The 65,963-nt window shown below is 40.1% G+C and overlaps 5 protein-coding genes across 6 annotated transcripts; 3 read left to right on the top strand and 2 right to left on the bottom strand.

The window, feature by feature from the left end:
* Positions 1-4,162: 4,162 nt before the first annotated feature.
* Positions 4,163-10,054, bottom strand: LOC144646107 (uncharacterized). Its single transcript, XM_078505632.1, has 4 exons — positions 9,892-10,054; positions 7,924-8,242; positions 5,237-5,562; positions 4,163-4,927 (listed from the first exon to the last, which is right to left on the bottom strand). The coding sequence occupies exons 1-4, from the start codon at positions 9,953-9,955 to the stop codon at positions 4,875-4,877; spliced, it is 762 nt and encodes a 253-aa protein (XP_078361758.1). The 5' UTR covers positions 9,956-10,054; the 3' UTR covers positions 4,163-4,874.
* Positions 10,055-10,069: 15 nt separating this feature from the next.
* LOC144646083 (ATP-dependent RNA helicase DDX55-like) lies at positions 10,070-27,410 on the top strand. Its single transcript, XM_078505606.1, has 20 exons — positions 10,070-10,255; positions 10,327-10,377; positions 12,213-12,274; positions 13,736-13,760; positions 14,141-14,232; positions 14,620-14,682; positions 16,122-16,215; positions 16,440-16,495; positions 17,052-17,094; positions 17,286-17,390; positions 19,394-19,435; positions 20,858-20,914; positions 21,013-21,080; positions 21,372-21,461; positions 22,001-22,093; positions 22,770-22,816; positions 24,138-24,205; positions 25,051-25,130; positions 26,088-26,176; positions 26,788-27,410. Exons 1-20 carry the CDS (start codon positions 10,070-10,072, stop codon positions 27,240-27,242), a joined length of 1,866 nt encoding a protein of 621 aa, XP_078361732.1. The 3' UTR covers positions 27,243-27,410.
* A 4,029-nt stretch (positions 27,411-31,439) lies between these two features.
* On the top strand, positions 31,440-41,304 carry LOC144646062 (14-3-3 protein epsilon-like). 2 transcript variants are annotated; one of them, XM_078505586.1, is made up of 4 exons: positions 31,440-31,611; positions 31,946-32,243; positions 39,285-39,628; positions 40,924-41,304. In XM_078505586.1, the coding sequence occupies exons 1-4, from the start codon at positions 31,548-31,550 to the stop codon at positions 40,974-40,976; spliced, it is 759 nt and encodes a 252-aa protein (XP_078361712.1). In that variant the 5' UTR covers positions 31,440-31,547; the 3' UTR covers positions 40,977-41,304. The 2 variants fall into 2 exon arrangements, with proteins under 2 accessions (XP_078361712.1, XP_078361713.1); XM_078505587.1 differs by lacking the exons at positions 39,285-39,628; positions 40,924-41,304 and adding exons at positions 35,272-35,621; positions 36,399-36,969.
* A 3,081-nt stretch (positions 41,305-44,385) lies between these two features.
* Positions 44,386-52,463, bottom strand: LOC144646109 (uncharacterized). The gene is made up of 5 exons (XM_078505633.1): positions 52,281-52,463; positions 47,848-47,934; positions 47,327-47,627; positions 45,864-46,204; positions 44,386-45,088 (listed from the first exon to the last, which is right to left on the bottom strand). Exons 2-5 carry the CDS (start codon positions 47,918-47,920, stop codon positions 45,072-45,074), a joined length of 732 nt encoding a protein of 243 aa, XP_078361759.1. The 5' UTR covers positions 47,921-47,934; positions 52,281-52,463; the 3' UTR covers positions 44,386-45,071.
* Positions 52,464-52,973: 510 nt separating this feature from the next.
* Positions 52,974-65,429, top strand: LOC144646086 (glutathione hydrolase 1 proenzyme-like). The gene is made up of 8 exons (XM_078505610.1): positions 52,974-53,089; positions 54,808-55,259; positions 56,684-56,876; positions 59,357-59,661; positions 61,960-62,087; positions 62,826-63,013; positions 64,175-64,415; positions 65,125-65,429. Exons 1-8 carry the CDS (start codon positions 53,052-53,054, stop codon positions 65,392-65,394), a joined length of 1,815 nt encoding a protein of 604 aa, XP_078361736.1. The 5' UTR covers positions 52,974-53,051; the 3' UTR covers positions 65,395-65,429.
* The last annotated feature ends 534 nt before the right edge of the window (positions 65,430-65,963 follow it).

The raw sequence follows: 65,963 nt of genomic DNA, 5'->3' as shown, positions 1-65,963 counted from the left end.
ACATTTACCTAAAACGGGAAGTTTTCTTGTCATTTTTATTTCGGGCTTAATAAATTAAGACGATACAGCCAAAAGTTGCGTCTGCTCGAAATATTTAATGTAAAGGCCTTTACAAATATCATAATGGCAGATTTCCATACCCTTTCATATACCTAAACCTGTAAAATCCCTACCCTTTTATATACCTGGAGCCTGAAAAAGGTACCCCTTTCGGGCGGAGCCTCCCCGTATAGGCCATTATAGGGAGTACCCCCCCCCGGGTTCCTCCTATAGTGGACTGAAACGTGGGCAGAGACATGATAGAGACCAATCCGAGAGTCAAAAATGCATAACTGTAGACAGCTGTTTCGGACTCTTTAGTCCTCGTCAGTACAGTATGAAAGTAGGGCTTTCCACAAGTTGCTCGCGGGGTTTCCCAAAAAATTGCTCCAAAAAATCCAAAACGTTGCCCTTAAATACGAAAATTCTCGAAATATGTGCTAACTTCCCTTTGAAGGTAAGATTGCTAAGCATTTTTATGCTATTGTTATTCAGGGCTAGAGGCATTGTTGTCACCTGTTATCTATTGTTTAAAGAACCAATGAATTAACTCGTTCCGAGAGGTAGTCTCCCTCGCAGCCGTTTTTAGTGTCGTCACGCAACGATCCTCCCCGGGAGGATCGTTGCGTGACGACACTAAAAACGGCTGCGAGGTAAAAGGTAAAAGGTAAAGCAACTTTATTTATACACGGTTTGTGTTTAAAGCTAGAAGCTTGTAGGGCCGTGTATATGAAACAAAAATATATTAAAAAACATAACATGGTTAAATCCCAACTGGCAGGATGACCGAGGATTGAGCTCGGGGCACCGAGAACATCCAGATAGTGGTCGGAACGGGACTTGACCCGGGACCTCCAGATTTCAGTCCGGCGCTCCCACTCGGCCACGCTGCCTCCGGCGTGGGCGACCCAATTTGTCGGAGTGTTTTCGAGCCTTATACGTTCCGAGCAGTTTTCGACTAAAACGGCTGCGAGGGAGACTATCCGAGAGGTAGTGGGCGACCCAATTTGTCGGAGTGTTATTGGAAGACCATATAAACGTTCCGAGCAGTTTTCGAACTTTTCCGAAGATTAACGAAATTTGCCGAAGATTTTCGAGGAAGTTCAGAAGATGCTTTAACGTTCGGATCATTCACTATTAAAACTCGTCAGCAAACATGACGTCATTCGTATCTTCACGATTGTTCTTAGTGAAAGAAATCCTTGTAACTCAACAAATTTTGGCCTCAAAATGTTATTAAGATGTTTCTGTTGCAGTAAAATTGAGGTAGTGTTTACAACGGGCGAATGAAAATAGAGGTTCCAGGGGTAGTGTCTTACTGCGACAATCTTCGGACTGGAAATTGCAAAAAAAAAAAATTGAAAGGAAAACAGTTGCTCGAAAGATGCCGAACGTTGCCAAAAAGTTGCCGAGCAACTTGTGGAAAGCCCTACCTGAAAGGGGTACCTTTTTAATCTGTAGGTATATAAGGGTAGAGGAAACTATCATTTAGGTATTTAAAAGGACCTCTCAAACTATCTCGAACAGAGCTACCCAACTTTAGGGAGTATTTAAGTGAACTACTAAGAAAAGAGATGCGTATCCCCTTCTTTAGGTATGTGAAAGGGGTAACATTTTTCTACCGAAGGTATACAAAGGGTTACCTTTTCTGTCGAAAAATATGATAGGGTAAGGCGTTAGAACTCACAGCAGTGCCTCCCCATATAAAAGTTTTTTGAGTATCCCCCCCCCCCCCCTGGGCGGTGGCAGCTACGTTGATATTGGTTAAAACATTGCTTGCTGATCCCATTGGTCACTTATTACAATTATTACAAGGGGTGTTGTTGAGTATATTGCACTACATTCAGATTTATTTTAGAGGTTCCTGGCAAAATCAAGACAAGACACCGTAAAATTCCGGTTATTTTTTTTTTTTTTCCCCCCATTTTTTTTTTTCTATACATTTTTATATATTTTAATTGGCTAAAAAAAAAAAAAAAAAAAAAAAAAAAAACCGCCCAAAACGCCGCCCAAAAACCCCCAAAAAAAAACGGCGGCAAAAAAAAAAACCCCCCACCGCCTAAAAGCCCCCCCACCCTTAAAAGCCCCCCCTAGTTATAGGCCCATCTACCTGGAAACAAAAATGTAAATCCGGTTTTAAGTCTCCCCCCCCCCTCCCCTGCTATATGGCAGTACTGAACACGGCTAAATGTTGCTTTATTATGATTTTTTAACTTAAAATGTATTTTGTGCAATGCTGCCATGGCTTGTTTCAAAACGTTTTTTATTACCCTTATAAGCCCCCCCCCTCCCCCCGATATAAGCCCCTCCATTTATAAGCCCACTTAGAACCCCTTAGGAAATTGTATAAGCCCAGAGCCTGTAACCGGAAGTTTACAGTATTTTAATGTGAGGTTTTAAGTTTCTCAATCAAAGATAATCTTCTCATTTCTTTTTTCACAGGCCAACTTTACAAGACTCCATTGGTCCCAAGTGAGTCAAACAATAAAGAGTTCTGTGAATGAATTTCACTGAATAAAAACAAAAAAAAACACAGTTATCCACCATAAATAAGTCATTTATTATTCAACTACTTAGGTAAATAATGTACTTGAATAACACGTTCATGGGACTTATGTTGCAAATATGTTCAACTGCCAAGCTCTCACAACACTTTTAAAAATCCTACAAGTCAATAAACTAAGGTACCATATAGCTCTGAAATTAACAACCCACTTAGAGGGGGGTGAATAGGTTTCTCACAGACTGTGGATTTTTGCAATATGTTGAGCAGATCAGATTCACGGATTACGAAAATATAGCAGATTGCGGACAAGCTAAAAATTTTGGCCTGGTTTCCGGACTTTTTGTGCCAGGAAGCTCTGATCACTTTGGTCGGTCCTTGTTGGTATGTTGGCAGAATTGTCGCAAAAACAAATAGGACCTTGAAAAGTTGACATAAAAACCTCATCTTCTGTCCATTGCAGTGAAACTATACCACACGAAGGTTCCAAGTAATACAGATTTGGATTTCAACAAAACGTGTGACAGATTTGGCCAAAAAAAAGCAGGGATTGGCAGATTTGCATACCCCTATTCACCCCTTCCACTTATTATGACTGACCTAAAACATAACTGACATTCTTTCAAGAACACTGTGAAATAATAGATAGTTAATGCAGTACCTTATGTTTGTTACTCATGATCCTCATTTAAGAACATTACATAACTGAGTACTATACCAGTTGTTGTAAATTCCTTACAAACATTACTGCAACTTTCAAAAACATGCGAACTCTGCTCAATCGATGGTTGCATTTTTTGCTGCTGTCAATCATCTTAGCACTTCATTGGGTTCATTAAGGTCATGTCTGGCCTTGGTTGTTTAAAGGTTGAATAATGCTATTCACCGGATAAATCACTATCCCTTTAATAGCGTAGTTTGTTTTGACAGCACTTATCCACTGGATAGTGATTTATCTAGCTGGTGGATAACATTATCTACCCTTTGAACAACTTGGCCCTGAAGGTTATGGGTGGCTGATTGGTAGATTTGATCCATTTTGTTAATTTTTTTCAATCTTTGTTGATTGTTGTCTAATTATGATAACAAGTATTGCTAATTAAGTTTTAAAATCAGAGTTTGCATGTTAACGAAAGCACCGCATTAAGCCAGTTGTTTATATATTTTGTATCTCTCACAACGTTTTTATTCAGTTGGATCGGTAGGAGTACATTGCGCACTTAGCTACCCAAAAGCAGTAGCAATCTGCTGAACATGGTCTCCTTTCAGTACTCATCGAACTAGTCTAAACCCTTTTAAGGTCTGGTGTTCCAGTCTCAGCATCAACATTCTCCTTACAGGTTTGTTTGATTTACTTTAATTCACCTAGGGAGAATTTCAGAGTCCAGCCATTTTTTTTCCGAGGCTGATGTCACGTGGACATCTCAGGAAACAGACGTCTGTCTTCTCATTTTCCTTCCCAACAGGCATTTTCGTTTTGGTGCTCATGAATGATATCTTCAGTGTTGCCTCATTGATTGGTTCTTACTCAAATTTCAATTTTCGCTTGAAAGTTACCCAAGTAACAACGAATCCAAGATAACTACACAGATTTTGGCATTTTGTGAATAAAAGCTCCCATATCAGACTGTTGGTAAAATGTATGCTGACAGTCGGCTGACAGTTTACCCACAGTTTACCAACAGACTGCCAAGTCTTGGCCGACAGATAGCTGACAATGGTGAAATTGATGCCCAGATTTCTGTTGAGCTACAGAGTTGAGCTGTATGTCATTGGCATGGTATTTTTTATGGGTTAACTCTTTGATTTACCGAAAGCAAGGGACAACTTAAATGCATGAAGAGAAAGGGTTGTTTACTGAGTCTTCCCTGGCTGGGTAGGCCATAAAGGAGGCAAAGAAATCCAATAACAAATTTACATGAGGAAAAAAAAACATTATAAAAACATGCTCACACCACCACCAAAGGAGTGCCAAAAGTTAAAAGAAAGAAAACTTTACAAAGCTTTCTTTCCAAATCATGTACACAGGCAGCTTGAACAGTGTTGCTTCTAACTTACTACATTACTTTAATAATAGATACAATCAAATGAGAAAAGAAAACTGTTAGTATCAATTCACAAAAAATTATTTCACCTTACTATAATAGATACAATCAAATGAAAAAAACTGTACGTATCAATCACAAAAAAAATTACTTGACCTCAGAGAACAAAGCATATGAGCATTAAAATAGGATGGAAATGTTTTTGTACACACTTGCTGCCATGTCATATCAAAACAGTGTATAAGCATACAAGTCTTTTGATTACTCTTGAAGTCAGGCTGAGTCTGCTACTCTTTTGCATCATCTGCTTCTATATCTACAACTTTTGTGTCATCTTGACCTGCAGAAAAAACGAAAAAAAAAAAGCTTGTTAAAGAAAGTAGCCTGTGTTTTTCTGAGCAATGACTTGTTGTAATCCATTTCTATCCTAGGCATCTGCAGCCGAAGATGCTTGTTACCAGTTTCAGTGCTCCAATATAGCAACTGTTAATAATTTAAATGGACCATTATTTTAGATTTCCTATGGTGCAAATATAAATTTTGGCTGTTCAAAAATCTGTTAAAACCCATTACAGAGCCTTCTTAGGTCAGTTTTAGTTGAAATATTCATATGTCAAAAGACATTTTCACTTTTTTCATTTTAACTTACCTTCAGAGGTCCACAAGGTCAAATTGTCCCTCAAAAGCTGCATTATCAGCGTGCTGTCCTTGTACGATTCTTCATTCAAGGTATCCAGGTCACTAATGGCACTGTCAAACGCTTTCTTTGCCAGGGCACAGGCTTTTTCTGGTTCGTTGTAGATCTCATAATAAAATACGGAGAAGTTTAAGTACAAGCCCAAACGGATTGGGTGTGTGGCTGGAAGATTTTCTTCCTGGGCTATTCGCTCTGCTTCTAGGTAAGCTTTCTCTGCCTTTTCTTTAATCTCTTTCTCACCAACAATTTCAGCTTCATACCTGTAGTAATCGCCCTTCCTGTTTGAAACAAACAAACAAACAGTTAAATGCAGAAATTACTGCAACAGTGAGCCCAGGGCCCTTCTAGATCGGCTTATCTTTGGGGGGTACTTTTTTAAGGAGGAGTGAGGAGGGAGGGGCCTTTTTTGGATGGAAATTTACACTTTAAAAAAATGTTTTGGTTTATACAGTGGAACCCTGTTCTACAGACACCCGCTTAATATAGACAGTCACCCGCTTATTACAGAAAGTTTTGTTTCTCCAGACAAAAAGCTCATACATTTTCTCTTACATTTGCGTGCTTAATACGGACACTGGTTAATACGACAATGGACACTTTTTTAAGACCCAAGTGACACGCTCTCATACAAAGTTAACCTGCCTTTACAGACACTTTTTAGTCACTGCTTAAATGTGCAACATACATTTTCATTTGTATCGATATTGTGTATCAGTTGTACTGTTACATGAAGTAGTATAAGATCAATTCCCACGTGGTTTTGACTTTGGTGAAGAGTTATGGCGATGATTTGCTCACGCTGTTTTGTTTCGACTCCTGCAGTTTTGTTGGAACATTGTCTTCGGACAACTGAAGTTCATTTAATGGATTAGAGACTGTGGCAACTAGATCCGCAAGATCTGAACATTGTATTTACTGCTGTAAATGCTAGTTGCGTTGTTTACCCTATTCATGTAGGCCTATGTATACAGCTTACATGTTTGTCAATATTAAAAGTGTTGTGCTTCTTGAATCTCACTGGTTCTTGTTACATGTTCGTAACAGTACCCTGTTAGAAAATGAAATCTTTCTACAAGATAATGAGTTTCAAGATTGGTAATAACATTTCCCACGCTACTATACGTTGACAGAGAACAGTAGCATTTTTTTTTTTACTTTTTCCGAAAAAACAAAGACTTACTGGGAAGAGTCTGTTAAGCCCCCCCCCCCCCCGCCACTTCAAGCACTAGCCAGCGCCCCCCACCTGGAAAAATGTTCCACCGTCGCTGTATTTATTGTATTTTACGTATCATGTTTACACTGTCTCTCTTCCCTTGTTTAACCTGTGTGTACACCTAATTGCAAGACATTTGACTCACTGAATGAGTGCAGATGTCTTCAATGAACTTAAGTGACACTTGAGGCATTGATTATCATTCTGTTGCTTTTAAATCTTATGTTTTGGTCTTTGTATTTATAAAACATGTGTCCACTATGTTCTTTCTCAGAGCCCACTTAATACGGACACCTGGACAATATGGACACTTTTTTTTAAGGTGATTGCCCGGAAATAGAACTAAACAAAGATTTTCAACCAAACTTTGCCTACTTGTTGATTACCTCAAGGGAACTTAAATTTTGAAATAAAAAATTGGGTCACCATATTCGTTTAGGAGCACGAGGACCTTGTATATACAGTTGAACCTCGCTAATTCGAACTCGGTTATTTTGAATTCCCCGTTAATTCGAACTAAAACCCGTTTCCCTTGGACTTGCCCTTCAGTCATTTACTATCGGCTATTTCGAACTCCCGCTATTTCGAACTATTTTTTGTTTCCCCCGACGGTTCGAAATAACGGGGTTCAACTGTACCACATAATTCCTTAATGATTCCCTTACGAGTACTGGCAAAGTACATATTTCCAGTGATAATTTATTTTTCAAACATAGGAATTGATCTGTTTTTCGTTTAAAAGAAAGAACTTGATCGCTACACCTGAAATGTGAGAAAAAATTGAAAGGGCACCATACTTGTTTGCCAGAAAGAGACGATTTATTTTTCAGACTAAGCTGCATAGAAAAAAGCCGCCATTTTGTTTATGTGCACACGCTAATTACACGTAAAATTCTGCGCAGTAAGGATGCACAATGCAATACATGTCCCTTTGTTGTCCATATTAACAGGGTTCCACTGTATTTGAAAGGAATACTACATCTGAAATGTTTGGGTGAAACAAGCATATCACATAGTTAACTCTCTTAGAAACATGATTTGAACCTCAAAACAATGAATGAAATAACAATAATAATAATAATAATAATAATAATAATAATAATAACAATAACGATAACGATAATGATAATTGATGCTGTTTGTGGGAAAAATTATAGACAAATGTATGGAAAATTAAAAATGTAACTGAACACTTTCTAGCCTACATGTAGCTGCATCCAGGTGTGCCTAGTACCTTAACTTTACAATTCATAAGTTGTCCAGAATTCAATTTTTGTAAAAGATATTTGCCGTCGGATTCCCATACAAACACTGTAATTTCTACCCGCTTTGCCTACTCATCAAGATGGCGTCGAAAACCGTGATAAGGGCGATTCTTAATAGTTGCTGACTTCAAAAAATAACAGTTTAAAATAATAGTACTTACATTTTGTGAAAGAAAACCTTGGATTCATCACTTTCAGAGTTAGGAATAAGGGATTGATCTAGGAGAGTAACAATTTGACCACATATCTCATTGAGCTCTTTCTCAATTTGCGCCTTGAAATTCTTGATCATTGGTAGGTTCTTCTCTTCCCCTTTCTCAGTGGCCTTCTGCTCCAACGAATGTATTATGCGCCACGCTGCTCTCTTTGCCCCAATCACATTCTTATAGGCAACAGACAAAAGATTGCGTTCCTCAACTGTCAGTTCAGACCTGTCCGCATTACTTTCCTCAGCAACCTTCTTCATAAACGTTGCCATTTCTGAAATTTTAAGAAACAGAACACTTTTAATCCTTTCAGCACTGCATCAGAGCTCACAATTTAAAAAAATGACAAAACTTGTGATCTTTTGTAAGTCCTCAAATTGGAAGGGTATGAGTTTCAAGCAGTTTAGACTAGCAAAGGGTATAGAAATCAGAGAGTTTTGGTCTAGAAAAGGGTATCATTTCCCTGGAAACTAATCGATGGTATGACAAATTAGTCCAGAATAGGAATAGAAACCGGGAAAATAAAGAGGCTTTCCTAAACGTAAATAAAATCATTGCAGCCTGGTTGTTGACAGATATTTTTCCATTAAAACACTGATAGGGATACAGTCCAAAACAAAATGCAAGTCTGGGATAGGGTACAGATTTTTGGTGTCTAGTCTAGTATAGGGTTGCAAAATCAGCTGAACATGGTCTGGTATAGGGTAAGGGGTTCAAAGCCCCAGGGGCACACCCCAACCCCGGGGGCTCTACTTAGGCTGAATAATGCTCCAGTTTGCCTGTTTTAGCTAGCTTTTGACAATGGAAATGTTAACAGAATATATACAGTCAACTCTCTCTTAACGGACACCTCTATAAGACGGACACCTCCATAAGATGGACACCTAGTGATGGTCCCTGCTGTTCTTCAGTCATTTACTGTAACCAAACTCACTATAAGACGGAGACCTCTCTAAGACAGACAACAGACACTTTGAAATCATTAACGGACATTTGAGAAGCGTTTTTTATCATGTTTTATTTGTGAAAATACTGCAAACTTTGAATCGACCTAAAGCAAAGTTAGTCAGCGCCCAAAGGACACGTGTATACCACGTTTACTAACCAAAAACAATGACGCCTTAACAGATTACTTCTCTGCTTATGTGTATGGACACTAAAGAGGTCGTTTTTTACTTACAGTATTACAGTTTGAAGAAGCTCTTAATTACCAAGCAAATACGGTCCTTTCTTTATTTTGGTCTTGTTGCAGTTAGCAAAGGATTGTTGCAATGTGCAAAGGTTTAGCTTTATTATCTCGGAATAACTGGTGTCATGTTACCTCGACTCTCTACAGAGCGGACACCTCTCTAAGACGGACAGTTGCGGCCGGTCCCGAAGGTGTCCGTCTTAGAGAGAGTTGACTGTAATCATACAAATCCTGCGAGTCTGTAGGCGTGCAACTCTACATTTGTGGCACACGCGTCAGCCGCTGGTCAAAAACAAATTAGCTTGGCTCGCCAGCCTGTTATTTCTAAGACTAACAAGCCGCATGCAAAAGGGAACCACCTCATAATTTGTGTAAAAAAATACTACCTAGTAAACCCTTTTCCCCTCTGGCATCCAAGTAGTTGTTTAAAGAACACCGCCCAAATTACGAGTGAACGTTAATTAGTAAGCTTCTAAAACTTACAAGCGAATCGATCCCAATAATCCAAAAATCGTGTTATTTAGGACTGCATAACAAACCTTATTCGGCAAATTAAAAGTTAGAATTACTGGAGTACGAATATCATTCAAATCTACCGTTTCGGTCAACTTAAACTCTTGAAATGTTTGTCAAATAGCAAAATTTTGTACACTGTAACCGATTTGGCGCGATAACAACCTGAGGATTCTAACAGCCATAATGCCCGCTGGTGGCGTCAAAAATGACCTCCTTACCTTCATAACGCTCAGCTTGTTCAGCTATCTTGGCCAAGAAAACATTACTTTCCCTCTCTGCCATTTTATCGCCGTTAAAAAGTGAAGTATTTCAGCAGAAGTGTAAAATATGCCGGATTTCTTACTCAAAACCTGCCTGGGGACGAGGCTTCGGGTCGGCGTCGGTTGCGAAATCGGGATGTGGGCGTACATTATAAATACCATATATGAAGTACCTACCGGACTACTGATCAAAAGGATCGCGGCCTCGTGGAACGACAATTTCAAAATGGCTGCCGCGTGGAGCGAAATTACACCATGTTTGTCGAAATCAATTCTTAACATCATGGAGAAGTTTGGCTTCAATTCAATGACACCAGTACAGGTAGACAAACAAATAATCTAGTTTTTACTTTATCAAGTGCTTTCGTATTGACTTTTTTTCTTTACATTCAGACAGCCACTATTCCCTTGTTTATGTCAAACAAAGATGTTGCAGTCGAAGCGGTAAGCTCGTGAATTCTCCTTACTTATCAGCATACATGCCTTTTAGTGTTAATTATGAGAATTCGAAGGAACATCGAAACAGTATCCCCCAGTTGACGATAAAGATTTCTGCCATATTGTATTTAAAAAATGTATAATTATAATTCCCCCATCTATCATCATCGTCATCATCATAATCATCATCATCATCATCACCACCACCACCACCATAATCATCATCATCATCATCGTCGTCGTCACCGTCATCATCATTATCATCGTCATCATCATCAGTATTCCATGTAAAGGTCTGCTCTTGCCGTAGATTTGCCAAGATTTTAAAATAAAATTATGATATAGTCGAAAAGGGCAAAGATTCAGAACCAAAAATCTCTGGCATTACCTGGAAGGAATGCAGCCTGTTAATGCACCTATCAATGTTAAGCCCGAGGGGGGGGGGGGGGGTCGGGCTAACCACAGGAATTTGATCGTGAGGTAGGTCCCCAGGGTAGGGATTTTGATCGTACGTGATGGCCCCAGGGTAGAGATTTTGGTCATATATAGAAGGTTTGAAGGACATCTGACCACCTTTCATGGGGATTTTGACCAATTATTTTGTCCCGGGGGTGGGGAATTTGACATTTTTTTATAGAAAATGTCAAAATCCCCACCCCTTGCCCGACCCCCCCCCCCCCTCAGGCTTAACATTGATAGGTGCATAAGTGTCTTGATCAATCACCTAAGAGTGGGGTATAGTTTAGGGGTAAATCTACTTTATACAAAGATCATCTTGAAAATGCCCTCCCCCGCGCCTTGATACAGAAACAGAGTTTTTATTCCTTAAATGTGATTTCCATTCTGTTCTGCGAAATCTCAGAGATGTTTTTAAATTTGTTGATACGTTAGTACTTCAGTGATGGCATACATGAAGTGTCTCAGCCCACCGTTACAGGCCATTTTATCAAGAAATGCTTGATGAATTGAAATGTCGGTTTATAGTAACACTGAGGTTTTACTACTTGTTATTGTTTTGCAAAGATATCTGATGTTAATAGTGAAGAAAAATTAAAGTAAGTTTGTCCCGAAATGTTTAAATTTTTGACTAGTAAACATTCCTTCATGTGAGGCTCACATAAACATTGTAGGCAGAGATTGAGCATTACAGACTGGAAGTCATCTTCAAGCAAAACTTAATTTGTTGTTGTTTAGCAGTACAGTCGAAGCTCTCTTAGCGGACACTCGTAAGCGGACAGCTCTACTTAGGGACGCCTTGTAAAAATACTCTGTATTTTTACATTCTCGTAAGGGGACATTCCCGTAAGCGGCCGCAGACACTTTCACAGATGGCAACTTACACTTTTCTTGTTTTTAAGCTCCCGTTAGCGAACACCCCAAAGAAAATCCTATAACAGTGGAACCTCGATATAACAAAAGGCCAAAGAACTGGCAAAATATGTTCGCTATAACGAGGTTTCGTTATATCAAGGTTCTTTTCCACATGTTTTACTATTACTGTAGTGTTTTACTATTTCTGGTATCTTGTTTTTATCAATCGACTTTACATCACCGTTCATCACAATGATTTTACAGTAATTACAGTACCATATTTCAGTGCTTGTTTTGTTGTCATCCTTGTCCATTTGGTTATTGTTAGCTAGACAAGCTCCCGTAAGCATCCATCTATCCCCTACACCTCTAGTGGCCACTCTTGTAAGGCGCCAGCTCCAGTTATGGACACTTTTTTCGCGTCCCGAGAGTGTCTGCTTATAAGAGCTTCCACTGTACCAGTATGCATACATGTCATGTATGTATATGCATGTGTAGCATGCTGATTTGTGATAAATTTTTTATTTCAGGTCACCGGGTCTGGAAAAACCTTGGCATTCCTGATTCCTATTGTGGAAATTCTTCTTAGAAGGTCATTAGAAGTTATAAGAGCGATCAGTATTTGACATAATAATAATAATAAAGATGGTTTGTAGCTGATTTAAAAAATCTAAAAAAAAAACAGTTTAAAAGATGTTGAAAAAGGTACAGTTGAATCTTGATACCTCAAACCCTTTCCCAATCCCCGCCAGGTCATGTTCTTACTAATTTTACCCTTGATAACTCGAACTCCCGATATCTAGAAGCTTTTCGATTTCCCTTTCAAAGGTTTGAGTTATTGGAATCTTCAACTGTATAAAAACTAAAGTTTTGATAACTCTCTGTTGCCTGCGTCAGAGTTAAATCGTTTCACTTCATGCATAATAAGTTTTTATATGCCTCCAGTCTCCAGGGATTTTCGCAAGGTTAAATAAGCTTTGAAGAATTTTATCCACTTTATTTTATTTTTGTTTCATTTTCATTGTGCCTTACCTGTAAACAAGCTGGTGCATTCCCGCAGATCTTGCTAACCATATCTGCGGGACGCACCGAAACCATAGCTAAGTGTAATACCGAAAATGATCTAAAAAACGCCCACTCTCAAATAAACGCCTTGTATCTAATAAACACCTCCCCTGAAGTGTAAAGTTTGGATTACACGCCCTCCTCTAATAAACGCCATGTGTCTAATAGACGCCCCCTCCAATAATACGAAAGAATCACCTCAAAAACCAAGGAAATGCTCCATAGAGTAAAATTACGCAATATACCCGGTAGTTAGTTTCTTGCTTGACTCGGACATCGAAGAGCCCAACAGTGCCAACATGGTTGACCTCGATGACGATGAAAACGTTGAAATCGAACTACAAATGACATCTCTAGGCTTTGCATCAGTGCAGATTAGATAAGTTGGATTAAATAAACACCTCTCTCTAATAAACGCCTCATATCTATTTAACGCCTCCCCTAGTACACTGAAAAGTTAATAGACGCCCCGGGCGTTTATTAGATCATTTACGGTAACCACATTAAACATTGTATTATATTGTATTGTATTGTATTTAGAGAGAAATGTGAACAATAGACAACAATGCCTTTTCTTGGAAGTGCTGCTACATTCTATCCAGGACATTTATTCTGGCAATGAGCATGTACATTTGCCACAAGTCTGTTTAACCTTAGGAACATCCCTGGAGACCGGGGACACGTGAAAACTTATTGTGCATGAAGTGAACCGATTAAACTCTGACAAAGGCAACAGGGAGTTGTCAAAAATTTTGCTTTTATAGGTTTTTCAACATCTTTTAAACCCTTTTTAGAATATTTAAACCCTTTTTAGAATGTGCAAATCTCACTAACTTCTGATTGACTCACCGAAAAAAGGCAAGCAGATCAGCAATGTGCAATCGACAGGTGTTGCACCCCATTGACTGTCATGTTTGAAAGAAGGGACAACTGGGCTTCGACAAAGCCCTGCATGTCTGATAATTTTGTCATTTTATTTTCTTCTCAGGGAAGACAAGCTGAAGAAGCATGATGTAAGTGACTTCTAAAATACCATAAAAGTCTGATAAAACTCATCACCGGTACGTGCAGTGACCTAATGGTTAGTGCACCGGACTCCGGATCGATTGGTCCAGGTTCAAGCCCTGGCTGGGGTCACTGTGTTGTGTTCTTGGGAAAGACACTTCTCTCCAGCCAGGTTTATAAATGGGAACTGGTGACAAAATGCTGTAGGGTACTCTGCGATGGTCTAGCATCCCTTTCAGGGTGAATAGAAATATTCCTAGCCGCTTAATTCTACAGAAACTAGGATAAGCTCCGGCAGTATGCACCACTTGGCTTGAGGCTGCCCTTTTTTTAATATGAAACCCATATACATGTATTTTAATTCAGTAAATCTTCTTGATGCCATCAGGTTGGAGCAATCATCATTACTCCAACAAGAGAACTGGCAAAACAGATTGATGAAGTTTTAAGAACATTTACCGAAGATCTCCCTCAATTAAGGTCAGTATGTTTTTGTCTATATTTTTTACACATGTCAAAACTAGACTAAGTATTTACTTCATGGATAATGGAGAATTCAAAATTCCAACTTCAGGCCTGGTCAGGTCGACCACTGTGTTGTTTTGTGGGTTAGGCTCATTCACTTTGACTCCCAAATCTTCTTTATTTTTAAGTATTCACCCAGTACTTACAACTCATGCCTTCACCAGTATCTTTAACTTTCACAGTACACTAAATCTTACAAGTGACATTTTTCTGAGCTTTAATTATTTATTAGAAATATCCCATTTTTTGTAAGAAAAGAAAATCTTTTATGTGATGGATTGTACATTCAAATCAGATCCACAGACAAATCAGTGTAATGTTAGCTGTTTTGTGTTTTTCTAGGCAGTTACTGTTAATTGGAGGGGTAGACCCAGTGGAAGATATACAGAAATTCAAGTCAAATGGGTGAGTGTCATAGTAAAGGAGCTCTGTGGACAGCACATCTTGAAAAAAATTGCCAACCCTCCAAGTTAAGACCATTTTAGTCGCCATGGCGACTAAAATTTTGGAGCTTGTGACTGAATTAGAACCAAAGTCCCCAGACTGCTAACCAAAATTGAGAAGACAGTTTGAAAGTGTGAGCTTAATTTGGTGTCCAAAATTTCTCACTGGTGACCAAACTTGAGCACTCGGTGGCCAAATGGCCACTAATGAAAAAAGTAAACTTGGAGGGTTGTTGCTTGTCTAATTTTCGTAATTTTCCTACTCTAACATGAACTAACCAACTCTACCCTATCCTCTCCATCCTACCCTAAAGAAGACTGCTGAATGTTAGCTAGTTCTTCCATGAATGTTCTTGTGTTTTTCTTGGCAACTGTTTTTCTTAACAAACACGTCTAACACACCGCCGAGTGCATGGAATTTCTGCAAATTTATTGAATGAAGTTTCATAAGAAAAGAGTTGGTTCAGCACGGCTAATCATTTACACTACACATTTTATTCAAGCCGGGTTAGATTTTAGGGAACACGTTCCAATTTTATCCCTGCTCGGACAACCTTGCGACTAGGTCCGAAACGGGTAAAATTTTGGCTCGGTACAGGTAAGGAAAAGTCATTTACATGGCAAAATAATGCCGAACCATTTTTTCCGGTGCGCGTACCAATTTTATCCGAGCCGTGCCACAAATTTTTCCGCCGTGTAAATGGGGCTTTGGTCTCTCCCATTTTCTTTTCCCACCTCATATCGAGAACCAACCTTACCTACTCTACTCTATCCTCACTACCTTCCCAGTATCATTACCACCTTTCCTGGTCTACCTATCCTACTCCACCCTACCCAACCCTACCTACCTACCCTACCCTACCCCACCCCCTTCTCTACCCTACACTCCTGTACCCCACCCTTACCTACCCTACCCTACCCCACCCCACCCCCTTATCTACCCTACACTACTGTACCCCACCCCACCCTACCCTACCCTACTCTTAATTATTAACTTTACCGTACACTACTGTACCCCATTCCCACTCTCTCCCACACCACCCTACTCCAATTTAAAACCAGATTGATTGCAAGGCTGGTACAATGGCAGGAGGACAAGATTTATTAGCCAATAGTACTGGCCCTGAAGAAGACTAGCTCTGCTACATGTAGTTGAAATATTGGTCAATAAATCTTGCCTTCCTGCCGTTGTACCAGCCTTGCAATCAATCTGGTTATATTAGCACTTAGAGTGACATCTGGTACGGGCATTTCTTGAACAATAGATCCGGCAGCAGACAAGTCAAGCAGTTTTTTTTCTTCATTGCGTGTTCCCCTGCATCCAAACTGTTTTTGTACTCCAATTTGTTACTCACAACAAAGCCTGCTTTGATAACAATCCTTTGTCTTTTTCTTCAAAAGAGGCCATATACTTATTGGAACACCAGGAAGACTAGAGGATTTATTTACAAGAAAGCAGGAAGGATTAGACTTGGCTGCCCATGTTCGATCACTGGTGAGAACTGTTAGACATGAGTCTTGTGGTTTAAATTTAAAATTTTTCAACCCATTTTTATTTTTATTTTTTGTGTCTCAAATCCCTTGAAAAATTTTAAATCAAAGATAAATTTAAACTACAACATATACACTACAGGCTGTAGCTTCATTTTGTAGGTACTTGAGTATCATAAAAAGAAGTTATGTAATCTTTAGTTGATTTTTTTCTTACATTTCAAATAGGAAGTCCTAGTGTTGGATGAGGCGGACAGATTGCTGGACATGGGTTTTGAGGCAAGGTAAATGCAATTTACTGTAAGTAGTGTTCAGAGACTAGGAATATTTGTACTCCTCCCTGGATGGGATGCCTTTCCATAAATTACAAGTTTAAGACCCAGTATTAAATTAGCTGGTACCCATTTATACACCTGGGTGAAGAGAGGCACTATGAGAGTTTAGTATCTTCTCCAAGAATACAACACAGTGGGTACAGCCAGGGCTCAAATATGAGGACTTCTTGATCTGGAGTCCAGTGTACTTGCCATTAGGCCACCACTCCTCCCATAGGTGTGCAAATGGGTACAGGGCTGTGCTCTAGCAGGGCTCGGGTGCCAGAGATGACTTACTTTTGCCTTTGGGCAACTTAGATAATTTTTATAATATTATTATAAAAGCTTTTAAGAACTGGGCACCCAAGATTCCTTAAATAAGAGTCTTCGGGCACCCTGCAATTATTGCAAGAGCACAGCTTTGGGGTAGTGGCAACCTGACACAAAACTGTAGTTAAAAAATGTTATTTCACTGTTGTTTTGCCCTGTTAATAATAAATTTATAATCCATATTTTATTTTTTTAGCATCAATGCTGTCTTGGGTTTTCTTCCAAAGCAAAGACGAACAGTGAGTTTTGATGAGTTCATTTATTTTTGTTTTTAAGAAAAACCCACAGTTGAAACAAATTCTCTTTTACCCTCCCCTCCCCTAACTTTTGAGCTAGACCCAAAAGTAACAGCCCTGCTCTGTGCTTTCAGTATGGTATCCAATGACAACAGCATCTATGACATGAAATGTTGTTGTTTTTTCATACACAGGGCTTGTTCTCAGCTACTCAGACAAATGAAGTTGAGGCTCTGGTTAGAGCTGGGCTTAGGAATCCTGTAAGAATAACAGTCAGAGAGAAATACTCCAAGTCTAAGGTATGCACATGTATGCAGCAAAGATTTGACACTGTTCAGCCATATCAATGGCAAAATTACATACTAATGTTAATACTTTCGTCCAACTCTGCTTAATGAAATGTAAATAAAAAAAAAATTAAAAAAATCATCAGCTCACAGCATTTTGTGTTCCCCAAGAGCAGTTAACAGGTTCCATGATTGACTTCCTCATAATTCCTCCTGACTGTGTGAAAGATTTATTAAAAACATGGGAAGTCAGCATTTTGGGAACAGAAAACGTTGGATAATAAATTTCCTATTACCGGTAGATATGTTAGTATAAAGTAACGCTGTACATTTTTTCTTGTCATTTGTATTTTGACTATGGCTTTGTAGTTGCAGTCCCTTCTAAGCTTATTACGTACTCTGTACTTAAGCTCCAGTAGGGTTTATTCTAAAGTTCGGCTTTGCGGGAGTTCAGCAGTTCAAAAAAAAAATGCTGCATAAAATTGACATTAGTGCATATAATGATGCGCACAAAATACAGTAAACACCCGCGTATAAGAATCTAGAATTTTTGGGTTCAGGCTGAATGGGTTCTTATATTTTGTGGAATTTTTTTTTCCGAACTCAGGCTGATTAGGTTCTTAGTAGGTTCTTATTTGTAGGAGTTGTCATAGTGATACCATTCAGAGAGCTACTGTAGTACTAGTATGTCATAATGGTTGAACATTTGTATTTTAAACCGCAAAAATGCCAAGTTGCTACCATATTTACAGTTGTATTTGATAATAATGTAAATTGTTAACAGCAATATAAATATAAATTAAATAAAAACAGCAAAAATAAATAACAACCCAAGTTAGGGAATTAAAATTGAACCAATTTGAAAATAATCAAATACAATGTGAAACAAAATATTAATTTTCTTGCATATTGAAATAAAGATGCATTGTACTGTACATTAGCTTTTGTATGAATGTAAAGTCTCAAAAGGTATTCCCAGAGTCCATGATTGCAAAGTGTCTAAGTACAGTCAAAGCTCTCATAAGCGGATACCCTCGGGACGCGAAAAAAGTGTCCACAACTGGAGCTGGCCGCTTACGAGAATGGTTCTTGTAAGCGGCCACTAGAGGTGTAGGGGATAGATGGCCACTTACGGGAGCTTGCCCAGCTAACATAATGGTAATATGCATGTTAGTGGTGTTTCGAAATGTATCCGGACGTTGATGACGACAAAACAAACACTGAAATATGATACTGTAATTACAGTAAAATCATTATGACGAACGGCGACATGAAGTTGATTGATTAATACAAGATACAGCGGTTTTTTATATGATTTTCTTTGCGGTGTCCGCTTACGGGAGCTTAAAAACAAAGAAAAAGTCTAAGTCGTAATCTCGGAAAGTGTCCGCGGCCGTTAACAGGAATGTCCGCTTATGAGAATGTAAAAATACAGAGTTTGTATGGGAGTTAAAACGGGGTTTCAAACAAGGCGGCCGTAAGTAGAGCTGTCCGCTTACGAGAGTGTCCGTTAAGAGAGCTTCGACTGTATGTCCATGCACATGACTGTATGCTCTAAAATGTATAAGGCTCAAGTCCATGTGGTCTTACTTTCTCATCATCCTCTCCATCAGCAGTCATCAAGCATCCAGTTTTAATTGTCATAGTGTTTCTCAGAAATTTCACAATTTCTATCAATTAAAATCCAGTATTTTGGCTACAAAATAAGAGTGTTTTTTTGTATAAGAACCTATTGTTCTTTGCCAGCAGGCTCCTAAATAGGTTCTTATATATTTGGGTATTAAAATGCCCAATTTCAGCCTGTAGGTTCTTAAATCACTAGGTTCTTATACGCGGGTGTTTACTGTATTATTGTCCTTAAGAATGAGTACTTATTTTCTGAAAATGTCACTAGTTAGCAATTGATCTGACTGCCACACATTGGCCACACGTTGGCCAATTCCTAGAAGTCTATTATTGCGTAAATGTTTCGATTTTATGACATCCTTAATTTGTTTTGTCATTTATATCTGAAGTCAGAGCAGAGGACACCGTCCACACTGAAAAATTTCTACACAGTAAGTTGACAGAAATTATTTAATTTGTAGATTTTAAATTTCAAAATGGACCTCAAAATGAAATTACTAGATAAAATATTAATTAAGGACAAAGGATAATCCGAATAAATTCATTGTGTCCAACAATTCAGACAACAAATGAGGATCTTGATAAGTAGATTGTTATATTTCGGTATAAGCTATACCATCATCAGACTAACTCAGGAGAATAGATAGAGTTCTCTGCTGGATTTTAGTCCATTGTTCAAGGAAGGTGCTTTATTAGTCTGATGATGGTATAGCTTATACCGAAATATAACAATCTACTTATCAAGATCCTCATTTGTTGTCTGAATTGTTGGACACAATGAATTTATTCGGATTATCCTTCGTCCTTTATGTCCTGAAACTGTCATCGGGTACTGGGTTTAAAATATTAATTAACTGGCATTAAACTAATAAAGTTTGAAAATGCTGAAAAAATGTTATGATTTTTACTTGCCTGTGACAAATAATTTCATCCGAATCAAACTTACAACTACCTCTCGCTGTGGGCTTAACAGAGATACAAGTCAATGCAAACTTTGAGACTTCAACTTGGATACAGACTTGCCCAGGGGCATACAAGTTTATAAGGAAACAAGTGACAGGGATGTGTGAATGAAGACTAGTACTTCAAAACAGTCTGTATTTTAGCATGACATCTTTGAGCAAAAAAGAACTGGGACATGAAGCTATGATTTGTAATAGTATCGGTAACGCCCCTTCACCTCTCTCCCCTCCCCACCCCCTCAGAACCTGGTGAAGGTAGGGGTGGGGAACATTTTTGGGAAGGAAAAGTTGCAGTGGTTTGGAGTTCTGCTGATAGCTAATGTGCATATTTTACTCTTTTAGCTAGTATTGTTTACTACTTACAGTATACTTTGTGCTGCTTAGTTTCTATCTGCAGTCAAAAATTTTGTTGAAGTCTCTGTAAATGGAAAAATATGCTGTTAAACCACTATAATAACGGCTACCCTGGGACAGAATTACGTGCAGTAGAATCCTGATTTCTTGAAACCTCAATTTCTTGATACTTCCGATTTCGAACCAATTTTCATTCCCCTTAGATAGTAATTCTGTAATTTTACCCTGGATTTCTGAAAACTCCCAATTTCTCGAACCAATTTTCGTTTCCCTTGGATAGTACTGTAATTTTACCCTTGTTTTCTCGAAACTCCCAATTTCTCGAAGCAATTTTCGTTTCCCCTGGACGTTCGAGAAATTTACACTGTAACTGGCAATTCTGGGGAGGTGGCCATTGTAGGGAGTTTTCAATAAGAGTGCAGTGTACAGACCAGTGCATGTTCAGGATAAAAAACACTGACCGTTGTAAATTGGTTGCTATAAGTGTTAATGTGCGACTGTTCATCGTGAATTTTAATTTTAATGTCACTTTTGTAGATTTGCGAAAGTGCAAGAAAGTTTTCAAGATTAGTGGCCTTTCTTAAGGCAAGAAAGGTTTGTGACAACAGTGAATTTGTTTCTTTTATTTGATTTCTCCTATAACTACATTTTGCATTGTTTTAATTTTAATTTGTACTTCTTTTTCCACGTAGACCTGCAAGAACATGGTGTTTTTCAGCACCTGTGCTTGTGTCAATTATTTTTCAAAGGCTCTTGAAAGGTAAGTACTAATAACCCGGACATACAGTCCTCACTGCAAACTCGTTACTTCACTCATAAGATTAAGTTATGGGAAGAGGCCCACGACTGATGTGGCGATAGGCATGCGAAGAAGATACAGCTAATTCGAGAAAGGTTGTCGGATAAAAGCACAAAAGAGCACGGGACAAGACCGAAAGGTAGTATGGGTTGAATTTTACATTATTGGTCTACAGGAAAAAGAGACAAAACACAAATAACAAGTAAAAATGTGCAGCGATACTACACTAAATGCTCAATAAATTTATTGCAGGCTTCTTCCAAATGTCAAAGTGTTGTCCATTCATGGAAAAATGAAGTCAAAACGGCATAAAGTTTTTGATACCTTTAGAAAGCTTGCAAGGTAAGTCAGGTGTAACATGTAGTCATTTACACATTATTTACCACCTACAAGTGGTCTCCCCATTTTCCTTTGCCGGTATTTTCATGAAGATTAACAGTTTATAAAAACACCATGCAGTCCCTTAGATTAAGATTTTTTTTAGATTTTTCAGTCTGTCAGGTGCTATTTTACTCTAGAGCAATGCCTTAATGATATGCAAAACCAAACCAATCGGCGAGACATGTACACGCACATTTTAAACCCAGTCAGCATTGCACGCACGCGACAGCTGACCGCTGACTTTGCACGCAAGAGGTCCTGACTTCCGGTCGTATCCCACGCGGTATACGTGGCTAATATGGCTCTACACGCGCGAGATCTCGTCGAGTTCCGCCATACTCTGCAGACTAGCACTCGTCAATTTTATTTGCGTCGAATTCTCATTGGTTTGTTTTGCTTTTGGTGGGTTTGTTGTGGTTGGTCATTGTATAATAATTGCTTTGGTTTTGGTTTTACGACACTCAGCTGAAAACTGCTCAAATGTTACCTTTCTGTTTCAGTGGTGTTCTGGTGTGTACTGACGTCATGGCGCGAGGAGTGGACATTCCAGAGGTGGACTGGGTGATTCAGTTTGATCCTCCAAGTAGTGCAAAGTATGACATATTTCAAGAATAGTTAAAACAGTTTTTGATTGACAGCGGTGCTACGACGTTATACATTTAATTGCGCGCAATGTTTTTCACTAAACATAGTCAGACGCGACGAAATTTGTGCAACATTGGCCAGGACCTGGAAAGAAAAATCTGATAAAGTCATAAAGATAGTAGACTGAATAAGTAGCAATCAAGAATAAACTGAAGCTGTTTAGTGCTTTTGCTCTAGGAGGAGAGACGTCGACAAAAGAACTAAATTAATCGTCGTGTTTGGGTTAGAGATTGGATAGCTAGTGGCTGATTAGTTGTACCACGGCATTGGGCACAATGTTGCAGATAGTGGACAAATGTCGAAATTATTTTGCGCAATGTCGCAGAAGCAGGACTTGATTTTACTTAAATTTGCAACATTCCATGGGTAGTTTGGTACCTCAAGGGAGGGCGCTTATTAAAGATGGAGCGCTGATTCTGGACGGGGTGCTTATTATTATTTCTTTTCTTTTTTACGTTGTCATCTCGAAGTGTCCAAACAGCTACAAAACGTGAACTTGATTAAACCTGCTGTAATTGATATAAATTAACTCTAAACTAAGTGCGCTTTACCGCAAACTTATTTTATCATAATATCTGAGTAACCTCCATTGTCTGAAATGCACCACTCATGTCTTTTTTCCAGTGCGTTTGTACATCGCTGTGGGAGAACGGCAAGAATTGGAAACCAAGGTAAAGTAAACATGAAAATATAAAATACTGCTTAGAGTACCTGTAGAAGCTGAGGTGGCCTAATGATTTGTGTGCTGCCCTCCGGATTGAGAGATCCGGGTTTGTGCTTTAGCCTAGACCGTTAACTGTGTTTCCATGTTCTCATCAAGATCAAAGGCATTCTTGAAACATCCGCCACTTTGGTTTATGGCGAAACAATCTGAAGAGAGCACTGATCAAATCCATTTTAATGATAAATGGAAAAATAAAATTCCCTTGTGCTGCGTGGCACTTGTAAAAGTATAAAAGTATGAAGTTGACTACGCCGTTGCTCCGCCATCTACATCGGCGAGACAGGCCGGACATTAAGAGAACGCTTCGGTGAGCATCTCCGCAGCATTGAGAAGAGCCTGCCGGTATTTCCTGTCGCAGAGCATTTTAATGCAAACAGACACGCCCTGCAAGACGCACAAGTCCGAGGCGTCATGCTCTGCGGCGGAAATAAACTACGCAAACGCCAGGAAATGCGCCTTATTTTCCAGCTGGGCACCAGTCAGCCACATGGTCTGAATTCAGATTTTCGCTATCTTTAGGTTGTCGCGCGCTCTTATCGCGCGCGCACCTTTGAACTCAAATTTGTTTATCATGGCGCAAGCGAGCGTTTTCAACTGAAATCCTGACTTTCCACTGATGAAGGGCTAAGCCCGAAACGTCTGGAACTTTTAACTATTTTAAAGGCACTTTCAACTCATTTATTGAGAACTTTATTATACTTTTGTACAAATCCATTTTATCCTGCCTTTTAACCGCTCCCCACTCCCTCCTCGGTAGAGTTGGTACTCTTCCCCAGATTACACTCGCCATTTTAACCAAGGTGGCGACCTTTTAAGCCCGGGCCAAACGAGGATGAGAGTCCATCGAACTCTCACTGACTCTCATGAAATATTTGAGCACGTTCTAAGTCGATGAGAGCGCATGAGAGTCGATGAGAGTGCATAAGAGTTCCATGCCAAAAGAGAGCGAGAGTTTGAACTCTCATCAACTCTCATCCTCGTTTGGCCCGGGCTTTAAACTATACATACGATCTCGACAAAAATCAGGTAAAATAGGAAACTGAAAACAGTCTGGCTTTCGCCGAGGTTCCTGTGTAGTGTTCCTGGGCAACACTTAACTTCACTTTTATACTCTAAACAGGAGTATAAAATGGGTACCGGCGAATGGTTGGGCTAACCTGACAGAAACGCTATTGAAAGGGTTTTCCGCAGTGGACTAGCATATCCCATCCAAGGATGAGAAGTGATTACTGATAGCGTTTTCTTCTCTGTGATCGATTATTTTGCAGGAAATGCTTTGCTGTTTCTGCTTCCTGCTGAAGAGTCTTATGTAGAATTTATCTCCATAAACCAAAAGGTATGTAAATGGGTGCATTTCCTTGTTTTGTTTGTTTGTTTTAAACCTGGTAGTTTGTCTAGTGTGTTCGCCCGTGTTGGAAGACTGTCGAGAAAGCCTGTTGTTAGTTACGGTTGTTTTGACAACCTTAGCGAAGTCATCTTTGGCGTCAAGGGAAAAAAGGTGTATTGTTTTGGTCGCCAGTCGTTGATCTGTTTGGCCAGAGTTTTGCTGTAATACGATTGGTTTATAAAGTCCCGGTTTATGCTCTTAGATTAAGATTTATTTGTTAGAAAACCCTCCCACCCCACCCCCTCCAAAACCAAAGGTCGTTATATGCAACATTTGTAGAAATGCATTTGGTTATATTATGCGGTGGTTACTAAATCCCTTGGGAAAGTTTTTCCCCAGGAAATAACAGTCAAAACCATAAAAGCATGAACGCCTAAAATTATTTCTGGAATGTTTATTGTTTCGCGACCAATCAGATGCGAGACGTAACCGCAACAAACCGCAAGATCAATCGAGTTGAAAATTAAGACATGGCTAGACAGCGCGTCTGAGAGCAGAATTTTACGTTTTTAATTTATTACAAATTCCCAATTCAGCAAAATATAATTCATCGTTATCCGTTGCTTATGCATAAGCTCTTAAATAGAAAAAGAATGACAATTTCAGTATTTGTTATCGTGGAGAAAAAGCCAACTCGTTGTTTCGTGACTGATCCAAACCTTTCAGCTAATTACTCTTGCGGCGTTCATGCTTTTATGGTTTTGACTGTAAGACATTGGAGTGATTTCATTTCAGTTGGTTGCTGAGTTGAGATTAGTTCTGATGTTGCATCGTATTGTCTTTCTTGAGAACAGGTACCACTTCAGTTGTTTGAAATAGAGGATGACGATGCAGATGTCACACCCAAGCTAAGAAAAATGGCCATGAAGGACAGGTTAGCAGCAGTGTTTAATTTGAAGTTTTAGTTTGAAGTGGCTTTTATATGGTTAGTTCATTAAAGCTGATTTCCAGTCCGTACTGCGCAGACTCGGGGTTTGTTTACGTTTTTGTTTTGAATTCGTTGAAACGTTACACTTCGGTGACAGCATACATGAAGTTTTTTAGTCCGCCATTACAGTTCGCTTCGTTCAAGAGTTTCCGATGAGCTGAAACGTCGGTTTTAAATAGCGTCAAGGTTCTTCTACTTGTTATTTTTTGTTCTGCAAGGATATCTGGCGTTAATAATGAAGAAACAGGTAAGTTTGTCACGTAATTTTTAGTTTTGCTTTGTTTGTGAGGCTCACATAAACATTGCAGCCGAGATTGCGCAGTACGGACTGTAATTCATCTTTAATTGCGCTGACATGGGCACTGGAAGGCATAATATAGAGGAGTTAGCCACAGGAGACGTGGAGAAGAATGGCGGAGAAGGTGGAGGAGGAGCAGGAAGCGGAAGAGAAAGAGCAGGAATGAGAAGGGTGGGAGGGGAAGTAGAGGGAGCTGGAGGAGATGATAGACTACAGGAAAGAGGAGGGAGGAGTAAGAGAGAAGGAAGAAAGGAGGAGGAGGCGGAGAAGGAGGAAGATTGAAACTGGTAATGACTGAGACCAATCACAGCTTAGATCGCTTAGCTCTGCATCGTGTCCCTGTAATTTTTGTATTTACAAGTTTAAGAATAACAGTTAAGGAGAGGACTCTTGAAGTTTTACATCGCACAAGCCACGTACGCTCTCATATACACTCCATCTCGCCATCCACTGCCACGTTTGCCCAAGTGAGCTTCTCTTAGCAAGTGAAATGAATAATTTTTCACGAGTCAAAGTTGTTTTCAGGCTTTATCTATTAGGGGCCTTTAGTGGAGGTTCTACTGCATAAACGTTTTATGTTTATGTTTTTGCTCATTGTGTTTCAGGGATGTATACGAAAAGGGAATGAAAGCTTTTGTCTCATTCGTTCAGTTCTACAGAAAACACGAGTGCAGCCTAATCTTCCGAACAAATGGTAAGAAATTGTTTTCGTCTTTCACTGTAAGTGTGATACAATCATTGAATAGCCTTTAACTGTAAACGGTGGGTCACGTGTGCAACGCAAATGCAAGCTTAACTACGCGTAACTCGCATAAACGCAAACGCAATCTCATATGCAAGAGCAGTGAATGGAAAAGGTTTCATTTTCTTGCGATAATGCTCTCGGTGAATCGGAAAAACGCGAAGGCATAGAAATATTCGTGCCACATCCCCCAAAATCACCCACCCCATGGTTAGATTGAACCAAGATGGCGCTCATCCGCCGTCTTAGGAAAGGACCTCTAAAGCGACTGCGTATCTTGTTGCGTTTACGTTTGGTTCGCTTGCATGAAGCAGGCTTTGCTTGGGCGCTTTTAAAAAAATTACGCTACTCCCCCCCCCCCCCCCCCCCGCCCCTAAAATAATCAGTATCATATTAAAGCGTTCGCGCGGATATTCTCGGTCCCAAGCTATCACCCCGGCAAGGATAAAATTAGCGAACATTGATTTGATTATTGGTCCGTTTGTATAAGCTGTCGAACCCTTTATGCTGTATCTATTAAAGTGCTGTTGACTTCTTTTTCTTTCTGTTTTACTTTTCTAAAGACCTGGAACTTGGAAAACTCGCCACCGGGTTTGGCCTTCTAAAGTTGCCCATCATGCCAGAGCTTAAAGATAAAACAGTAGACTTTGAACCGGCGGACGTAGATGTCGAAAAACTTTATTACAAGGACAAAAACAGAGAAAAGCAACGGAAGCGAAAGCTACAGGAACAGCAAGAATCCAACAAAGACAATTCAATTCAAACCAACTCAAAGAAAACGAAATTCGGCAAGGATTCTGTCGCATGGTCCAAGAACAAGGATAAAAAAGTGAAGAGAGAGAAGAGAAAAGCACGCAGAGAGTACTTGAAGACGCAGCGACATAAACATTTATTTGATAACGACGAACTTGAGGACCTCGCACGCGAAGCGAGCTTGGTTAAAAAGCTTAAAGCAGGCAAGATCAGCAAAGAACAGTTTGATTCGCAATTAGGGAATGAAGAAGAAGAGGAAGATTAAATTGTATAGATTTTTATTTACGGCGATGTAGTTTGAAATCAGATAAACTTAAGTTCGAGAGTCCTTCTTCTTGACTTAGACTGTAGCCATTCTTCTTAAGATCGTCAAGTGTTCTTAAACTACTAAACGTTCTCTCTTCTATCAAACAATACATTATTGCTTACGGTGGATGGAAGTTAGCTAGCCCGTGCGCAGATATCTCTGACCAAGTAAGGGAAACGAGACGTCTACACACAGGCAAAAGTTAATTATTATACATTGGTGTCACCAGCTTGATTTTGATTGGCTATAAGCACGCAGCTAATTCTTGCTTGCTGTTTCTCTTACGTCATACCTACAGACATTAGATTTTACATATGTAGAAGTGACGTCATACCTACAGACAATAGTATATGCATGCAGAAGTGACGAAAGGTTGCAAGCTTATAAAAGTATATTTTGTGCGCGCTCTTGTCTTTACAAGTGCAGCTCAGGAATGTGCATAATAAAACAATTATTGGATTCTGTTTTCGCATGATAGCGATAATTATCAATGCCTCAGTTTCTGTTATCCGCCTCAGCCTTCAGCTTCGGCAGATAACAGAAACTTTGGCCTTGATAATTATCGCTATCATGCTCAACCTCATCCAATAATTGTTAATTGTGAAGCGCGCGAGTGACGTCACGACTCACACAAGACTCAGACAACAAACCAAAATGGTGGACGATTTTCCTTATAACACTTTCTAAAACAGCCAATGTTCAAGAAAAGGAAACTTTTCCTAGATTTCTACTATATCTCTCAGAACACGCGGATGTTTTCCGAGCCCCGTGGGGTTATATTCATTTGCATTCTATTTTTAGACCTCGCGCGTTTCGCAATTGGAGTAGGGAAGCAGCTTGCGAGTCTCGCAAGTGAATTTCGTGCATCTAGTGAAGCTTGCGCGTATCGTGAGTGAATGTCGCGTGTCACATTACGTGTCGCGTTCCCAGTCCCTACTTTTTGTTCCTCAAAGGTATTGAAAGACGGGAGAAATGATGTCAAGGCGAAGGTTGCGGGGCAAGCTCGGAAGCCGGGTGAAAAAAAAAATTGCGACGAAATTCCATAGAAATGCTTATATTAACCCTTCGAGAACTTGCCTGTTTTCCCTGTGGCATAGGGTTTTTGTATTGGAAAAACGCAACTCTGTTGTTTCACCTGGAAGCGAGTAAACTAGTCGCATCCATGCTCTCTTCGTGCGCGCAATAGCCCAATTTCGATGTATCCAGCAGGAGGTCAATAAGCTGTTCTTAGATAAGGTGAGATCCTAAGGAACTCACTAGCCAAGTAACACAAAATATACCCAGCAGGAGGTCAATAAGCTGTTCTTAGATAACGGGAGTTCCATAAGGAACTCACCAGCCAAGTTAGACAGAATTATCCAGCACGAGGTCAATAAGCTGTTCTTAGATAACGTGAGTTCCATAAGGAACTCACCAGCCAAGTAAGACAGAATTATCCAGCACGAGGTCAATAAGCTGTTCTTAGATAACGTGAGTTCCATAAGGAACTCACAACCCAAGTAAGACAGAATTATCCAGCACAAGGTCAATAAGCTGTTCTTAGATAACGTGAGTTCCATAAGGAACTCACAACCCATGTAAGGCAGAATAATTCAGCACGAGGTCAGTAAGCTGTTTTTAGATAACGTGAGTTCCCTGAGGAACTCACCAGCCAAATAAGACCGAATCATCTAGCACGAGGTCGATACGCTGTTCTTAGATAACGTGAGTTCCCTAAGGAACGTTAACTCACCAGCCAAGTAGGTCAATAAGTTCTTAGATAGCTCAACGGGAACATGGCTTTCCGAGGAGGACTCGGTCGAGACTCGAGAGTCAGAGGGTGTCATAAACTAAAGTAGTGAAAATGAAAATTTCAAAGTGGATGTTTCATTCTCTATTGTTTGTTCAAGTGTGAACGCTTAGATGTGAACAAAATCTTTCCATCTTCCCATTAAAATACTTTCCATTACTATATCTCGGACAAATAAAGTTATCCCGAAATAACAAAAGAAAACTTGGCCTCTCAGTTTGGAGATTGGGATTATCCAGTATGGATTGAGTACGAGCAAGAGTTTTAAAACCTAGTGCGTATGCTTTCGATAATCATATTTCACATTACTCTCGTAACAATAGTTTCCTATTCAACTGATCAGCACGGTGAGGAGTGAGAGCCTGGTAAAGTATTTGCAGTGAAATTTTAAACTCGTACTTAATCTGCTACTCGTACTGCTGACAATAGATCCGCGCTTATTAGAACACGAGTACAACGAGTTTAGAAGACTGCTGGAGATGTGTCACTCTAACTTTTTGTTTAATTGTGAGCAACTTTTTGGCCAGCTTTCAGGCATTTTCGAAGTCAACTTTTCCTTAATTTACACACCAACCTGGAAACATGGATTATAGTGCACCGGACTCCGGATCGAACGGCCCGGGTTCGAGCCCTGGCCGCGCTGGGGCGCTGTGTTGTGTTCTCGGGTAAGACACTTAACTTTAACAGTGCCTCTCTCCACCCAGGTGTATAAATGGGTACCTGCGAATAGGCTTTTCTCGATTATGCTAGCATTTTTTTCGGCATTTTTGGGAAAACGAGCTTTTTTTTTCGTTTTTTCTTGAAAAATAACTGCTAGCATTTTCTGTTATTTTTCATGACTGTAATCCAGATTTCAGCACCGACAGAACTCAGAAGGATAAATAATCCTAAAGTTTCCCAATTTTGATTACTTAATTTGATTGGTTATTTGTCTGTGTGGTTTTTAATTTCTTTTTTTAAATTTTTTAAAAAAAAAAATTTTTTTATAAACAAACAATTATTAAGTATCGCCTGTTGTTAATATGAGCATATAATGTAAGAATTTGCATGTTTTTTCGAAACAAAACAAAGCATTTTTTGGAATTCAAGTGCCGCATTTTTTTAAAGAAATCAGGCCTACCTGCGAATTCACCGCTGGGGGGTGACCCTGCGATGTACTAACATCCCATCTAGGCGGGAGAAGCAATACTCCTAGTCGGTTAATGCTACGGAAACCGGGATAAGCTCCGGCTGTATGGGCCATTTGGCTCGGACACAGACATTACGGTTGCCTGGGAGCAGGTAAAAATTAATAAACAACAACAACACACGTTTTTTGAGGGTCTACCAGGGGGTCAACATTTCATTGCTTCCATCAAAATTCTCCTTCCTTGTTCCCTAAAATATACTTTTGTTTCCGTGTTCAAATTTTATTTTTACTTTACTTTTTCCCAAAACATTGCTAGTAATGGTCATGTTCCCTTGTTCCCCGAAACCTCTGGGGGAGCCTCTTAATTTACCTCCATGGCCAGTTTACAAACCGCTGAGATTTGTAGTGTGACCATTGCATTCAAATGGTTAACAGAGGCGGCGGAGCGTTTTTTGCACGTGCATGACTAGGGCTAAGTCTATCCCAAAAAATACTTGGCATGTTTTCTTATTTTGGGCAACTTTTTTCTGTTCTAGCAACCTTTTTGTTTTCTAAGCAGTTTCTAGACCGAAGATTCTTCGATTGTTGTTCGAAGGCTATACGAACGTTTCCGATCATTTTTCGAAGTTTTCTAAAGACTTCCAAGGAAGTTTTAAAGATGTTTGAACTCACTCCCTTGAACTCACAAACCAGTTCTACGCTGTACGCTGCACTCGAAATATTTTCGGCACCAAAACGAAGGGGGGGGGGGGGTTCGTTTGGGGGATTCTACAGCCGTCCCCCAGTCCCCCGTCCTGCCCCAAAATGTAATACACGAACAAGAATTTTAAAATAATAATTGATATTTAAACAGGGTGACCCCTTCAGTCGCAGGACTGGTATCAACGGGGGCCCTGTATAAAAATAAATAAATTAAAAATAAAAGAGAGTATGTATAAAATATATATCTAAAAAACTTACTTCTTTAAAAAGATACCGTTAACATGCTAAAAAAAGAAAGTTTTAAAAAAGTACTATAGGAGCTAGTCTCTCTGGGTGGCTGATCTGACAAATCGAGCTTTTTACGTAATGCTCGCACGAAAAAAGAGAATGCACATTATAAAAACTCAAAAAAGTTCTGGCCGGAGCGGGAAATACTTGGTGTTACGGCCCGTGTCAAGCTACATAAAGCACCTTTTAGTATAGTACACACGCCGTTTTGGTTGCCCCAGCGACACAAAACGTCATTTGTCACGTGACAGCTTCCGTCGCCGTTCACCGCGCCCTGCGTCCATCTTGAATTTTTGGGTTCGGGAGTTTCAACATTTTCATCCGATTGATATCCTCCTTAGTTTTGCCCATCGAGATGGCTGAACATGACCAGTGTGTCTACATGGCCAAGTTAGCGGAGCAGGCAGAGCGTTATGATGGTTTGTTGGCCTTTTTTTTGTTCGCCTTTTGTTTTTGCAGAGAGTTGTAAGATGGGTCATAATCGATGGAATTTTGCTGTATGCTGGTCAATTGATGTATTCCTATCTATGTTATTGTCAGTTCAAATTGCCGTTGTTGTTAACTGCTGAACTAGGCTTTCAATGGACAATTAAGCAAAGGATTTTGTTGTAAAGGCAGCGTGCGATTTCTAGTCGAAGTTTGACATGCGAAAGGTTCCTGACGTTCGGATCTTTATGCAATGTTTACTAGTCGCTGCACATATTTTTGTTGGAGTGGTTTTCAGGAATGGATTTTGTTTACCTCCTCTTGCAGAAATGGTAGAATATATGAAGAAAATTGCCGAAGAAAAAGGCCATCTCGAGATAGAAGAACGCAATTTGCTGTCGGTGGCCTATAAGAATGTCATTGGGGCGAGGAGAGCTTCTTGGCGAGTTCTTTCAAGTCTGGAGAAAAACCAGAACGACCCTACGAAGACAGCCGACATAAAGGCATATAGAGAAAAAGTGGAAAAAGAATTAAAAGAGATCTGCAAGGATATTTTACTTCTACTGGATAATCGTTTGATCGCAAACGCAAAAGATGCCGAGTCGAAGGTGTTTTACCAGAAAATGTAAGTCGATGTTATTAGATTAGGAATACTCTAATGATTTACTGCGAGTTAGTGCATACAGTGATTTTAATCTTGTGTAACCATTCTAGCTCGCTTAACCTTCAGTAAGTTTACTTGAATCACGGGTCTGTATGGTATAATATTGACCTTTAAACAGAAATCAGTCAACATACAAAACCCTGATTTGTTTTTTTTCTTTTCAGCTGTTCTTGTCTTTTATGTATAGTGTAGGCAGCTGCGAGCTTTTAATTAGCCAGTGAATATGGGTGGATTTTTGCCTGTTGTTTTTAGGCTGCTCAAAATGCTATCTGCAAAAAATGCTGTACTGATCAAGTGGCAGTAAACAAATAATAACACTCTGATATAACTTGTTTACAATATCTATAAACAAGTTGAGCTCAAAAGATGTACATCATCATTAGTTACATCAAAGGGTGTACATGTGATGCAAAACGTGGCGTTATGGGGTATAAAGCATATTTGCATGACTGCTCTTCAAATATCAAAGTATGATCGAATGGTTGATAACATTTGCACAAGCAACAGTTAATACTTGTAGTGATTAAAGTTCCCGGTCTGACCAATCAATGAAGTTGATAACAGATGAACAGAACAGATTGATAATCGTCATCAATTAATGTTGATTGATTGATTGATTGATATTGGAAAGCGAAGCTGCCACTTTTAACCTCAATTTTCTTTGATTGTCATGAATTTTACTGTTTGTCGTCTTTGTCGACAGCAGTCAAATACAATCAATAAAAAAAATATAAAATAAAGGGAATCAGTTGGACTTTGATTGGCCAACATCAGTCTTCATTAATTAGCTAACAGTTTATTGTTGATTGGTGGGAGGTACAGTTGCCTAATGGTAAGTGCGCTGGACTCTGGATTGAGCGGTCCATGTTCGAGCCCTGGCTGGGGTTATTGTGATGTGATCTTTGGCAAGACACTTAACCCTCATAGTGCCTCTCTTCATCCAGGTATACAAATGGGCATCAGTGAATTTAATTAATGCATCCCATCGAGGGGGAGTAGAAATACTCCTAGTTGCTTCTTGCTACGAAAAGCGGGATAAGCTCCAGCCTGATGGGCCACTAGGCTCATATACAGACTTTATTATTGATTGATACATTGATTTTTGATCATCTATTTTCATTGATTGGTCAGACCAGGAAAACTACAGCCTGCAGTTGCATTGCAACCTGTAAAAGTGTTTTAAAAGGATGCTAATTTTTTCCCATCTGTTATGTGTGCCACTCTTTTGAGTACTTGCCACTTCACTTAAAAATACTATTGTCATTATTTTGTACACCCTCTCTTGTTCCTCAGTTGCTGGTTTTATGGTTGAATCTCAGCTAAAGCGCAAACTGTATAAAATTTTACTGCCTTAGATCTGATCGTTTCCTGTTACCAGGAAACAGTGGTTTCCTGTTACCAGGAAACAGCAGTTCTCCTCTGGTGTCAGTAAACAGGGATTTCCATCAGTTTTCAAAAAAGCAGGTGCTAAGCTCTTAGCAAAAACCTAGTGCATATTAGGTTGGTCCAGTTTTCAAGGGCCCATAATCTAATCTCAAGACAAAGCAAAGCTTAGATTGTTGATGGATATACCAAAGATACTTTGCTATCTGGATCATTGTTTTAAGTATTTGAGCTAGTGATCTCGCTGTGTAGGTTCTATGCCATCAAGACCTGGAAGCAGTTTTCTCCCATTGTGGCCTTTGTGCATGGTCAATACATTAGCATGTCTTTTTCTCTACTGTATATGCTTGACCAGGGGGTTTCAACCACTTTTTTGAGCAGTAAGATGGGGGTAATAAAAGGCATACCCATGAACAGATAAATTCTCTTTTTGCTATAAAGAGAGGTACAGTCAAAGCCAGCTAATCTATGTCTGGCGATGACCACTGTTCCAAAGTGTGTTACTAGCTTCTTTATTTTCCCAGTCCACTAGACAGGGAAATGTTGGGCAGAACCAAGTGCTAAACATTGTCCCATCTGGTGAGACCTAACTCAGTCCGTCAGCATTTTATCATACCACCTTTATGGAGTTAATTGTCTTTCTGATAATTCTAAGTTGCATGTGCAGAAATAATGAAATGCCAAGGTTTACAAGGCTGGACATGCCACCATCAACCCATCCAACCTTACAACATTTTGCATGTTCACACTGTAGGATTGTGACAACTTGGCCATATGGTGGTATCATAAAATATATGATTTACCTGACTTGTAAACCCCACACTCTTCGCAGCCACATTAAAAAAACCGTATGTCTATTAGTTAGGAGAATAAATAACTTAAAGTGAGACTATTGTGAATCCAGTCATTTTTCTCAGTACAAAATCAAACATAGTTTATTCTTGAACAAGCTCAGTGCTCCAAGCTGCTTTCATTTTTGTTGCCTGGTGAGTGAAAACAAAATTTGGCAACTAAATTTTCCAAACAGGTCACCAATTTGGTGACCAATGCAGTGCAAAGGGCTGACTAGTCAGCACCTTTTTTTCAGTATAATCTCTAAGCCAAACAAATTTGACAGTATTTTTTTATTACAACTTTTTTAGCAGCCCATCTTCCTTTCCATTTACACATTGTATAAATCATGGCAAGACTGAGCTGTCTGTCGTGCCGTTGTAATTATGTATTAAATGGTGGAACTGCCAATATACATGTGTATTTTAAAAACTACATTTGATATTTAGAACAGTTTGACAAAATCACTTGATTGCAAACAAAAACATCCATGTTCGAATGTTCGCCAAACAATTTCATTCGGGCTCATCATAATCAGCCTTGTTGCTTTATGTAAAAAAGTAAAAGGTGTCCTGCTAAAAAAAAAACCACTTTGCTTTTTGTCACCAAAGTTTTGTAGCGGCAGCCATTTTAATAAGGGACATATTCAAAGAGCAACTTTTGAACAACTTGAGCTTGGAGCACTGTAGCTGGTTCTTAGCACTGCTTGAAAACACTGAGTTAATGGAAATCCCTGTCCTCTCCTAACCTCCCTTCTGTAACTTCTTATTTGAAGGAAGGGAGACTACTGGCGCTATCAGGCTGAGTTTCTTCCTGACGATAAAAAGCATCAAGGTGCAAACTCAGAAGAAGCTAATAAATCTCTTGAAGCTTATGAAGCAGCTCAACAAGAAGCCTCAGAATTGCCGCCGACGCATCCAATTAGACTGGGCCTGGCTCTAAACTTTTCTGTTTTCTACTATGAGATCAAGGACGATTCTACTAAAGCCTGTGAGTTAGCTAAGAAAGCCTTTGATGACGCTATGAAGGAGCTGGAAACTGTAGATAATGCAGATTACAAGGATAGCACTTTAATTATGCAGCTGCTCCGGGACAACTTGACGCTGTGGACGTCAGAGTCCGAAGGTATGTTTATGTTTGTGTTTATCTTGTTGGTGATTACTTTTCGGCCCGACAACTTTTCTGTTTGAGGCTAACTTCTAATAATGAAAATATACATGACTGTACGAGAATGCGACACATATTTCAAGTAAAGGATATTGACTTGATGTAGCTTCTTACTTCTCAAGACTAACATAAAGAGAAGCAAGTGGTGTTCATTAGGGAGAATTAGCATTTTAACTTTTGCTTCGCATAGCAAAGTCATGAAATATACAAACCAATTTATTTTTTCAAGACAAGTGATTTGAGCATTGTTTTATAATCATTACATGTAAGTTTTCTTTGCAGTTGAGTTAATTTTTTTAAAATCTGTGCTATGTTTGGCTCTATTTTATAAAGTGAAAGAAAATCAGGTGGTACCACAACAAAACAGAGATGCATGTTAGTCTCTTGTGTACTGTTATGTATTACACATCAAATGCAGCACATCAATATGCTTGAACTATTCTTGCCAGGGAATGCTATCCAATGATACAGAATGGCTTGAATATTCAAACTACACACAGTAACGAATCAGTTTATCTTGAGTGCATAAAAACATTCAGATGAAGAAAAGATTAGAAACATTTCAGTCAATGAGATTTTTTTCAAAACTAGAACCAATATTATTGTAGCAAAGCATGCAGGCTGGGATGACACTGGGCCTTCATTGAAGGCGTCTACAAGTTTGTAATCTAGTTTAGAAACTAGATCTGAGATCTTTTACTAAAATTATTGTTGTTGTTTTTTGTTATTTTGCAGACATTGAATTGCAAGATGTAGAAGATAAGGACTCTTAAAGATCTTAAAGATAATATTAAAACATCTGTATGGTGCATTACGGGGCGCATACCCACTGATATTCTTTTGCTGTAGATTGAACAAAGAACATTAGTGGTTAACTTTTAGAGCATGCTTGTCAATTATTATTATTATTTACGCTGTCAGAGTCCAGTTTCTTATCATGCATGTTTCACCATGGACTGTAACTACATGTAACGTGATGCTATAGCATATTGGCCCAGGCCTTTAGTTGTATCAAAGCACTGCAAGTCCTTTTCTCTAAAAAAAAAAAAGATTATCAGTGAGTAGGCCAAATAACATGTAAATTAATAATCTTTCTTAATTTCTAGCTAGATAGGTTTGAGAGCTGAACATACAGCTTTGGTTTAATTAACTACTTAGTTTTCCTTTGTATGCAGGGGATTGTCTGATTTCTTTTCTTGTTTGTAATATTAAAACAAATATGGTTGATGTGGTATGTATGTACAGTGCTGTATGTATGTACTTCTTTTAGCAATAAAATATATGAACCTTTTGTGTTGATATACAACAGTTGTTTTACAATTTCTGGTAGCTAGGGTCTGAACATACAAATCCATGACAATTTCACCTGCTATTGTAGCTAGATTTCTAGTTTATACTGTTGTCCTTGTTGTGGATTAGAAACAAACAGCCAACATCCATGTCAAAATACCAGTGCCTTTGCTGTGCATCAAAGAACATTTTCAGCAGCATTTTTTGCAAACTATGATTACATAAAAGGGGCTTGATCAAGTCCTGTTGTCACTGACAAATAAACTAAAGTTTATTGCTTTCCTTACACTTGATTTTGTGGTTCACCCTTCAAGCATTATGTGCTGTTTGTAAAGCACAAAAATTCCTCATTCCCAGTCCACTGCTCATACATTCTAGCATTCATACAACATCGTGGACAACAATTTACATTGTATGAGCTTTCCTGCTACTGTATCAAGATTTGGTCAAGCAAACTGCCTTGAATATTGCGTTTCTAAACTGCTCTTGGGTCAAAAATCTTTTATAATATGATTCCAAAAAGGTAACCAAGTTTAAGTTTTACATCCCATCATTAACGTCTCTTCAGCTGCTGGGCTTGAGCTGACAACTGAAGAAGCCGGCAAAACCTTGAAAAGTAACTGGCAAAGTTCACCAACTATTATTATACAACCCAGACTACCCATGTTGTTATGGAGGCACATTAGCCTAATGGACCCTTGGCATAAATGGCGACTACATTTGAATAAAATTACTTGTACATTCTAAGCCTCGCATTCACATAAAAAAATCCTTTGTCAAAAAATAAAACATCCACACAAGGCTAAGTACCGGTATGTATGAAGTATTGTTACTACCAAAACAGGTAGAGCGCGAGTTCAAAAACATTCGTAACGGTTGTTTTTGGCGCCAAACAGCAACGATCTGCGTCACGTGGCTTTGTTTGTCAAATTAAAAAGGTGAACGACCGCAGTCACATTCCTGAACGTTTCATTCAACATTTGATGAAGCTTTCGATGATGGCGTTCTCTGTAACAGGGACGGCGGAGCTTTTTCCAGTGGGGGGGCTGACTAGTGACTTAAGTGGGGGGGGGGGGGCTGAGCTCTTCTCTTGTGTCTTTTTTTTTCGGTCGGGGGGCTGCCCCCCTGCCCCCGCTCTGCCGTCCGAGTGTAAACAACAAAGGCAGGACATTTATATCAGGAAAACCAATCGATGACAGCCTAAGAGGCAGTATAATCGACAGTATTATTGCTGATGGCGGCCTGAGGGCCACATACTACCAAACTCAATTCAAAAACCTTCGTTACGGTTGTTTTTGGCGCGAGCAACGAAGTCAGAACGCAAAGGAATGTAACCACGTGCATTTACCTTTTTCATTTGACAAGCAAAGCCATGTGACGTAGATCGTTGACGTTTGGCGCCAAAAACAACCGTTACGCATGTTTTTGAAATTGCGCTCTACCTGTTTCGGTAGTATTCAAATTAAGGCACTTTTTTTGCAAATGTCTATGGCTAGGGTGTAGACTCCCAGATTGAGCAGGGTCATTATGTTGTGTTCATGTGACTACGGGTACTCTGTCTTCTGGTATTGGGCTTTTGACAAAGCTTGACAGGCACCCGTTATTTTTTATACTCGTGGGTGGAAAGAGTTATGTGTCTTGCCTAAGAACACAATGCAGTGACCAGCCAGGGCTTGAAACCTTGACTGCTCCCTATGAAGCCCACTGTGTCCCATACTGTGCCCACCCCCCATAAACACAAACATTTAGCATTCTTGTATCCACAGAAACCCAAAGATTTTTTCTAGACACAAGTTTACATCCGAAAATACCCCACTTGAAAGAAAAGTTGCGTGAATGTTAAACCAGGGTTACCGTAAAATTCCGGTTATAAGCCCTGGGCTTACACAACTTCGTAGGGGGTTTTGGGTGGGCTTAAAAATGGAGGGGCTTATATCAGGGAGGGCTTATAAGCGGAATAAAAAAAAAAAAACGTTTCGAAACGAGCCATGTTGATTGAAATACGTTTTTAAGTTAAAAACACATAATAAAGCAACATTTAGCCCTGTTCACTATGGTCATCTGGCAGAGGGGGGCTTATAATCGGATGTATTTTTTTGTTTCCAGGTAGATGGGCCTATAACCGGGAGGGCTTAAAAGCGGGGGGGGGGGTGGGGGTGGGGGGGGGGGGCTTATAACCGGAATTTTACGGTATTACATTTTTCAGTATTTTATTGCAAATTTGATTAAGACTAAACCACCCCTTAAAGTTTGGGGAAGTACCCAACTCTGTGGGCTCAGCATCCAAAGTGCAAAGTAGCTCATATGGGCTTTTTTCTTTAAATTTTGCAGGAAAGGTGATTACTTCAGATACGAAGCTGAATTTAGCAAAGAATCTGATAGAAAGACTGCCGCAGAGGCGTCACTGAAGGCATACAAAGAAGCTTCTGATTTAGCTGGTCAAGAGCTAGATCCCACCAATGCCATCCGGCTGGGTTTGGCCCTCAACTTCTCTGTGTTCTATTACGAGATCCTCAATTCACCAGAACGAGCATGCCGGTTGGCCAAATCTGCTTTTGATGATGCTATCACCCAAATTGAAAGTCTCGAAGATGGCCAGTACAAAGACAGCACCCTAATCATGCAACTCCTGAGAGACAACTTGACACTATGGACCTCAGACATGCAAGGAGATGGTAAATAATTTATTACATTTTCAGTTTATATACTATGAATTTTCGCTATTGACTGTCATACATATTAATTTGGTGTAAATCCTGAGTTCTCAAACCTTCTGACAGCTCAAACCAAAAGTCGTTTCCCTTGGATTTGCTTCACTCAGTTGATCACTGCAATTTTACGCCAGATTTCTGGATCTTTCAATTTCTCGAACAAATTTTGTTTCCTTAGACAGCTGCTTAGAGTTTTGAGAAATCAGGATTCTTCTGTGTCTGGTTAACCATGCTTGAGAGTCAAGGTCATCATTTTCATTGTTTTAATTTAGATAATTCCTGCTGATTTACCGGTACTTCATCTTGTGGCACTTTACTGAAGAATTTCTATGTTGATTAAAAACCGGGAAATGCAGTCTATATGTTCTATATGTCATTTGTCAAAGCAATTTTGTTCAAGTGCAGAGCATTAAAAAATGTTTAAGAAACTTTTTCATTTGAGGGGAAAAATAAATAGTTTACAGTTAGCAACTGTAATTTAAAACATCATTGCTCATGCTTCCACTATTCTTGAATGAAATCCTCTGGAAAAAAACTGCCTGAGATGTTGGTATTGATTGTACAAAACAAATAAGGCAGGTTACTTTTTGTGAAGAAAAGGGTAAAAGCGTACCCCTAATCAAAATAATTTTTTAAATTTCCAAGAAAAATGGTCAAGTTTAGGTCATGGAAAAGGCAATGGAAAATCATGGAATTTTAAAAGCTCGAAAGAGTACAAATCCTGTGTCTGAAAAGTGGGGTCAAATCCCCGGGGGGTACTCCGGCTTGTAAATGACAGGGATGATCGAAGGATTTTTTGGGTTTGAAGTTTTCGATTCCAGGATTTTTTGGGGGTTGGAAAATTTGGCAAGTATTTTTTGGGTGTCTTAATTTGAATAGGGGATTTTATTGGTTATTAAAAACGAACTAAAGTGCCTTGGGCGCGGCCTTGGAGTATTTATGGTATGATGAATGATTTTTTTTGTGTTATATTTTTGCCCCTCCTGGCAATTTAGGGGTAATTTGACAAGGGATTTTTTCGGGGGTTATTTTTTGGTCCAGGGATTTTTTTGGGTGTTTTGCCTCCATTCGATCATCGCCGTCAGTTACAAGCCAGAGTACCCCCCTGGGGTTAAATCCAAGGGAAATGGGACTTAGTTCAAGTGGGGGAGCTCAAGTTATCCGAGTTAAAGTTACTGTGGTTGTACTGTATAAACCTTATTCATTAACACGGTATCAGTTTTGTTCTTGATTAAGTGTTTGCTATGAATGTCTTTCAGATGACCCCAAGCAAGATATAGATGTTCAAGATGTCGAGCAAGATGATGCTTAGATTTGTAATTTGTTGCCGTTAGGTTAGCCTGTCTTCTGGAGGTATACTATGCCAAATATAGAAAAGATTGTTATGTTGATTGAAAAAATTCCATTACTATCAAGTGACATTTCCTTCCCGTTTGACAGTACTGCTATGCAGTATTTTTAATAAGTTCTGTTGCAAAATATATCGTTAAAGCTGTATGATTTAATTTAATGATTAGTACAAAAATAGGCCCTCCCATTGCCTTTGTTTTTGAAAATATATATGAAAATACGAATGTAACAGTCTCCGAGTAATAATATAACAGTATTAATAAAGAAAATGTTATGCTTGACTGAAAAAACTGTTTGTACATAATAACGAAAAGCGACTGAATAATAATTATAATAGTATTATAATTTTTGTTTAATGTTAGTGTCCACCAGTTTTCTTCTCAAAATGAATGGCTTTTCAATTTGCCAAGGTACCACCACATGTGGGGACGTGTCACAGGGGTATGTCGCAACGCCGGACATGTAGCAGCGACAAAATCATGTGTTGTTCACACTGAGGGCACGTGGAGCGGAATCATGTAGCAGCAGCAAAATCACAATGTGTACAACACGCAAGAAAATGTATCTGGGACATGTCACAGCGACATGTCCCCTCGTGTGTGCTGATTATTTTTGGCACGCGCCACACAAACTTTGAAGCTGTTTTGTCCCTGTGACATGTTGCAGGGAATTCAACTTGTTGAACTTTGTCGCAGGGACAAAATGTTGCAGGAATTCCTGTTGCACGTGCCAAAATTTATCAGCACACACGAGGGGACTTGTGGCTGCGACATGTCCCTGGGGCATGTCCCTTCCACAGTTACTTGTGTGTACACATTTTGATTTTGTTGCTGATACATGTCCCCGCTACACGTCCCTGCTACATGTCCCCTCAGTGTGAACAACACATGATTTTGTCGCTCCTACATGTTGCTGCAACATGTCCCTGCATCTTCTCCCCACGTGCACAATACCCTTTCTTCACAGGTTTTAGAATGGTGTAAAATGTTTGGTGCTAAATCAGCTGGTGAAGTTTTTACAATATTAAACGCTTACTTACAAAAACTAAGAAAAGTACAAAGCTATCTTAATTAGTCAGAAAAAGACAACAACAAAAACAATTCTATTGGCTTTCATGAGTTAACACTGCTGCTGTTATCATGCAAAATTTGTGTCATTGTAAGAAAGTGATTATTTCTTGCTTTGGATGATTGTTTGGTAACTGGCAGCCAAAACACAAGAATCCACGAAAAATCTAATAGATGGTGGAGACGGGTGCAGCAAAATAGACCATATTTGTATCCTTACTTGGTACATAGTGTATTGGACTGGAACTAATTGCGATGGAGGCTAATTCAGGGAAATATTAAAACAAACTTTATGAAAAGATTCTCCACATTAGCCTTCATTGCAAGCTAGTTACAGTCCAATACCAAGAATACAAATATTTTGCCCCCCCCCAAAAAAAAAAAAAAAACCCCCAATTTTTTAATAAAAAAAATTAAACCCCAAAAATTTTTTTTTTCCCTTAAACCCCCCCCCGAAAAAACCCCCCCCCAAACCCACCCAAAACCCCCAAAAAGTATAAACCAGGGTACAACCGGAATTCTACTATGTGTGGTTAAATAATTATGGCCAAAGTCTATTGTTGAGAGACCTGACTGAATGATGGGAGAGGAAAATCCCATCTAGGAAGGTAGAAACTGAGCACTGAGCACACGGTATTGTTGCTCCATGTACCCAAACTTGATTGCGAGCAGTCTCTCTTTTGCTTTAAATTTCGTGGGGACAAAGCTGAAGTGAGCTAGCGCGATATACAAGCAGCAGTACCTGTGCTACCCGGGGTGGGTACTTGACCTAAGTTTAGGTATAGGGGTGCCGCTGGGGGTTTGAACCCTGACCCTGTTTAGGACAATAAAAACTTAAAATGCCTACCCTGTGTGGACACGCCCCTATTTTGACCCTATTAGGAAAAGACAACACCAACTATCATTTACGCTTATTGTGTTGCGTCCCCGTGCGTGTGCGTGTGCGCACCGATCCCACCAAATAAATAGTGCTTTTTATTGAAGTGAAAGCGAAACAATGTAAATACAAACGACAGTCTTGCAGCCATACCCTGTCTGGACGCTTCATCCCTGTTTAGGACAGAGGAGCTTGAAATTATATACCCTGTTCAGGACCGGAGGAGTCAAACCATACCCTATCCAGCGGCCATATCATCCAGCGTATAGGCTGGGGGCCCCCCCCCCCGGGCTGCGCTACCTGCAGCTCGCTTGCTCTTGCCTTCATCCCCACGGTATTAAAGCAAAACAGACACTGCTCCCAGTCTTCACCCAAACCAGAGTGAAGCCCTGCACTTAAGAGCCAATAAGAATATTTAAAAGGACCGGGCTTTTATGGTAGATTTGTTAGTTTCTCTTGATACTGCTTAGGGTGTTCAGTTTCAAGTTGTCAGATTTCCTACATATTGTTATCCAAACAGTGCTTCAAGCAAAGCAATTATAAAATAGGAATAGTAAAGATTTTAGAATTGGTACTTAAAATAGGGCCACAGCTCCTTCCCCCCCCCCCCCCCCCCCACCCCCAGCTTTTGGGAAGTATTTTCTTGTGATAATTCTGTCTAAACAATTTTTCAATTTAAATTTTGAACTGTTGTATTCTTTCAAGTAAAAAAAGTTAACCATTCTACTATGAAGGCACTCCAACAAAAGAAACCCTTCATCACACAGTTTATACATTCCTTTTATAAAATACAATTACTTATTAAAAAATATTAAAGAGGGTGATTTTCTTCTGGACAGTACAAGGATTAAAAGTTTTTCAGGGTTCGCATTCATTTCCGCATTCATTTCTTGTCAAGAAACTGAAGTGTTTTCTTGTATAGACTACGCTTAATTCACATGGAACTTTAACAACTGACTCCGTCTATCTAGGACCCAAGAATTTGTGACCAGTTTCTCTTCAGGATGCTAAGGTGGTGGTCGTGGGTAGAGCAGGGGTGGGGTGGGGGGCGTTGCCTTGGAGCATGGAGCGCAATATTTTCTGTTTTTGGAGAGAGCGGTCAAAACCACAAAAATATCTATGTAATCTTGTATTTTTATAGTAGACAGTGAAACTTGGAACCCTCTCTCTCACGTTTTCACGGAAATCACATGGACGCTCGCTCGACAGGCTATCTCGGGCATTTTCGCATTTGTAGATGATCCACAAGTTGGTTTTTTAGCTTTACTAGCTTTTATTCAATATTGAGAGAACAACCTCTTGGGGGAGCGTGGGCGGTGAGGGGTGTTTGAAGTCACAAGTCGAAGGTTCGTGAATATGAATTACAAGATTTTTGAGTGTTGAATGCGCAACTTTTTATTTAAAAAATAATGCTATGCTACACCAAGTTCAAAAGACAAAATATTTATTTCTTCATTCTTAAAAATCTATCATGGATCTCGCAGCACCTCTCGACTTCCAATATGGTATGTCATCTGCTGGGAATGTCTGGTTCGCCACGCCTACTTTCTTTTACTGGAAATGGATTTGCGTGACAATCCCGATTAACGGCTTCTTTGGTGCCCCGCCTTTGACACTGGAACTATCTTAGGGACGGACCATTATTTTCTTGGAGGGGGGGGGGGGGATGAAAAATTTTCCTGTGCAAACTTTTTTTTTTTTAGTTTATGCACCTCTGCAAACATTTTTTTTTCGAAATTCTTACTATTTTTTGTTATACATATCGTGTTTGCAAACAATTATTTTGTCTTTCCAGGCCCTGCAAACAATTTTTTTTCAATATTTTTCATCCCCCCACCCCCCTCCAAAAAAATAATGGTCCGTCCCTTAGTCCAGTTAATTCTGGCCCTTTCTCTGTAACGTAGCGCCACGGAAAGGAAGTTCCCTTCCGTAGCGTTGCGTGACAGAGAGAGGGCGAGAACGTGACCAGAACTATCTGCTGTGAGCATGAACATTCACTCTTTAAACATTTTGGATTGGCGGTTATCCTATGCTACTATTATATATCACTATCATTTTTTATTATTTTTTTTTAATCTAAGCGCTGTTGATTTGCAGGATGTTGATGACCCACTCAGTCGTCCTCGCCGCCTGAAACAAAACAAATTATGTTAATTATTTTTGGAGTGTGGGTGTACCGCTGGGTTCTGAAACCCTTACCCTATCTATACCAGACCATGTTCAGTTGATCTTGCAACCCTATACTAGACTAGACACCGAAAATCCCTATCCTATCCCAGACTTGCCTTTTTTAGACCTGTATCACTGTTAGTGTTATTAATGAAAAACTATCCGTCAACAGCGTTACCGTAATGTTAACGTTTTTATTCACGTTTCAAAAAGCCTCTTTCTCTTCTGAGTTTCTATTCTTCATACCACTGGTCAGTTTCCCGGCAAATGATACCCTCGCGATCGGGCAAAGGCCAAAACTCTCTGATTTCTATACCCTATCCCAGGCTAAACTGCTTGAAAACCATACCCTTTACAGCAGCTCATACCTATATAGCTCATATATGGGAGTGCCCTAACCACCTCCCCTCCCCCACCCCACTCGCGAAAAGTGAAAAGACAGGGAAATTTAGCTGAAATAAAATGGATTTGTTGGTGAAGTTAAACATGTTAAATGCCATGCGTTCAAATTCCCGAAAGAGATCGAAAATGAAGAGAAGACTATCGATGGTCTGCCAAAGAAGCTGAAGCAAATGTAAAAGTGGATTTGGCTTATTTAATAATTTTTCTTATGCAATGTCAATGAAAATTGTTTTGAGGTCATTGAAAAGTCAGGGAAAACCAGGGATTGTATGGGTTGTAATGAGTGGCAACCCTGATATTTTACATGCCCTATGTTAAGGTACACGTTACTAACCTTCCTGCATTTCTGAAGTCCAAAGCGTCAGATTATCTCTTAGAAGCTGCATTATCAACGTGCTCTCCTTGTACTGGCTCTCGTTCCCTGTCGGATCCAGTTCACTAACGGCCTCGTCAAAGGCTTCCTTCGCCAACTTACATGCTGCATCCGGGGAATCTAAGATCTCGTAGTTGAACACGGAGAAGTTTAGCGCCAGGCCCAGTCGGATGGGATGCGTGGTTTGTAGGTTCGAAGCGGCTTCCTTTGCCGCTTGGTAGGCCTCTAATGCTTTCGATGAAGGATCTTTGCGATCTTCCTCTTGTAGAATCTCGGTTAGGTACCGGTAGTAGTCGCCCTTCCTGGGAATTAAAGACCGAATTAAAATGAAGGATGCAGTGAATTCATGCGGACAGAGCCGGCGGTAATCCTTGTTTGCGGAGCAAGAAGCAACTAGGAGTACAGTCAACTCTCTCTAAAACGGACACCTTCGGGACTTGCTCCAACTGCCCGTCTTAGAGAAGTGTCTGTCTTCACCTGGTCTTATAGGGAGTTTAGTTACAGTAAAATGACTGAAAAACCGGCAGGGACCATCACCAGGTGTCCGTCTAATGGAGGTGTCCGTCTTCTGGAGGCGTCCGTTAAGAGAGAGTTGACTGTATTACCGACGACCACCACCACCCCCCTCGCCCAGCCCCCATCCCAACATGCATGGGATGCCTGTCGCTCACAGCCCCCTTCTAGTGTTTTAACCATCTGTTTCGATGTTGTTTTGGCACTTCACACCGCCTTCTCCGTTTTGGGGCGGAAAGAGTGTGTAACGAACCAAAAAATGTCCGCTAAGAACGGTTGGTGGAAAGAGGCATTGTGAGATGAAATAGCTTCGTCAAAGATAACGACGCGAGTAACTTTTTAGAAGACATTAGAAAGAGGGAACCCAGTAGTAAATGGGGGGGGGGTAGACAACGGGAGGTGGGAAAAGAGAGAGGGGGAGGTATCTCTAAGGTGGAAACAACCGAGAGAAATGGTAAAACGTTTGTACATTGCGTGATATTTTCCGAGGAAAGAAGTAGAAAGAGGTTGGGGACCGGAAGTGAAAAGGTACGTACGGGAAATAGTTTAGATTCCCCCCCCCCCCCCACCTTGTACATCACCCGCACCCCACTCCAATTAATGTCAAGGGCTTGATTATCCTATTTCAGATCCGTTGTAAGTCTGCTCTGAAGTTGCAAGAAGCGCAGCGCAGGATGAAATCCTTCTGCATTAACAACAAAAAGGTCAGTCTTTTCCCATGTTAATCAAAGACTTATTCTGTTGTAGTATACAACCAAACGCGAGGTATGTATTTTTTTTAAGTAAACACGTCGGGTGATGGGTAAGGATGGCGGAGAGAGAGCGGGATGGGCTATGGGGCTGGTGAACGACAGCTTAATCTAAAGAATTCCTTAATCTTAACTTTTTTTCTTTTGTCCAATAAAACTTACATCTTGTAGAAAAACACTCTGGATTCGTCCGTTTCAGCATGCGGTATCAAATGATTATCTAACAGTTTCAATATCCCGGCAGATATGTCTCGTATTTCCTGCTCTATCTTCTCTCTGTAGCCGGTAACTAGCTGTTTGTTCTTGGCGTTGTCCTCGTTCTTCTGTTCCAAGCCAGAGAATATTCTCCAGGCAGCCCTTCTGGCCCCAATGACATTTTTGTAGGCCACGGACAGCATATTACGCTCCTCTGTCTCCAGAACATTGGCCATTACAACTATACTTTTCATGGCTTCCATCATATCTTGAAAGAAAAAGACTGGATTAGTTCGGAAAAATACTGTACAATGCATGTAATAAGCCCCATCCACCGCCAAAATCCCATCCCAACCAAAACGAGTGGCCAGGCCCACTTTTCTGCTTGGATGATAAGAAACGGAAACCCTACTATTGCCAAAAATAGTTCGCGTTTCCCGACTAAATACGAGCGGCGGCCTGGGAAAACAAAACACAGGTCTACTTACCATCATATCGCTCTGCCTGCTCGGCGAGATTTGCTATGATTAAAAGTTCTCCTTTGTCCTTCGTTTGACTCATCGTGCAACAGTACACTGTAATAAACAAATAAACTTAGTTCACACTTTCTGTAACCAAAGAAAGACTGTTTTCACACTCCCCTACAGCTGTTAATAGGATTTGGTGGAATGCTTTTAGAAATGTTCCATGATAACTCAAAAAATGATTGCCGCTTAAAAAAAATCTCGACGCTTATTATAAAACAGTGATTTCTCCGGCAGACCTGAAGGCACCTCTGTGCGTAACATCATTGCCTGCAATATTGCAGAAAGCAGTTTCACTTTTAAATCGTTGTGCGCAATGTTGTGGCCTGATGGGGACGATTCAGACTTCCGAGGTCGATACCCCCTCCCTCTTCTCCAGAGGGGAACCACAGGGGCCGCGATCGACCTCGGAAGTCTGAGAATCAGGCTAGCAATTTTACTATGAGTGGGCATACTTTGAAATCGTTGCGCACAATGTTGCAGAAAGTGAGTCACGCTTTGAAATTGCTGCGTGCAATATTGCAAATGGTGGTCACACGTATAAATTGTTGCCCGCAATGTTGGAAATAATGGATACGCTCTGAAATAATTTCACGTAATTTTTCAGAAAGCGGTCACACTTGTAATGCTGCAGAAAGCGGCCACTTTTTAAAATCGTTGCGCGCAATGTTGCAGATAGCGGTCACACTTTGAAATCGTTACGCGCAATGTTGCAGATAGCGGTCACACTTTGAAATCGTTACGCGCAATGTTGCAGATAGCGATCACACTTTGAAATCGTTACGCGCAATGTTGCAGATAGCGATCACACTTTGAAATCGTTACGCGCAATGTTGCAGATAGCGATCACACTTTGAAATCGTTAGGCGCAATGTTGCAGATAGCGATCACACTTTGAAATCGTTACGCGCAATGTTGCAGATAGCGATCACACTTTGAAATCGTTACGCGCAATGTTGCAGATAGTGGACACAATTTGAAATCGTTACGCCCAATGTTGCAGATAGCGGTCACACTTTGAAATCGTTACGCGCAATATTGCAGATAGCGGTCACAATTTGAAATCATTGCGCGCAATGTAGCAGATAGCGGTCACACTTTGAAATCGTTACGCGCAATATTGCAGATAGCGGTCACATTTTGATTTGAAATCGTTACGCGCAATGTTGCAGATAGCGGTCACACTTTGAAATCGTTACGCGCAATGTTGCAGATAGCGATCACACTTTGAAATCGTTACGCGCAATGTTGCAGATAGCGGTCACACTTTGAAATCGTTACGCGCAATGTTGCAGATAGCGATCACACTTTGAAATCGTTACGCGCAATGTTGCAGATAGCGGTCACACTTTGAAATCGTTACGCGCAATGTTGCAGATAGTGGTCACACTTTGAAATCGTTACGCGCAATGTTGCAGATAGCGATCACACTTTGAAATCGTTACGCGCAATGTTGCAGATAGTGGACACACTTTGAAATCGTTGCGCGCAATGTTGCAGATAGCGGTCACACTTTGAAATCGTTACGCGCAATGTTGCAGATAGTGGACACACTTTGAAATCGTTGCGCGCAATGTTGCAGATAGCGATCACACTTTGAAATCGTTACGCGCAATGTTGCAGATAGCGATCACACTTTGAAATCGTTACGCGCAATGTTGCAGATAGTGGACACACTTTGAAATCGTTGCGCGCAATGTTGCAGATAGCGGTCACACTTTGAAATCATTGCGCGCAATGTAGCAGATAGCGGTCACACTTTGAAATCGTTACGCGCAATGTTGCAGATAGTGGACACACTTTGAAATCATTACGCGCAATATTGCAGATAGCGGTCACACTTTGAAATCATTGCGCGCAATGTAGCAGATAGCGGTCACACTTTGAAATCGTTACGCGCAATGTTGCAGATAGTGGACACACTTTGAAATCGTTGCGCGCAATGTTGCAGATAGTGGTCACACTTTAAAATCGTTGCGCGCAATGTTGCAGATAGAGAGATAATTTGGTTTCTTTTACTTTTTTTTTATTGTCAATATCCCTGACGTCAGAACTCTAGAGTGACTAGATCTAGTCATCCCTATCCCGTTTGTAATGTTTTAACTTCATATGGAGAGGGTGAAAGAAAAAGGATGTAGAAAAGAAGGAAGCTTATTATTCAAGAGAAGAAAGGGAGGTGGGGGAGGGGCGATTATTCGATTATACGTTCATAAACTGGATTTGGTCACAACAGACAATTTTTCTAACAGTTTAGTCACGCGTTTTGTCGCATTTTTGAGCAAAAGAACTCATCTAGCTAGCGCGTGTATCCAGACGACCCCGTTACCAGCGTCTCTCTCCTCGACGACAATGGAGGAAAAGAAGAGAGGCCCTGGGATTGCGGTTAACATCCAGACTGATCGATGAGCGCCAGGGATGCATGATGACGCAGAACGCGTGCGCAGAAACAAAAGGAGGCACCGTCCTTAAAGGGACTGTGTCACGGATTTTAGCCAAACTTAGGCATAGAAAATGACCATCAAATTCGTTTAATGTATAAAATAACCTCTAAAACAGTGAAGGAATACTTAAAAACACACAAATGCAAGAAGGTACGGATGGCCAAAAGTGTCGAAGAATGAAACGGATTGCGATGTGGGCTTTTGAAATATGGTCCGGCGGAACAGTTTTCAAGTAATCTTGTCTGCTTGTAACTTTATTTATGACGCCCGGGAGCACATTTAGCTGCGGAGCTATGGTTTTGTCATAGTATCAAAGAATTAATTCTTTGCAACATGTAGTCATGCGAATATTTGGCAAAATTTAATAACATAAGATTAACTTAGCCGTGACATAGTCCCTTAAGTTACTCGTACTCCGGAACGCATTCAAATTTTAAATGTACACCTCCACGCCACTATAAGGACGTAGTTGATTCAAGATATCAGACCATCCAATTCTTGGTCATCTGTTTTGGTTTAAGGAAAGCGTTGATTACAGAGTTGGTTTTGTCATTTCACAACAAATGGAGGAAAGAAATTAAACTGTTATTGTTACATTATCATTGCGTTACTAGACTCGATAGACGGATTGCGTGACCTACTACCCGAAATTTATTAATATTTTTATATTTATACTGTAATTAAGTAAAACATAATAAATTTCAAGGCGGGTTGAGAGCTATAATTGATTAAAAAAAGTGATTAAATGAAATTTTTTATGCTAGGTAACCGATCACTATAACAAAAATTCGCTTAACAATTCAGTCACAATATATTGTGTCACCTTTTTTGGGATGTACTGAAGGACCTCTTAAATTAATATTTTTCGGAAGGTAGAAAACACCATATAAATGGCAATTTACCAATGGGTAACAGGAATAGCTAAGACTGGCGAAGACGAACGACGGACTTTTCAAAGAGCTATGAATTTTCCGCTCCCCCCCCCCCCCAACCCCCCATCAAGAATGGATCCGTGTCGTGACTAGCGCTAAAGTTGCAACTTTTGTTTCAAATCTCCGAACGGTCTAGAAAATTTATTTTGAAATATTTGAAAATCTTTCTTGTTTGTTTGTTTTTCTTTTTTGCATCGGAAAGTATTGCTTTTTGCTAGTTAATTGCGCGTCTTTATACAACGGTGCGAATCCATAACAACAAATAGTTGCTCAAGGAACCCGGGCTAATAAAATAATAAAATTCCATGTCTGTCACCTTTTTCATCGCCTGAGTGCCTGTAGGCGTATTTGCATGTGTCAGCCCAGAATAGTTATGTCTGCAATATCGCGGCGAAGCTCGGCGATCCAAAAATGCTAAACAAAATGGTTAGCGTAAACTATTTGTTATTCACGGAACGAAACTTACTTGATGTCAGTGCGCAATAATTCGACGGACCGTTTTGTTTGTATGTTACTCGCGTGATCTTGCCGTTTCATTAATGTCACACGCACAGCGATAATCAGTATTTACATTTCACAGCGATGAGAACCAGAGGATTGAATAAATCACGGAAACCCTCTGGCATTCAACTGTAGTGTTTCGTGAAGTTATCAGTGGTCGTTTGTGGTTAAATAGTAAAAATGGGTTCGAAGCGATCGTGATCGCGTCAATCGTAATGCGATCAGGCTAGAAAAATTTGTAATTAATGCCCAAAAGAATGAAAGTTATCAATATTTTCATGTTGATTGTTCAAAAGGTTGTTAAATATAAACACCATAGCTGGGCAATTCAGTGCTTAATTCAATAAACATTTCGGCGTCAGAATCTTTATAATGGCTCCACTGGGTCTCTGATTTAACTAACAGCAGAAAAAAGTACATTTTAAAGTAACGTCATTGTAGCAAACGGAACAGAGATTAATTATTTCATCATCATTGCGCACAACTTCGCGGACGTGAGCTGTACAAGGAAGGAGTCACTCACCGTATTATAAACAATGTTTTTTTCCTTCTCCGTGCGTGTGTTCTTAACGCCTAATGTTGTCTAACAAGCCACAGCCCGCTGGATGTAAAGTAAGGGTGTCTGGAACACTTAGAAGAATTGGTAATGTAACTTAAATATAGCGTGCCCGCGCCCGCCGATTGTAATGTGGGGCTTTTTTTGTTTAATGATGATGTGACCTTTTATTTTAGGGCAACCATGCGAAAACTGGAACCCAAACTACCGCGCCCCGCGTGCGTGTTTGTGATAAGTGAAGAATTGTTCCAAGGGGCTTGGTCGATCAATTTTTGGCCGACACTCGTTCATCTTTCGTTCACGACTTAGAAAAAAAGCTGCTAGAAAATTAACGTAAAAATTAAATAGTTCAAATGCGAAAGCATGGTTTAGAATACGGGTTAAATTTTAAATAGTGAAGCGAAAAAACACAAATCCACATAGTTCTATGCGATGTCGAGTATATGAAAGCTGGAGCGGGCGGGGGGGGGGGGGAGTGGAGAAGGGTCAGAGAACTTCGATGTTTTGCAAGCGAATCAGTGGTTGGATAAATGGGGATAAATATTCGCGCATGTCTGTATGCATTGCGGACGGGGGAAGCATGGGGCTGTATTTTCCCGCAGTCTCGCTTTTCCCCCACCCCCATTAGCTGCCCCTAGCCCTGGGTCTCCAAGAATGCCGGAACACATATCTGGATAGCTTTATAATTTGTCACGCAATGTCCATCGTGTGCTGTCACGAGTTGTGCAAGATTAGTTCATGGAAGCAAGCTCCGTCACAGAAATTGATCACGTTGAGTAAGTGATATAATTAACATTTGCTTCATTTCAAGTAAGGTTTTTAAGTGAATGTGAACCCATAGTATACGTGTAAGTGCATTTATTGGGAAGATTTAAGGTAAGACGGAATGCAAATCGGGGGAGTATATCTGTAGCGACAAGTTTCGAAAGATCCTTGCCTGAACTGGAGCGAAACCCCACTGACAAAATATTCACCAACACCGATATTGCTATCGGATTGGGAAAGATTGGACTCACAATTTTAACGATAAAACACAAAGTTGACGAGGATTTCAGTGTCTGGCGGCAGAGCCGACAGATACCAATGCCGGCTATATTTGGATGCGAAGTCGAAAACTCAAATCAGATCGCCTAAAATATTTCTTGACGTTGCTTAGTGAAATTTACCGGTGTTTGATCATATAAGCAATCTGTGAACTTTTACGCATGATCTGCGATAATACAAGGAAGAAAGAACAAACAACGTAAGATACGGCAACAGAAAATATGCAATTCCATGACCTTGTATTAAACAGTGCAAAGCGGTTTTCCGTGACATTCGATATGTAACGTGTTTGTGCTTTTTCGTGACGTGACAAGGAAGAGTTATAATCCGTGACTTGTGAGAAAGCGTTCTGTAAAGTAAGTTTAACTACAAAATTTTGGACGAGAAAACTTTTAAAAATGATTTCTGCAGTGTTGGTTAATTTCTTTCGCAGCCGTCACGTAACTGTCTACAAAATCTACAGGATGAAATGCCTTTTTAGGAAATAAACGCTTGTGTTAAAGGTGTTTGAAATTAATGCGACTTAAATTAACGTGAATTGAACGGGAAATTACTTTCCAATAAATGAAATTAACGCGAAAGAGGGGGTAACATTTCAAAATGAAGGAAATTAACGCGACGTACACAACAGGAACAAGTTTATTTCAACACTTGTAGGCGTATAATCTTGCTACTTTGAGCGTTCTTCGCAGTATCAATGATAGTGGCAGATAAAATAATGCTTTTTCCTTGGAGTCAAGAACGTCTGGACTGTAACGACAAATTGGGGCCAAAATAATGGAAATTAACGTCATGGAAATTAACGCTCCACTTAATTAACGGTGCGGAAATTAACGTTAACAAAAATTAACGCGACTTAAATTAACGCGAATGTTTGAAATTCGCGTTTTAAATTTCCTATAATAAGGTATTCGGCGCATGCAACAACCGTATTAAAAGGAAAAATTGTTACCATTTAACACCGGTGAATGATAGCTGTAACGGTTGGAACACATTTTCTTGCATAATACTCTATCACGTCTTAACTACCTTTAAGATGAACTTTTTGAAAAAATCGAAGATGTAACCGAGTTCAAACTAATAGTTGTCTAGAAATCAAACTCTACATCCCCTGCTTTTGGAAGTGTAGTTTTATTCGTGAGCCGTGGTTTGATATATTTTCTGGCACGAAATGACCGAATGACTGAATGAATGACTGGTTTATTCCCTATTGTGAAACGTGACTTCCCAAATAGCTCTGAGGCCGTTATGTATCAAATAAATTATCTGTGAAATAAGAATAGAGTTTGAAGTTTGGCGCGAAATGTGACTCTGTTGCTGTTAACAATTACTACGTGAAGAGCCAAGTTCGTGAAACGTGATCTGGGAGCCACACCTTTCCCTCTCCCCTCCCGTTACAACCCTCGCTCCCAGGATTAGCTGCTCAGTCAGTTTTGTTTGTTATTAATAGCATGTCTGGCTCTGGCTCGGACACCGAGCGCAAAAGATGGTGGGCAATTGGTGTGGCAGTTGTGTTCGTCGCGATTGTGGTGGCGGTGGGAATATTCCTCGCTTACTGGTTCACCAGGAAATCAGAACCTTTGGAAGAGATTGACGCCCCTGAATATCCCGGCTCGCTAGGCGGGCCGTACAAACACGCTAGCGTGGCATCGGACGCGGGACCGTGTTCACACATCGGAAAGGACATTCTTCAACAAAAAGGTTCGGCCGTGGACTCGGCGATTGCCACGATATTATGCGTCGGGGTAATCAATATGCACTCGACTGGGATCGGAGGTGGTGGCTTTATGCTCGTGTACAATCGCAGTGGCCAAGTCGCTGAGGTGTTCGATTTTAGAGAAACCGCTCCGGCCAAAGCTACGGAGGACATGTTTAAGAACGCTAGTTACAAGGAACTGAATAGTGAGTAAATACACATTAAATTAAAGTGGCAATCGACTCTCGCAATTAGGAGGGTGTTAAAAGGTATCCTTTTGATTCGTAATCGGCCCTTTTTCCCCGTGAAATGTGAAATGGTTTAACTTTCTCTCATGCTTCGTGATCGTCAAAGTAGCCGTAAATCGCGATTTTCCAAAATTATTTTCCATGAAACGAGAAATAAATGTTTAAGTTCGCGATGAATCTAGAGATTTTGATTAATTATTTTTGTTATTTTTGACACCTGTTATTACGTTATCAACAATATTGGGCGCGTACGTCGAGGGGCCAATGAGACGATCAGCCCTCCGAATACGATGATAACTCCTCCGACAACGACTCTGATACTTTGCGGTGGAGGAAGATGGCACCGTTCGTCATATGCAGAAAGAAGAACTCAGTTTTTTTTTTTGCAGTGCGCAGAACGCGAAACGGACGGATAGAGAAAACATCACTAAATAATGCTCGCTTTTGACGCAATTTTTTAAAAGGTAACGCTTCGTAACTCATGTTAAAAATGTTACCTTTTTTGGTTATATTCTTCATAAAATACGATCTAGACCCCCTCCTTTAGAAACCAGATGTATTTAGTGTACCTAGCGGTTGAAGAACTAGCTAGCTAAATATGTAAAGAGAGCGTTCAACCCAAAATGGAAAAAAACAAAAAAATTAGCCGTCGTGTTTCTCGTTGTCGAAAATACGCAGAATTTGATCATTTCATGTTGTTGTTTCCCAGCTAACGGCCAAGAAATTAAATGTACCAAGATTTGAAACACACGTTCAGAGCAAATGTTCTGCTCATTAAATCTTTTGTTTGGTGACATTCTCGTTGGTATTGCCGTCGTAGTTTGCTTAAGCTCCCTAAAATGAAATACACTTTTTCAAAAGCTTTACGGATACACAATGGCTTACTTTTTTCACGATTGTCGTTTGTATTCGGTCCCAATTTTATCTTACCCAAACCCATCCTTCGCAGCGGTCAAACGCCAAAAACCAATGCCACTGCCAGATTTGTCTCCGCTAAGTTTGAGTTTGAAGCGAAAATGTGTAAGAGTTTTTTACGACAACGTTATAAAAAGAGCCGTCAAAAACCAAATAACGAGCTGATAAACTGCAATTTGGTGAAAAATTCTTATTAAAATCTCTTATGCATCTGAGGGGTACAACACTTAAAGGTTTCAGTAACTGTCTCATCTTTGGCTTGAAAGTGGAGGCCGGATTTCAGAAATTTGCCACTTTGATCACGATAGATTTGGCGGGATCTACGCGCACCCAGTGCGTTTAACCGCTGTGAAAATCCACCCTCGTTCCTTTTTAGTTCACTATTTAATACCTCTGTCGTTTTTCAACTCCGCTGACTTTTCATTTTGTGGTTTCCTCGCGTGACGTTTAATTTCTTTTTCTTTAAGGCACGTTAGCAACAGGCGTTCCGGGGGAAGTGCGTGGTTACTATGCAGCCTGGCAAGCGTATGGACGGTTGCCATGGAAACAACTGGTTCAACCAGCTATCGACAAGGCCAAGTATGGCTTCCTTATATACCCTTCGTTGTATAAGACAATGAGAAAAGAAGAAAAGAGCCTCAGGAGGGATCCAGGATTGAAGTGAGTCCGTCAGTAACTGCCAAAAGGCCATTGATGTTTGTTTTGTTTGCTTTCAAAGGCTCTTGACAGCAGCAGAATTAACGAAAATTTTACGAAACAAGGCCGCGTGAGCACTGTTGAAACATGTTTGGACGAGAATTAACTCTCGGTTAAAATAACCCAGGATTTCCTTCTAAGCGTTAGTCCTAGAAAGGAAACCGGGGGCCACACTATAGTTAATAGAGCACAGGGGGCCCAGACAAACTGTTTGTGTATGGACTGTGCACATTTACATTTTTATAGAGAATGTATGGAATTTACGGAATGGTTTGTAGAATTGCGTGTAATAGTGCAAAACATTAACAAATTTGTGCTGAATAAATGTTAAGTTTCTTACCTTTTGTGTAGTGTCGTTCTTTTGGCTCGAAATGGCGAATTTGAGTCGATTGAAGGGTATTTTACTTTCGCTGTTTACTATACATCTAATTATATGGAAAGGGTGGAAACTCCAACAGCTCCAAAGTAGAACACTTCCAGCGCCGAGCCGATTTTCGACCTGATAATCCCATCGCACAACTTTCAAACTACGCACCAGAAAAGAGAAAGGCTTGATGAATCTTCTGGTATCATTTGATCGAAAATTTATCCAAACGGTCAGGAACAAGCCCTCAAACGAAAACGGGTATCCAAAATTTTTAAGCCGTCCGAATGCGTAGCACCAATTTGTGGTGCCGAAGGGAAACGCTATTCCCCAGCCTCTTTGTGATTGGATACAACTGAACAATGGTCGTTCAAGATTTTGTTTCGTGGATAGGGAGGCAAAGGCAAAACCAATACTCAATAGTATAGGGAGTGATGTCAATAGTGCGACACAACCTTAGGACCCTCGCGCAAATGGAAATTACGACGGCGATGCCGAAAGCGATGCATTATCATTTAAATTGTAACTTGTATGCGGCGAAGTAATAATGAAATATTCATACTGACTTAAACATCTAGTCGGTATGAGTTTCATTTTTAAAGCTAGCTAGCTTCAAATAAAAGACAGCGTTCACTTTTCAACGAAAAAAATATTTTACAGCCCTAGAAAAAAATATCAGACTTAAGTCATCTCACCTAGTTGTTTTACAGAGATTGCAAAACAATACACCCACATGGGAAACTCTCGTGCAAAACCGTTGTTGTGATTTGCTATTCTTATGTTAAGGTCCGACTGATTGGGAAAACCCCGCGAACTCCATCACGACTTTCGTAGCCGGAGAAAATGTAGGCGATCGCGACTTTGCGGAAAGTGGGCTGTTTTCGGGACATACGAATATGGCAAGGTACTCGTGTTTGAGTTCCTTTATTTTTCTTTCTGTTTTTGATTTTTTTAAACATTTATGTCAAATCCTACACATAGCCGAAGCTGGGCACAATATTCTTGTAACTGGAGAGGGAGGAACAGGGAAATCTTTTGTGGTGAAGGCTATCAACAGTCAACTGCTAAAGCAAGGGGAAAAGGTTTTCATTGTTTGTGCGAGCGGTGTTTTGAGAAGAGTGTATTTGGAAGTAAATAAACAGACGTCAACGGCGCACTCCTTTTACTTTGACGCATACAAGTTACAACAACGCATATTTAAATGATAATGCAACGCTTTCGGCATCGCCGTCGTAATTTCCATTTGCGCGAGGGTCCTAAGGTTGTGTCGCACTATTGACATCACTCCCTATACTATTGAGTATTGGTTTTGCCTTTGCCTCCCTATCCACGAAACAAAATCTTGAACGACCATTGTTCAGTTGTATCCAATCACAAAGAGGCTGGGGAATAGCGTTTTCCTTCGGCACCATAAATTGGTGCTACGCATTCGGACGGCTTAAAAATTTTGGATACCCGTTTTCGTTTGAGGGCTTGTTCCTGACCGTTTGGATAAATTTTCGATCAAATGATACCAGAAGATTCATCAAGCCTTTCTCTTTTCTGGTGCGTAGTTTGAAAGTTGTGCGATGGGATTATCAGGTCGAAAATCGGCTCGGCGCTGGAAGTGTTCTACTTTGGAGCTGTTGGAGTTTCCACCCTTTCCATATAATTAGATGTATAGTAAACAGCGAAAGTAAAATACCCTTCAATCGACTCAAATTCGCCATTTCGAGCCAAAAGAACGACACTACACAAAAGGTAAGAAACTTAACATTTATTCAGCACAAATTTGTTAATGTTTTGCACTATTACACGCAATTCTACAAACCATTCCGTAAATTCCATACATTCTCTATAAAAATGTAAATGTGCACAGTCCATACACAAACAGTTTGTCTGGGCCCCCTGTGAATAGAGGGAAAGGGTTAGGAAGTCCGGCAAAGTTCTTTGTTGTATGTTTTTGTTCGCTATTTTGGGTGTTGACCCTGCACAGAATCTGACAAAATACAATAGGTGGTTACGTGTGTTCATGGAACTAACCAATAAAAACATTGCGATTACGTAATTCTTGTTTGTTTGTTTGTTTGTTTGTTTGTAGAGAGTTATTGTTCGACAAGAAAGGAAATCTCAAACAGCTAGGAGACAATATCACTAACCCGCAATATGCGAAATCCCTCGAGGAGATACGGGACAATCCCGAGAGCTTCTACAGTGGATCGCTGGCCAGTAAGATCGTTCGGGACATCAGGAGGCGGGGCGGGATCGTCACTTTACAGGACCTGAAAGACTACAAAGTCATTAGAAGGAAGGCCATAGTTAACCAGCTGGGTAATATGACATGGTATACAGCCCCGCCACCGTCCAGCGGACCGGTGATAACTCTCATATTGAACATTCTAAAAGGTGTGTATATGCGTATATCTTAATGAATCTGAAGGACCCTTTACAGATAACAATTTTTCTCACAACTATCTGCTAAAAATTTGGTAAAAATTGTAGTAAGTTGTTCCGGCGGAGGCACAATTTGTACTGAACCGTAATTAAGTGCAACGTCGTTTGGCGGAGCGCGGCTTTCGATCGGCGCTTTGCATCTTACTTGGCTGGTGAGTTCCTTATGGAAATCACATTATCTACGAACAGGTTATTGACCTCGTGCTGGATTATTCTGTCTTACTTGGCTGGTGTTTTCCTTATAAAACTCACGTTATCTAAGAATAGCTTATTGACCTCGTGCTGGATTATTCTGTCTTACTTGGCTGGTGAGTTCCCTATGGAACTCACGTTATCTAAGAACAGCTTATTGACCCCATGCTGGATTATTCTGTCTTACTTGGCTGGTGAGTTCCTTATGGTACTCACGTTATCTAAGAGCAGGTTATTGACCTCGTGGTAGATTATTCACTTGGCTGGTGAGTTCGTTATAGAAATCACATTATCTACATACAGGTTATTGACCTTGTGCTGGATTCTTCTGTCTTACTTTTCTGGTGAGTTCCTTATGGAACTCACGTTATCTAAGAACAGCTTATTGTCCTCGTGCTGGATTATTCTGTCTTACTTGGCTGGTGAGTTCCTTATGGTACTCACGTTATCTAAGAGCAGGTTATTGACCTCGTGGTAGATTATTCACTTGGCTGGTGAGTTCGTTATAGAAATCACATTATCTACGAACAGGTTATTGACCTTGTGCTGGATTCTTCTGTCTTACTTTTCTGGTGAGTTCCTTATGGAACTCACGTTATCTAAGAACAGCTTATTGACCTTGTGCTGGATTATTCTGTCTTACTTGGGTTGTGAGTTCCTTATGGAACTCATGTTATCTAAGAACAGCTTATTGACCTCGTGCTGGATTATTCTGTCTACTTGGCTGATGAGTTCCTTATGGTACTCACGCTATCTAAGAACAGCTTATTAACATCGTGCTGGATTATTCTGTCTTATTTGGTTGGTGAGTTCCTTATGGAAATCACGTTATCTACGAACAGCTCATTGACCTCGTGCTGGATTATTCTGTCTTACTTGGCTGGTGAGTTCCTTATGGAACTCATTTTATCTATCGCACGACGGTATTTCTGATAGAAAAGGAAGACGTAGAAGAAACTGTTTTGTGTCTATCTGCAACATGTCGTTCTGTGATCCTTTATTGTCGGTACATATCTCATTGGTGAAAGCCGTAAGTGCATCGAGTCATATATCACCTGTTGTTTTTCTGAGTTGATGTACTTTACTTGCTAGCCAGTAAGATACATCAAGCGTACAATATGACGTCAGAGGCACGTGACTCCTCTGACGTATCATAATAATAATTAATGTACTTTGGTCAAAGCTCATACTGTACTTTGGTTCGTGCACTTTACTTGCAAGCCAGCAAAATACGTCAAATAAGAAAAGTGAATTTGGCTTAACAAACGTTGATGTACCGTATTTACTCAAATAAGCGCCGTGGCGCTTATTAAATTTTTGGCGCCTCAAGTGCGGCGCTTATTCGAGGGCGGCGCTAATTTAAAAATTTGACACCGTAAACAATCTAATCTAGACGAAACTTTTACAGTAACTAAAATAAAGAACTTTTGATTGTCAGTTTTTGCGCTTGCTGACCCGCAAAGTTCACGGCCTTCACAACGTTTACAGAACTTCGTATCGGCGCGGTGTAAGATGGGCGAGCGGTAAAATATAATAACTTTGAACTGCGAAACCTCGCTTTTGACGAAAAGGAATTTATTTCCAAGGCTGTTTTAGAACCTCTTTGTAGTGCTATTTTTAGTTATACGGAAATCCTGGAATAAGCGCCGCATCGTGACTGCGGCGCTTATTCGCGGGCGGCGCTTATTAAATTTTTTGTCCCAAATGCGGCGCTTATTCGAGGGCGGCGCTTATTCGAGTAAATACGGTATGACTCGTTTATCTTTTGCCATTCACTTATGAGGTATACTTTATGACATATAACGTAATTTTGTAGAAAGGTCATATGCATAATCACGAGGTAAAATGTGTTGGGAGATGATATAGCCGCGGTTGAAACCTCTAGAGCCCCTATCAATGCAACTTGTTCATGTCACAAAGATATGTCAGCTACAGTACCTGAAATCACCGCGGACACAACAAGTAATACGAAGTAGTGAAAGCGAATTTTAATGTCAAATGTTTAAACGATACGTAGGGCGAAACAATGAATGACAGGCTTCTTCTTGCTTTTTGCAGGTTACAACATGACGTCAAAGTCACGTGATTCCTCTCTGACGTTTCATCGTATAGTCGAGGCGTTTAAGTTTGGTTACGCGTGGAGATCACAGCTTGGTGACCCCGCATTTAACAATAACATGAATGAGGTAATAGAGCTTGAATAGAGCAAATTCCTTCAAAATACAGCCTAACCTGAGGCAAAATTCCTGCACATAGTAAGCACCCACTCCCTTCCACTGATCCATGATAATAATCCCTTCTAAAAAGCCCTTCGAACAAGACCCTATTATATGAATATATAAACAATAACCTCCATTTTGCTTTAAAATATGCATGGATATTTGTTTGCGGACATTATCTGTTCCGAGTTTTCCGAGAGCAAAGCTCGGGGAAAACTGTGAACTTCGAAGAAAAGATTAAGTCCGCCGACAAATATCCATGCATATTTTTGAAGCCAAATGGAGGGTATTGTATTTATTATCCTTCAAATATTTTTACACAAGGCTGCATTTTAGGAGACCTTTTCTCGAAGCTTTTTAACGTCAAGTAATTCTACGGGGCTTAAAATATTGCAAGTCTATTCAAAATGTTTAGTTTTATTCATTATAACAATTTTCTTGGGCTGAAAACTAAACGTGCGAACGAAAATCGCAAAGTTCGAAAATTGGGGAATATCACATGGGGATCACGTGACGTGTTTAGACCAATCGTGCGCGCTAAAAATATTTGATGGATTATAATATAGTATACAAAACAATAGAATAAAAACTGCCTCGAGAAATCGGGGTTAAACGGAAACGAAAATTGGTTCGAGATACCGAGGACTCAAGAAATCGGAATTCTACTGTATATGTTCACTGACACTTTCCTTGCACATTTCACAGACAGTCGCAAAGATGACAAATAGAACGTTTGCCGAGTTCTTACGACAGAAGATTTGGGACAACCAAACCCACAGTAACGCTTCTTATTACGGAAATTTCGGGTTTGAGGAAGACTATGGTACTGCACATCTTTCCGTCCTATCCCCGGATGGGGATGCTGTGGCTCTCACCTCTACTATAAACTACTAGTAAGTATAAGAAAATAAAATGGGCATGCTGTGACCTTTACCTCTACTATAAACTTCTAGAAAGTACCTATAACAAGTAAAATGGCCATGCTAAGGCCCTTCCCAGAGCAATAAATAATTATTCAAAAAATAGGTTACCCTGAGAATAGATCGATTCTCTTCGTGAGAAAAACGTCGGAGACGCGATACTGATATATTTTGATACTGATGGATTTTGTGTAGTGTCTCTGTTTTGTTATTTCTTGCGCGCAAAAACTCATACCCATGTAACAACTTCTTTGGAAGAGTTTCTTTCGTTGACACTGAGAATGTCAAAAAAGTTTCGAAACAGTACTCGGCTTCACACTAGAACTGGTAAGTATAATCTAAGTGCACTTGGAACCTACTTTGAGTGCGAAGGGATAAAACGTACTTACTTGAACTTTACTTGGTGACCAAGGAAACTTTCGTAGTTCAAAGAAGCCGAAGTACGCCGCCAAGTATGGTCTACACCACACTTGAGAACGCACTTGACCAATAGGAAATGGAAGCCAAATGAAAGCGCGTGTAGCGTTGTCACGATTCTGAAGGTGACAACAGTTTGTACCTCAAGTAAATATACTTTGTCATCAAGTGTAAAGCCAAGTTTTGTAGAGTGCGACTTCAGATTTTCATGTGCGCTCGAGTCAAGTGCTTACTTGAAACTAACTTAGCTTTTAGTGTGAAGCCAAGTAGTTGGACTCCGGATCGAGCAGTCCGGGTTCGAGCCCTGGCGAGGGTGGTCGAGGGTGGTTGCGTTGCGTTCTTGGGCAAAACACTTAGCTCCCATGGTTCCTTTCTCCACTCAGGTGTACAACTGAGTACCAGCGAATTTAATGCTGGGGTGTAACCCTGTGATGAACTAACATTCCATTTAGATGCTAGTAGAAACACTCCTAGGCTCTACGAAAACCAGGATAAGCTCCGGTTAGAAAAACTATGGCTCAGTACGGACCCATCCTCGAAGACCCAGGGGCCAGTTATAATTAGTCGGGCAAAACAAAGTAAACCGGGCAGATATATTTAGCTATTTTTTCTAAACGTTTTCCTGTACTATGGTGCGACTGGCCCATTACTGTTGTACCGGTAATTTCTCCACAACTAAATGACAATTTTTAATTTATTGAGTGTTCGTTTTGACAGCTTCGGGTGTAAATTTCGTTCCAACATCACCGGAATAGTCTACAACAACGAAATGGGGGATTTCTCGACCCCAGGCCAGCTCAATCCTGATGAAATTGTACCTTCCAAGAGCAACTTTATCAAACCCGGAAAAAGGCCCCAGTCTTCTATTAGCCCTGTTATTTTTACTGATGCAAGTGGCCAAGTGAGACTGGTGGCGGGTGCCTCTGGGGGACCGTTGATTACGACAGCAGTTTCTCTCGTAAGTTTTATTTTATCATGTTCTAAATTATCTTATAAAAATGGCTGCTACCACTGAGTTCTAAGCTCACAGTTCACGGAGAGGTAAAGCGTTTACAACAGCCTCGCAAGCCTGAATTGTTCGAGTTTCGCGCTGCTGTCCTGTCTGGTCTTGTCTTTTTGGCTTTCGCGCGAGTGAGCTACGAGCAAAAATCCAAAAGGAAATCTGCTAGCAGGCTGGCCTGAATATCACTCTGACTTTGAAGTTGGCTTAAAGCCGGGTTTACCAAGCAATTTTAATGCGATAACTTTTATTTGCTCGTGTAGATGAGAAAAATTGGTCAATTTTTATGTGACAAATATATTTATTGACAAGCTGGCGAGTTAGCTTTTGTGCCAAATAAAAGCTGTCACATACGAAAATTGCCCGAGTAGACGACTCGTCACATAAAATGTGGCAAATATTGCGTCAGCATATATGGCACTGAGTGCGCGTATCTCTGTGCGTATCTCTGATGTCCAAGGTAATTACTGGCGCGCTTAACTTTGGACTGCTGACAAATAATTGTTGTGTCATCTACATGATCAAATATATTTAAAAATATAATGAAATTGCCTGTTTAAACCCGGCTTACTGCGTGATATTGGCTCCATTTTTTGAAGAGTAATCACATAAAAAATGCTCAGTACGTTACCGTGTAATGAGTTAAGATTTTTTTCTTACTTTGCAGGCTGTAGTGAACGAGTTGTGGTTGTCACGTGGTATTTCCAATGCTATCGATGATCCACGAGTCCATCACCAACTTTTTCCAAATACGGTCGTTATCGAAAAGCCTCCTTACACCATCCCCCAAAGGATTCAAGACGGTTTGAGAGCCCGCAAGCATAACATCACAGAGGAATCTGACTACGCCGCTGTACAGGCGATAGTAAGAGATCAGGATGAGGCGATCTATGGTAAAAGTGACCCTAGGAAATACGGATGGCCGGACGGATTCTAAATAACAATGTCGGAGATCCTATCTGATCTCAATTTTTTTTAAAAAAACTGGCGTAGAACATTTGTCAGTCTTATTTGTCGCATGGTGCAATTTCGGCAAGAATATTTGTTCCTTGCAAGGGATTTCACGCTACATTTCACGGGAAAATCATGAAATCTAACGCTGGCCATCACCAATAGAAAAGGGCCTGAAGATGTGAAATGTGGGAAGCCAGCGAGAAATTGAGAATCACAAACAATAAACAGTGGAATTGGGACTAGGATTTGGGAAAATTAAAAAAAAAAACAGTATGCCGGGAAATAGGATTTGAGTAAAATTTGGGCTGGGTAATTGGATTTATATCCCCCCTCCCCCCTCCTTTCAGGACCCCAATAGATTATGAATTCTATCAAATCAAATGTTATTTTAGAATCGCCCAGATATCATTCAAACTCCTCTCCTTATGACCAAGATTATATATAACAAAAAGTTAGAGAAACACGTTCTACAGTTTTTTTTTACCGTTTATTTCTACCTTATGTCAGCTTTTCTCAAAAAACTATCACAAATGATCTTTGTAAAATTTATTT

Source organism: Oculina patagonica, chromosome 3 (assembly GCF_052425735.1).
Source record: "Oculina patagonica isolate OP01 chromosome 3, crgOcupat, whole genome shotgun sequence".
NCBI lineage: Eukaryota > Metazoa > Cnidaria > Anthozoa > Scleractinia > Oculinidae > Oculina > Oculina patagonica.
This window is presented reverse-complemented; position numbering and strand designations above follow the sequence as displayed.

Excerpts from the sequence above, each read along its gene's own strand:
- LOC144646107 (XM_078505632.1), bottom strand. The coding sequence starts at position 9,955 with ATGGCAGAGAGGGAAAGTAATGTTTTCTTGGCCAAGATAGCTGAACAA. Across the intron at positions 8,243-9,891 it reads ACAAGCTGAGCGTTATGAAG|AAATGGCAACGTTTATGAAG; the intron begins GTAAGGAGGTCA and ends TTAAAATTTCAG. Across the intron at positions 4,928-5,236 it reads GACCTTGTGGACCTCTGAAG|GTCAAGATGACACAAAAGTT; the intron begins GTAAGTTAAAAT and ends TTTTTTCTGCAG.
- LOC144646083 (XM_078505606.1), top strand. The coding sequence starts at position 10,070 with ATGTGGGCGTACATTATAAATACCATATATGAAGTACCTACCGGACTA. Across the intron at positions 16,216-16,439 it reads CTGCCCATGTTCGATCACTG|GAAGTCCTAGTGTTGGATGA; the intron begins GTGAGAACTGTT and ends CATTTCAAATAG. Across the intron at positions 22,817-24,137 it reads GGCAAGAATTGGAAACCAAG|GAAATGCTTTGCTGTTTCTG; the intron begins GTAAAGTAAACA and ends ATTATTTTGCAG.
- LOC144646062 (XM_078505586.1), top strand. The coding sequence starts at position 31,548 with ATGGCTGAACATGACCAGTGTGTCTACATGGCCAAGTTAGCGGAGCAG. Across the intron at positions 31,612-31,945 it reads GCAGGCAGAGCGTTATGATG|AAATGGTAGAATATATGAAG; the intron begins GTTTGTTGGCCT and ends CTCCTCTTGCAG. Across the intron at positions 39,629-40,923 it reads CTCAGACATGCAAGGAGATG|ATGACCCCAAGCAAGATATA; the intron begins GTAAATAATTTA and ends AATGTCTTTCAG.
- LOC144646109 (XM_078505633.1), bottom strand. The coding sequence starts at position 47,920 with ATGAGTCAAACGAAGGACAAAGGAGAACTTTTAATCATAGCAAATCTC. Across the intron at positions 47,628-47,847 it reads GCAGGCAGAGCGATATGATG|ATATGATGGAAGCCATGAAA; the intron begins GTAAGTAGACCT and ends TTTTCTTTCAAG. Across the intron at positions 46,205-47,326 it reads AGAGTGTTTTTCTACAAGAT|GAAGGGCGACTACTACCGGT; the intron begins GTAAGTTTTATT and ends TTTAATTCCCAG.
- LOC144646086 (XM_078505610.1), top strand. The coding sequence starts at position 53,052 with ATGGAAGCAAGCTCCGTCACAGAAATTGATCACGTTGA. Across the intron at positions 55,260-56,683 it reads TAGTTACAAGGAACTGAATA|GCACGTTAGCAACAGGCGTT; the intron begins GTGAGTAAATAC and ends TTTTTCTTTAAG. Across the intron at positions 59,662-61,959 it reads CATATTGAACATTCTAAAAG|GTTACAACATGACGTCAAAG; the intron begins GTGTGTATATGC and ends TGCTTTTTGCAG.